Below are 72,089 nucleotides of genomic sequence, written 5' to 3'. Positions count from 1 at the left end.
GTTGTCTGCTTGATCAAGTCTGCTCCTAATTCTCCTCTTTCACCAGCCTCATCCCAATGTATCGGTGATCTACATTTCCTCTCATAAAGTGTCTCGTAAGAAGCCATGCCTATAGATGATTGGTAACCATTATTATAGGTGAACTCCACTAGAGCTAACTTCGGTTCTCAGCTGCCCTGGAAATTGATCACACAAGCTCGGTGTAGGTCTTCCAAAATTTGAATCACCCTTTCGGACTGACCATCGGTCTGAGTATGAAACGCTGTACTGAACAGCAACTTCGTTCTCATCGCTGAATGCAAACTCTTCCAGAAGGACGATGTGAACCTGGATCTCTGTTAGAAACAATAGATACTGGAATTACGTTCAGTCTGACTATCTCTTGGATGTACAGCTCTGCGTATTGTGTCATGGTGAATGTCGTCTTAATAGGTAGAAAATGCGCTAATTTTGTAAGACGGTCAACTATCACCCAAATGGCGTTAAATCCCCTTATAGTCCTTGGCAATCCACTACAAAATCCATCATAATATTTTCCCATTTCCACTCGGGAAAAGAAAGTGTCTTAAGCTTCCCGACTGGCCTCTGGTGTTCTTCCTTAACTTGCTGGCATGTCAAACACTCGGACACAAAACGCAAGATGTCTCGTTTCATTTTCGGCCACCAATACAATGTCTGCATATCTTTATGCATCTTCGTACTTCTAGAATGAATGGAGTACGGAGTATTATGAGCTCCCTTTAGAACAACTTCTCTCAGTGAATCACCACTAGGAACTCAGAGTCGATCTTGATATCGAACTATGTCATCCTCCTCCGGATATAGCTTCCGATCCTTCAATTCATCTCTCAGTCTCCATTTCCATAATTGCTCATAGGAAGACTGACCTTCGCAGATTCTATCCCTCAGGGTCGACTGAACTGTCATAATAGCAAGATTAGGAGCCTTGCTTCTAGCATACACTACAAGCTCGAATCGCTGAATCTCTGCTTGCAATGGTTTCCGAACTGTTAATTGATTGACAACAGTTGTCTCTCTATTCAAAGCGTCTGTGACCATCGGATGGTAACTAATATCGCAATCGTAATCCTTCACCAGCTCTAATCATCTTCGTTGCCTCATATTCAACTCTTTCTGGGTGAAGAAGTACTTCAAACTTTTGTGATCAGTGAAAATCTTGCACTTCTCCCCATATAGGTAATGTCTTCAGACCTTCAGAGCAAATACTACTGCTGTAAGCTCGAGGTCATGTGTTGGGTAATTCTTCACATGAACCTTCAACTGTCTAAGTGCATATGCTATCACTATATCATTCTGCATCAGGAGTACGTCCAAACCAAGCTTCGAAGCGTCTGTATAGAGAATATACCCTCCTTGCCCTGATGGCATCGATAGAGCTGGTGCTAAATTCAAAGCTTGATTCAGCTTCTCGAAACTCTCCTGGCAGTCTAATCCCCAAATAAACTTCACATTTTTCTTCATCAAGGCAGTCAGAGGTACTGCAATTGAAGAGAAGCCTTGAATGAACTTCAGGTAATAGTTAGCTACACCAAAGAAACTACGGATCTCGGTCACACTTTTAGGTACCGGTCAATCTCTAACAGCCTCGACCTTGCTGGGATCGACCTCAAATCTATCTCTAGAAATAATGTGGCCTAAGAATGCCACTCTCTCGAGTCAAAACTTTCACTCGCTGAACATAGCGAATAGTTTTCTATCTTGCAATATCTGTAGAATCGTTCTTAAGTGCTGACTCTGCTCTTCTCTGCTCCTCGAGTAAATCAGAATATCATATATAAAAACTATGAAAAACTGATCTAGATACGGCTGAAATACTAGATTCATGAGATCCATCACTATCGCTGGCACATTGGTCAACCCGAATGGCATCACAATAAAATCATAGTGCCCATATCGAGTCCTTAAAGCCATCTTATCAACACCTGGCTCCTTCACCTTTAGCTGATGTATCCCGAACGAAGATCTATCTTCGATAACATCGAAGCTCTTTGCTAATAAAACAAGTCCTCGATTCTAGGTAAGGAATACTTATTCTTAATGGTAACTCTGTTAAGCTCTCTATAATCAATGCAGAATCGCATACTACCATCCTTCTTCTTCACAAATAGTAGCGGTACGCCCTACAGAGAACAACTCGGGTGAATGAAACCCTTGTCCATCAACTCGTGAATTTGATCTTTTAGCTCTTTCATCTCGGCTGGTGCTAGACGACAGGGTGCCTTAGAGATTGGCACTGTACCCGAAATCAATTTAATAGCAAATTCCACCTTTCAGTCAGGTGGAATGCCAGAAACGTCCACAGGAAAGACGCTAGGAGTCTTTGGCAACCTCAACATCCTCTAGCTTCTAACTATCCGGAACAGGTACAGAGATAACACTCGCTAGAAAAGCTTGGCAGCCTCGTCTCATAAGCTTCCTCGCACAGAAGCAGGGGATAATGTGCGGCATTTGCTTGTTCCTTGCTGCCTCAAAGACAAAAGATTTCCCGCTGGACGGTCTAATAGATGCTGACCTCTGCTGGAAATCTATCGAAACTCCATTCAAAGATAGGCAATCCATACCAAGAATGATGTCAAATTCAGGCATCGGGATTACTCCAAATCCTCGGGTATAATCTTCAGTCGCTCAACAAACGTCTTGAATATAAATGAGTGTGTAACACCTGAATCTAGCAATGCATAGATAGCTACACCTGAAATAAATATCCTTCATGCGACAAATATACCATCAAACCAATCGAGTAGAAAACTTAAGGAATTTCTATCATTAATCACCCAAAATAAGTTTTGAAAATTGTATTTCAGCCCCTTAAAGTTTTGAAATTCTTCAATTTGGCCCTGAAAATTTCGAAAATTGCATCTTTTCCCCAATAAATTTTGAATTTAACCAATTTAGGTCTTTACTTCTCTAAATTCATTGTTTTGATCCCTAAAATTCCAGAAATTACGAAAACAGCTCCTGCTTTCTAATCTGCAAAACATCTCTTAAATTCTTTAAATTGCAATTTAGTCCCTGAATTCTTGGCCTTGTGCATTTACGCCCTCAAGCTCTCGGTTTTTGTACTTTAGCCCCTTTAATCTCGATTTATGCAACGTAAGCCTCATACTTTCGTTTTCTTCATTGTTAAGCCTTAAAATCCTTAATTGGTTCAATTTATTCCTTTACATTCTTGAAGCTTATGTTTTATGCCCAATTTCTATTATTCTGAATGTCATCCCTTAAATCCAACTAAAGTAGAGCATGTAACATATTTTCTTCTAGGTTCCTTATTATCCCAATCAATTCCACTAACCAAATTATCATGTTGTGGCCTTAGAGCCTGCAGAGCATGCTGCTCAAAGAAGATTGTCATACCCTCCAGCACTCTAGTAGCAGTATCCTCATTGGGAGGTGAGGGTGCATTCTCTTTACGATCCTCATAAGTACAGTATGTCTATCAGTACTAGGTACGCGTAGAGGAGGAATTATATCTGAATGTATTCCAAATTGTAACATAACCAACGTGCAATTAAATCTAAGCGTCTAACCATTCAACTTAAATATAAATGCCAATTAACTTAAAAAACACTTAAACATGTAACTTAAGCATATCAATCATGTAAACATGTAGGTTCCATCATTAAAATCATTTAAAGCATTAAAACTTACAGACCTGAAGCTTGACAGCTGAGCTTTCTGGAACTGGCGGTGGCACAACCCTTTATAAGAACATTGCTCTGATACCAACTGAAACGTCTCTGGATCGTTTTTCTTTAAAATGTACTAGTCTTTTTTCTTTCTCAAACACCTCTCGACAGAAAATAGCACCATTAAAATAAACTCAACAACTATTTTACTCAAAACTCATAACTACATTAAAATTCATAAAAATCGTAAACGCCAAACCGAAACTAAAACTAGCAATTTTCAAAAATATCATAATCGTCATAATCCTCTCAAAAACCACTTTTTACTACCAAAAGTCATGAAAATATTTAAATTAATGCAAAATCCTAATTGTGCGGAAAAACTAGCAATGCATTGGTCCTCGGGTTAGTGCATCATCCGCCCAACCAGTTCAGTTATTCAACTCTCCTATTTCAACATCAAAATCCTCACCTGCATCATTCACACCTAGTGAGTCTATTGACTCAGCAAGCCTTAACCATAGTAACAAGTAATACGTATACATCCACATGCAACATTTAAAATACTTTTAATAAAGATATCTTTATCGTGACTTGCATAAACTTAAACCTTTTCTTCATCAAATACTTTTCCTTTTATCATATACATATACATTTCCTTTTGGGTGATATTCGTTCGTTAATTGTGACCATCCTTTCATCTTTCAGTCGATTGATCAATCTCAGCTGTAACCATGGTACCAGGTGGCGGGCATCAGTAACCATTTTAAGTTCTGTGCCTTGGTCTATAGTTGGCGGGGACACCAACAACCTTTTTTCCTTTACAGCCCATGCACGAGGACGTTCACAGCCAGCTCGAGACCCTCACGTGCATGGCTAGATGAAGCCCTAGCTGTGCGCCTACCATTCCTGGACCCTCCAACCGTCCTTGGACCACCATGTCTTGTGGATAGGACCCTCACAAGCCCTGCCCCTTGCATGGATAGCCCACTTCACAACCCTATTTTTTTTTCTTTAAAAAAAATGCAAGCCCTAGCCCTCATGAGCCTCACACGATCGTCATCCCTTATTAACCATACCAGGCCAACATCATGCATCTAAGGACCCTTAAACCCTCTGAAAATCGGCCCTTCTAATAGCCCTAACCTGGCAGCCCCTTTGTGCATCAATAAATTAAACATCAAGAATCATCCAAGAACATCAAGGTTTTACATGGGTTTTTATTAAAAAAGAAAATAAATGAGAGGGTATCATATTTTTCATTCAAACATGTATATTCAAACATAATATGGTGTGAACGATGAGAAAATAAGGAATAAGGCGTGTCTTTGCATGATTCACGCACGAATAAACAATTCTAGACACGAAGGGAAGTTGCCGGAGAGACGGAGAATCCTTGATGCGTTTTATCCTAAAAATCCACGTGAATTGCTTACAAAATGTGTGGTGTGTGATCGTGTGGGGGTGAGGAGAGAAAACCTAGTTTCTAATGCCTCGAGTGTGTGATATAAAGTGTTTTGTGGTTTAGAAACTCCATCTTTTGATATAAATAATTGGATAAAAATGTAGACCCAATAACCTAGGTATAACTAAGCACATTAGGCCAATTATAATGTAGTAAGTTTTCGAAAATATTAACCGAGCCTCCAAAAAGTCCTTGTTTTCGTCCAAAATCTATTACTGGTTTAAAATACGACTTAACATGTAAAAATATCTCAAAAGACACCATTTTTGAAATTTACCTATTAAATATGTCATATATTAAATAATTAAAAATAATCATTTAATAAAAATATTTTCCCTTTACAGTCCCCGGTATCCGTTCCTCGGTCGGTCTCGAATAACCTTTGAAAATATATTTTTATGCATTCTAATAGAAAATCATATTTTTAACATGTAAACATGCCTACCACATTTAATTAATGAAACCATTCTCCCTAGATTTACATGCAGTTAGATTACGTGATTGCATTTTGGTCCTTACAATTAACCTCGCTCTTATACCACTTGTTATGATCGGGTGATTGATAAGAAGCGGGTTGGATAAAAAATACACTTTCTTGTACAAAACTTCGGTTGGGTTAGCAACTTTGAATTTTTTAATTCTCGAAAAGTCAATGCCAGTTGGCTAATCAATAACGTTTTGCGCGGAAAAAAGCTATACTGACATATTGATCACAAAAAAAGATAGAAAAGTAAGGGAAAAAAGGTTGGGTTAGCAAGGGTAAGCAGACTTAAATGTAAATAACACAAAGATGTTTATGTATGTACGGATATTCGAATAACTTCTATGTCACTCCTTCCTTGTGGGAAGGATATTCAATAGAAGCCTTTGGAGATTACAACTTTTGTAAAAACACGATTCAGTAGGAATTTATCACTGTCAAACTGAAACTACTAGTTTAATTTACTTAAAAAACACTGAATAGTACACTAACTGTTATTTTATAACTATTTCGAAAAGAAAATACTAAGCACAAATTGATCCTTAATGATCCGATATAATATTTAGCGTCTGCTAAAAAATCTTGAAAGTAGTTGGGCTCTTGAAAGCTTGAACACTTGAACTTATACAATGATTCCAGATAGCCTAAGTGATTGATAAGTTACTCTATTTATAGACTTGGATTCAACGGTCAGTAAAATTAAATATTATATCGATTCCAAATATGCTAGCCATTAATCCCGTCTTTTCCACCGCGCTGTCCTTTATGACAATCATACATTGTAGGTAGTACTCGCTGAATTCTGACAAATCAGAGACTGTTACTACGGAAGACTTTATCCAATAATTCAGCTTTGTAATTCTGAGTAGTCTAATTAATTCTTCATAGAATGTTTTTACCCATCTACTCAACTATTTTTTAATCCAGTTAGTCTTTAGCTATTAGTTCGGTAGACCTTGATATCAGTTAAGCTCAATCAGATTTTGTTTTGTAATACTTTGAGTTTAGTAATACTTCAATTTAGCTCATTTTCAGTTCAGTTTGGATTTGTTTCTTAAATCACCAAAACTTAATTAATCCAACGCTGAATTTTTTTTTCAACTTTAAAAAAATGATTGGGATCTTATTGTTAAATGTACTACTTTATTAGAAATATTTAAAAACGCAACTAAAAGATTTTCTGGCAGACATTATTCTACCACCCCCTTTCCATCTTACTTATTTCAATATGTTTTATAATTTTTTTGAATATAGAGATGATGAGATTTTATCATAATTTGTTACAAATATGGAAGATAAATTTTAAAAATATTGGGAGGTAGTTCCACCTTACCATTGTCTAGCAACTTTGCTGAACCATATTCAAAGTAAGAGGTAATTAGAAATATTTTTTTATATTATGATAAATTTCTAGAGAAGAATTTTGACGATCTGAGGATGTCAGCAACGCAATCTCTTCGTAAAATGTTTCAATTTTATTCTACTGAATAAGGATTAGAGAAGGAGCCAGAGTTGGAAGAAACTTTGGTTGAGAAATCAACATGAATCAACTTTCTACTGACTTTATGACGCAGTAAATATAAAAAAAGCACTGTTCACAAGTTCATCAAATGAGAAATACAGTTATTTTTTATTCATAATTTTCAAATGAGAGATAATTTCAAACTTTTACAATGGTGAAAAGAAAATTCAAGACAATATGTAATCTTATCTTCAATTGTAAGAGACGTATTTGCAGTTCAGTTCTCAAGTGTAGCATCAGAGTCGACCTTCTCAACATGGGAGAGTCGTTCCTGACTTCCTACTGATGTGACACGATGGAAAAATAGGGCGACATGACAGAAAGTCAACATCTAAGATTGCAAGTGGCAAGTAGACACTAAAAATAAGGCACTCATTACCTTACTTACTATAAATAAAAGGTTCTTCTTGCATTAAAGATTATTCAGCCACATATATTCACACATATATTTACACAAGTAATATTTATTACACTGGTTATCTTCATCCTTCACTGCTGATTTAAGCATCGGAGTGGCCACGTCGGACACCCCTCTGGCGCCCATTCATGAGTTTCATCTTCTTGTTTGCAGGTTACGGTTGAAGCCATAGTAGAGAGGTAAATCTTCTCCACAAGACATATCCCCTTGCTCATTTTTCCCTAAACAAATCTCAGCATAATCCGGTGGATTGCCCCGACTCGCTCACCTGATTCACCTAGATATCATCATTGCTGTCGTCTATGGGAAATTGAGCTCAAGACGTTGACATGACTCCTACAAGAAGGACGAATCAGGATAATTCCTCGGTTCCTGGAGATGATGCACTTGTCTCTTGAAAAGTGGTCTTCCACCTACAGGACCTCCACCTATTATCACTTTATCCTCGGAGGATTTGGTTCGGATTATATCCGAGGCAGTAGAGAAGGTTGTATCAAGGAGAGACCCTTCTCACCATCCTACACAGCCTGGAGAAGAGCAGGAGGTAAGGGAAGAGGAAGGGAGGATGGAGGAGAGGGAGTCCAGTGCCGGTTCTCAGTCTCCTACTGTGGCCGAGGAGTTGGAAGAATTGAGGCCGAAGATGAGAGTTTTTGAGGGGCAAATGGAGGGTCAGAGTCATTCTTGGGTAATCACTAAAGGATGTCCATTTGTTGATGCTATTGTCCGGGAACATCTGCTCGGGTATTTTAGGTCTGCCAAAATCAAGGACTATGATGGCAGCACTGACCCGAAGGAGCATTTGGCTAGGTTTGAGAACATGGCCATGCTGCACTGTTATGCTGATAGGATCAAGTGCAAGGTATTCCTGATCACATTGGTTGCCCAAAGATGGTTTGAGAGATTGGCCACTCAGAGTATACATTCTTTCGAGGATTTCCAAATGGTGCTTCTACATCACTCTAGCAGCAGCAAGAAGTACAAAAAGACTGCATTTAGTGTTTTTGAAGTAAAGCAGAGCCCAGAAGAGAGTCTGAGGGCTTACATTAGGAAATTCAACAGAGTTGCTTTGGATGTCCTCTCTTGCGCCCCCGAGACCAAAACTACTGCATTCACTCAGGGGCTAAGGGAGGGGGATTTTTTCGGTCATTAACCAAGAAGATGCCCGAGAATTTTGAAGATCTGTTGGCCCGGGCGGAGAAGTATATTAACATGGAGGAGGCACATAAGCAGAAGAGGGAGGCATTAAAGAGAGAAAGGGGAGACCGGGTATCCAGACCCGAGGAGAGACGGCAGAGAGGGGTAACCCGGGGTATTTTCTTACAATGTGCCTTTGAAAGTTGCCCGAGATCGGGATGTCCAAGAGTGTAGCAGGAAAATGCCCCCCACCCACCCCCCCAACAATTTATCAGGCCCGAGAAGAAGACATTTTGTAACCTTCACAAAGTGTGTCACCATAACACTGAGGATTGTCGAACGATGAAAAGAGATTATGTCCCGCCCGCTGTCCAGGAACATAATCCACCAAATAAGAGGCCGAGATTTCAACCTTGGACAACTCGACAGTCGGGACCCAGTGCATGAGAAAGTACGAGAGGTGCCCCGAGTGGGAGAAGGAGTAATGAACCCGAGCGAAAAAGAGCCTCGCCCCTTGCCTTGAAGGTAATCAAAATGATATCTAGAGGTTCTACTGATGGTAATTCCAATCGAGCAAGGAATTCGAGGAGTAGGAGAGATGCATGGAGGTAGAAGGATGTTGGGATCGATTAGGGGGGTAATCGTTGAGCTACAATAGCTTGGTTCTTGAAATATTGAACACCGATGAATTAAATCGAGTTTGGTATTCAAACCAAGCGGAAAACACTCGAAATAATCCTTCGTAGAAACCAATTAAATATTTTGTAAAGCATTTAAAATATATGCAAGTTGAATGACTAAAAAATATTTTGGGTTGAAGCATTTTATCAAACACTTGGTATGCAATATTTTGGTATTTGAAGAACACATAAAATGCTTCAACAATGCATCTTTAAAACTAATGGAAATGATAAGTAAATGCAATAAATAAATAGACACGAATTTGTTTATGGATGTTCGGAGATTTCAAACACTCCTACGTCAACCCTTCTTCCCCTTGGGAAGGATCCACTAGAAGACTTTGATTTACACAACTACTTGTACAAACCCATTCCGGAAGGGCGGCACCCAACTAGAACTCCTAGTTCAAGATTGTAGGCAGCACCTCACAATCAGCATATTGTTTAATGTCTCATATGCAAAGACTACACACACAAGTTTATTGTCTTTGTGCAAGGCTCACTCAACTAATCTTTGAAGTTCAACTCTCTTGTATATGTGTGAGTGATTGTGTGTGAGGAATTTATCATTTACAGTGTGCATCTCAAATGTATCCTCACACAAGGGCTTGTGCTCTCAACTAGCTGATTTTTTCATGCTAACTGTCCATGCTTTGAATCTCCTTCAAAAGCTGTTGTTTGATCTTCAATATGTTTTATTTATAGGCTCCAATACTGATATAAATGTTAGACACAAGAATATGACCGTTGGAAAGTTTCTGTACTGTTTCTAGAATTGCAACGGTCAAATTCGTCTTGCTGGACATTTTCTCGACTTGTCAACTCTGGACAACTGGTCAACTCAACTGGTCAATCAGTTCAACTGGTTCAGTTGGTCTGGTTCAGTTCAACTGGTTCAGTTGAACTTGTTCAACTGGTCTTCAGCTGGTCTGGTTCAGTTTCATCTGGTTCAGTTCAGCTGGTCTGGTTCAACTGGTCTTCAGCTGCTCTGGTTCAGTTTCAGTTGGTCAGCAGCTGGTTCAGTTCAGTTGGTTGGTCAGCTGGTCAGCAGTTGGTTCAGTTGGTTCAGTTTCAGCTGGTGTGCTGAAATCAGCCTAGCTGATTTCAGTTTGTGCAAAACCAGTAACTTCATCGTCATTTATCATCATCTTAAGCTTTGATTCAGACATTGACTTCTGAAGATGATTTGTAGATCATCGTCTTATCTTTCCAACGCATACTGAGTCGCTTCATTTCGATAACCGAGCTGAGAGATATGACAAAAATACCGCAGCTGCTCAAACTCAACTGATTGCTGTTTTCGTGTGATCAGTTTGGTAATTGAGTGATCAGTTAGACCATGATAACATCCGATTTTGCCCAACTGACGTGAAATACGACTTGTTCCAAATTGAGTTTTATAATCAGTTCAGTAGTCAGATTGTCATTTTGATAATCCAGTTGAGAGATATCATCAAAATACCGAAGCTCGCCAGAAATTCAGTTTGTGCAAAATTCAGTTTCAGCTTTCTTCTTGTGTTTGCAACTTCACACTTAAGTAAATATGTTAGAAACACAATAACAAGTTTTGTTAACATCAAAATCAAGATTGCGAACTTGAAAAGTTCCAACAAAGGAGTAAGGAGGAGCGAAGCAGTTATCAGCTTTGACCCTGAGGATCTTAAGGGTGTCAATCTTCCCCACAATGACGCCCTGGTGATCCAAGCCCGGGTAGCTAATTATGACATTATGAGGGTTTTCGTTGACTCGAGCAGCTCTGTGAACGTTATTTTCAAGGAAGCCCTCATACAGATGGGTTTGCAGGGGTACCAGCTGGAGACAGTGAAACGACACTTTTTGGCTTTACTGGCCATGCTGTCTACCCGGAGGGAGAAATTGTCTTGCCCTTGACTTTTGGCGCCAAGGAGTTGAAGAAGACCGTTATGACTGCTTCAACTGTGGTAGAGGCCCCATCATCATATAATATCATCATGGGCTGGCCGGCCATGAATTAGTTGAGGGCCGTAGCATCCACCTACCACCAGAAGATTAAGTTTCCGGTGGAAGGCCAAGCGGGGGAAGTTCGGGGAGATCAATCTTATTCTCAAAAATGCTATGTAGAAGCGATCCGGGTGGACCAGAAGAAGGCGAGGAGGGAAGGTAAGAGAGCGAGTGTGGGTGAAGGGATGGAGAGGGTAGTAGAGAAGGGGGAAGTTCAGTTTGTGACAGAGGAAGAAGAAGAGGTTGCGGAGATCGGGCCAGGCAAGGAGATCCGGGTGGCTCGAAACCTTGACTTATCCACCCGAGTCAGTTTAACAAACTGTTTAAAAACTAATGTTACTTGTTTTTGTTCGGTCCCAGCAGGAATTGATCGGGATCTCTCCCCTGGTAGCTGAACATCATCTGAACATCCTCCCGAGATCTCAGCCTGTGAAGTAGAAGAAGCGACACTTTGGTCCCGAGAAGGACAAAGTAATTGATGTACAGATCCGAGATTTTCCTACCTGGCTCTCGAATGTGGTGCTGGTACCAAAGGCTACCGGGAAGTGGAAGATGTGTGTTGATTTCAGAGATCTCAACAAGTCTTTCCCCAAAGACCATCATCCCCAGCCCAGAATTGATCGGTTGGTGGATTCCACCTAAGGATATAAATTGCTCAGTTTCATGGATGCTTATCAGGGGTATCATCAAATTCTCCTGGCCAAGGATAATCAAGATACGGCCAGCTTCATCACCTCGGGAGGCACATTTTGCTATGTTGTCATGCCTTTCTCGAGTTGAAGAACGCAGGGGCCACATATTAGTGTATAATGAACAAATTATTTGAGAAGCAGCTGTGAAGAAATGTAGAGGTGTATGTTGATGACATCCAGGGCAAGTCTAGCGAGGTTTCTGGTTTCATTTCTGATTTAGAAGAGCCTTTTGCCACTCTTATTCATTATGGGATTAAGCTCAATCCATCCTAGTGCATCTTTGGCGTATAGAGTGGTAAAATTTTGAATTTTAGGGTCACTGATCGGGGGATCGATGTGAATCAGGAGAAAATCAAGTCAGTGATAAACATGACATCACCTCGATCTATCCGAGAAGTGCAGAAGCTGACCGGGAGAATTGCTTCACTTTCTCGATTCATATCTTGATCAGTACATCGAAGTTATCGATTTTTCCAGGTCCTTCGGAAGGCACAGCAGTTTGGGTGGGATGAAAAATGTGAACAGGCCTTCCAAGATCTTAAGAGTTACCTGGCAGAGCTTCCTGTCTTAGTGAAGCCAGAGACCAGGAGGAAGTATTTGTCTATCTGTCCACTACCCAGTATGCTGTCAGTTCAATACTTATAAAGGAAGAAGGCTCTGATCAGAAGCATGTCTATTATGTCAGCCATGCTCTTAGAGGCCCCGAGCTACGGTATAGTGAAGTAGAGAAGATAGCTCTGACTTTGGTTATGACTGCCCGAAAATTGTGGCCTTATTTTCTGTCGCATCAAATTATTGTTCTTACTAATAGTCCTCTTGGGAGGATTATGACTCATTCAGAAGTATATGGAAGAATGATCAAAAGGACAATGGAGTTGGGAGAGTATGATATTGAGTACAGACCCCGGGCAGCTATCAAAGCGTAGGCCCTATCAGATTTTCTGTCAGAGATGGTCCAACCTGATGAGGAGGAGGTTTGGATTGTATTCGTGGATGGGCGTCTAGCCTTTCTGGATGTGGGGTGGGAGTAGTGATAGTATCTCTCCCGGGAGAGAGGATTAAATTGGCATTAAGAATTAACTCCCGGGTGACTAATAATGAAGTAGAGTATGAGGTTGTTCCTGTCGGTATTCGAGCTGCCTGGGAAATTGGATCTTTCCGGATCATTTTGTATTCCGATTCACAATTAATTACCTAGCAGATAAAGGGCGTTTATATATCTAAAGTGCTTTTAAAGCCCATGCCAAATTCTTTGTGGATTGGAGCATTGAACAAATTTTCCAGGATGAGAATGGGAAAGCGTATGCTTTGGCCAAAATGGCCGCCTCTTTAACAAAAATCAATACCCGAGAAGTATTGCACATTACCCGACTAATTCTTTCCACGATGAGGAGATGTTGCCAGCACCATAGGATTATTGGATGACATCCTTGATAAAGTTCATTGTCAACAATGAATTACCTGAAAATAGAACTCAAGCTCAAAAGATCAAGAGACAAGCTCCCCGATTTTGTTCTCTTAAATAATATCTTGTATTGGAGATCATTTCAAGGACCCCTGTTAAAGTGCTTATCTATGGGAGAAGTAAATTATGTCCTCCGGGATATTCATGAAGGGTGTTATGGAGAGCATCTCGGAGGAACATCATTGGCCCGGAAAGCAATGCTTTCCGGATTTTGGTGGCCCAGTATTATCCAAGACTTTGCTCGAGTGGTCCGGGCGCGTGATATTTGTCAACATCATTCTAATTTTCAGCACAGCTCGGCCACTCTTATGAAGCCTATCTGGGCATCTTTCTCCTTTGACCAGTGGGGCATGGATATTGTTGGTCCCTTTCCAATTGCTCGGGCTAAGAAGAAATTTCTTTTGGTGGCAGTTGATTATTTTTCTATGTGGGTAGAAGCCGAGCTCTTGGCCAGGATTACGGAGAAGGAAGTTTTGAAGTTTCTGTGGAAGAATATCGTATGCCGATTTGGAGTGCCCATGAGACTAATTTCAGATAATGGGAGGCAGTTTCAGGGAAAAGAGTTAACAGCTTGGTGTCAGGAAATGAAAATCATTCAGTCTTTCACTTTTGTTGTTTATCCTCAAGCAAATGGTCAAACAGGTGTTGTAAACAGAATTATTGTGCAAGTCTTGAAAACTAAGCTACAGGGCAAAGAAAAAAACTGGGAGGAGGAATTGCCTAGTGTCCTCTGGGCATACAGGACTACTCCCCGAGCACCCACTCAAGAGAATCCCTTTAATCTGGTATATGGTTCTGAAGCAGTTCTTCCTGTTGAAATCGGACAATCTTATGCCCGGGTAGAATCTTACCCGGATGACAATGATGAAAGCCAGGCAATGGAGTTGGATCTAGTGGAAGAGAAAAGAGAGCAGGCTATGATCCGAATGAAAGCTTACCGAGGCTGGGTTATGAAATCATATAACAAACGAGTCCAAATCCGAGAATTTCAAAAAGGAGATCTGGTGATGAAAAAATTCAATCCAACCGGAGGTGTAAGTAAATTGGAAGCTCGGTGGGAAGGACCAAGATAACCCGGAAGGTTAGTTCGGAAGCTTTTTATTTAGAGGATGCTCAAGGACGATCTCTCAAGCAACCGTGGAATGTATTTCATTTGAAAAAGTATAACGCTTGAAAGATGTAATTATTGTTCGAAGATATAATGAAAGTTTTGTCTTCTCAGAAAGTGTATGAATATTATATCTAAACCCGGGAGTTACAAAGCCTCGGTTAATCTATAAGTAATGTGACATGATCCCCGGCCCAAGGCTCCATACCTTGGTTATTAATAAGCCAAGGCTCTGCACCCTGGCTCGGGCTCCTCACCTTGACCATTCCCAAGTCCCGAGACATGATCCCCGGCCCAAGGCTCCGTACCTTGGTTATTAATAAGCCCAGGGCTCTACATTCTGGCTTGGGGCTCCTCACCGGTTATTAATAAGCCCAGGGCTCTGCACCCTGGCTCGAGGCTCCTCACCTCGACCATTCCCAAATCCCGGGACATGTTCCTCGACCCAGGGTTCCATACTCTGGTTATTTATAAAATCCACGATTCTGTACCATGACTTATGGGTTCTACACCTCGATCATTTACTAAACACGAGGATTTTTATTCAGCTCAGGGCTCAACATCCCGACTACTTATTTGAAGTTATCGGCTATTTTACAACACTTAGAAAACTTTGAGATTTATCATTCACAAGCAGCTCGTGATTAAATTGTTCGAAGTCCGGTTATATTGCAAGTGATATTCATTTATATGGAAACACATTGTATTAAAGAGAAAATGGAATTTCATTAATGAAAGCCTGAAGGCCAGGAGTACAAGAAAATTGAAGGAAATAAAAGAAGAAAAAATACAATCCTACTCTAAATCTATGTGGCTTGACCCTGGCTGTTCTCCTCCGTGGGGTCCTCCTTCTCCTCTTCACCATCCTTGGGAAGGGATGCTATGGCTCGTCCGAAGTTCGGGAAGTTTTCCCTATCCTCAGGCAGAAGCCCGGCTTCTTCAAATTGTTCCCAGCATTTGTCAAAACCGGTCTTGAAGAGAGGATAGGCCCGATCTTTGACGGCCGCCTTGAATTTGGGAGAAAGGAGGCCTGTTGGGTGCAATAATTGTCCCTGCTTGGTAGAGCGGTCGAACCGTGGTGCTTGAGCTGCTGTGCGGTTTAAAATATTTTAGTTGCACCATTACTACTAGCTATAGCTCTTGGTAAAGCGGTAAGCGCTCGGTCCTACAATTGGTATCAGAGCCAAGGTCACAAGTTCGATTCCCATTGATTGCAAGGAGTGCAATTATTGGGAGGGAGATTGTTGGGTGCAATAATTGTCTCTGCTTGGTAGAGCGGTCGAACCGTGGTACTTGAGCTTCTGTGCGGTTTAAAATATTTGAGTTTCACCATTACTACTAGCTATAGCTCTTGGTAAAGCGGTAAGCGCTCGGTCTAACAAGGCCTGCCGCATATCTTTGTTGTATTCAGCAGCAGATTGTTGTACCTCTACCTGCTCGGATAAAGAGTTAGTCCTTGATTCCAAGACTGATATGGTACCTTGCAAAGCTTTCTTCTGGACGAGGCCCTCATTGACATCATCCCGGGCCTTTTCTAGCTGCTGGTTGGCCTTGTACAAAGAATCACGGAGGCCAGCTACTTCTCCCTCGTGGGCAGTCCGAGCCCGGGCAAGATCTCCTTGAACCTGCTCAATAAGCTCTCGAGCAGCCCAGGCCTGATGGTTCTTTGCAGTAGCTACTGCAGCCACCTCTTCAAAGGTCGACACCAGTATTTGAACACCATGCTCACAAGAAGTTAGTAAAAAGAAAAAAAGATGGGAAAGCAAGAAAGAGGAGGGATTGGAGAACTTACGGATAAGAGCCGGTTTGAGCCCTCAAAGAATTTGGCGGTAGGCCGAAAGCTCTTCAAGAAGGCCTCCTCAACATGAATAAGCATTTGTTTGAGGATTTGGACTCCGGTGGGAGTAGCTCTCTCTAGAAAGATATTAGCACGGGTAGGCTGTTCAGTCTGAAGGGGCTCGCGGAGGGGTTCGCTGATGGGTTGCTGGGGAGGAGGAGTGGTTGATTGAGTTGCTTGGGAGATGCCCTGGTCTCCGTCCGGGTTACTCTCAAGCAGTATCAGCTCCAGGCTTGTTACAACATTTCGCTTCCTCTGAACGAGAGGAACGTGTTCTTCAGACTCTTCATGGGAATCCACTCGAGCCGTCTCCTATTCTAGCTGAGTTTCGACTTGGGCAGACTCCTTTGCCCGTGCCGCCTCCTCCTCAGCCTGTTTCTCTTTCACGACATCTGCCCTCCGAGATGCCATTTTCTTTTAATTGGCCGCTTTCTCTGCCGCCCATTTCCTTGAAAATGCTCCTTGCATCTCTGAATTAACTGCACAAATAGAAGGAAAGTGGTCAGTATGATTTCATAATACTAAAGAGAAAGACAGAAAAGGAAAAAGGTCGGGGTAGTAAGTTACTAGGTTGAGCGCCTGAGCCAGCAACTTCTTAAATAACCCGGTTAATGGGGTCTTCTGCTGAGCACTCAACCCGTACGCTATTAAATTTTCCTCGGAGATGAGGGCAGAAAAAGAAAATTTCTGACCCTGCACTAACTCTTGGCTTCGGGTGTATGGCTCCTCGAATTTGTAGGACCGAGGAAGAGTAGGTTGTGCAGAGAGAGAAGGGAGGAAACCCCGTCAAGCATGAGAGGGGAGCCAGGAGTTGTATGAAAAAATAACGTCATTTCCATCCTTTCTGAGAAGAAGGGATATCATCAAGAAATCTGGATTTGAGTCGGACAAACAGGGAGAAGGCATTATCTCCCAACCGACAAACGAAGAAATAGTGAAGAATGAGAGGGGTTATAAGAAGGTCATGCATCTTGAAAAGGATATAGGCCGAAGCCATAATCCGGAAAGAGTTGGAGTGAAGTTGATTAATAGGAACACCAAAGAACTTGGCGACCTCAATGTAGAAAGAAGGGATGGGGAATCGAAGGCCATTTCTCACCTGGTCCCGGCAGAAAGTAGTGAAACAAAGAGGGGGGTTATCAGCCCTATCAAATGGGCCGAGGATCAAGATGGGGAAAGAGTAATGAATAGAGCCGAGAGCCCGGAGTTCCTCGTCATCCCCCGAGCGCAGTGTGCCGCTCATTGAGGAGAACCGGGGAACTACTGAGGCCTCAGATTGAGGAGAAGGAGAGGCCCAGGTTTTGACCTTGCCATTTTTCAGAGCTTAGGAGGGCCTAGCAGAAGAGGGTTTTGGTTTTTTGGTTTGGGGTTTTGAAGAAAATTGAGTAAAAGAGTGTTTTGGGGAAGACGGGGATGGATCCGAGCGCATGGCGGTGGACTCGTAACTAGACGAGCCTTGCGCATTCGCTCTAGAGGTAGAGGAGGTAGAGTTCGACATTTATGAAGAGAGACAAAGAGAAAACTTACGATTGGGACGAAGAATTTGCGATCGTCGAAAGGAAAAGTAACAAATGAAGAGGGTTCCTCTCCTTATATAGGTGAGGGTAGAATGATATCAACCATTGATCTAAATATGAATCGGACGGATAAATACATCTTGGAAATTTCGCGGGCAGATGAAAGTACGTACACGAAAATCGAGGCGTGTGACTGATCGCGTGCTCGGAATATGAAGCGTTTTGGACCGTTTAAATTCTAGGGCACACGTCATCATGACATCAGCCCTAACATCCAAGAATAATAAACGACAAAATATTCTTAAGCCCCGGAGACATGAGACCCCAGCATATTATTATAAGTCCAGAAACATTGGGTCCCGGCACCTCATACCATCTCCGGGAGACATGAAGCCCCCGATGTTGTGATAAACAAGATTGATTATCTTTCTGATAGAGTCCAAACATGACTGATCGAGACAACAAGTATGGATCTAGTCCGACTATTTAAGAGAGGGGTGGTGATACCCCCATAAGAGCCCGTGTGAGGCCCGGGGCCGAAGAGGGCGGGGGGTGATCGCCGGTGTCTTCAGTTGCACGGACAATGAGCGGCTCCTGGCAGGCTTCTAGGTGGAGGGAACATGAATGAATCGACCCACACGGGAATGAGAGGGATCCCGAGACTGTTCAATGTAATGGACTGTACAGTTGAAGAGGGCTTAAAAGATTTGATTTGTACTACTCATATCACGAAGGTGCATCTTCTTTTCGGTAGCTCATCACATAAGAACTTCAAAGTTAAGCGTGCTTGACTTGGGACAATTTTGGGATGGGTGACCTCCTGGGAAGTTTCCCAGGGTGCGTGTGAGTGATAACATAAGCACGCTAGAAAGACTCGTCTTGATACAGTGAGGACAGTCGTCGAATCTGGGACGTTACAGCCCGGGTCATGGATGACCCGGTATATTAAATGGATAACCCAAATCACGGTCAATCTGCAGGATGAATTCTTCTAAAACCGGGCAGGTGGATACCCGGGACATCTTCTCCCCGGGCTACCAGAAGCCCGAACTTTCATACAAGCTCCCGAATGATTTCAACCTGAGCTACCTCGATAACAGTGCCTCACTCGAGTGTTTGAGCAGATAAAATCTTGTCTCCAGAGTCGTTCCTAACAAAATCCTACTGATGTGACACGATGGAAAATTAGTGCGGCATGATAGGAAGTCAACATCTAAGATAGCAAATGGCAAGTAGGCGCTCATTACCTTCCTTCCTATAATAACATGTTCTTCTTGCATTAAAGATTATTCAACCACATATATTCATACATATATCTACACCAGTAGCATTTATTACACTGGTTATCTTCATCCTTCACCTGCTGATTTAAGCATCGGAGTGACCACGTCGGACACACCTCCGACGCCCATTCATGAGTTTCATCTTCTTGTTTGCAGGTTACGGTTGAAGACATATTAGAAAGATATATCTTCTCCACAAGACATATCCACTTGGTCACTTTTTTCCTAAACAAATCTCATCATAATCTGGCGTATTGCCCTGACCCAGCTCACCCGATTCACCCGGATATCATCAGACACTTAGTGCCGGTATGCTTCAAGCTCTATTTCACAAAACGTGTGCTCGGAACCGGACCCAAACCGGTCTCATGATATTGAAATAAACTTCTGGTTCGAATTATCTTGGAACCAAAATCAAACCAATTTATAACTATTTTCGTCAGGTTCATGAATCTTCGACAAGGGAATCGGATCCTTTGAACCGTTAAGCATGCCTTAGACAATAGTGTGATGTACCTTGATTTGACAATATATATACTAAAATTAAATCAAATTAAATTATTATATACAAGCGTATGTAGTTGATGTGACCTAATCAACGATATCATATGTAGTTAAATCTAATTATCCTTTACCACAGTTATTCAAGGAGCCTGGAAGTAACTATGCTACGTAGCCCGTACATGGGATAGTTATAAAAATGGATTAGTGTGGTTTTTTTTACTGATTCCTTCTAAAAAAAACACCGTTATTCTTTAAAAAAAAAAAAAAAAAAACCCCGCTATTAAATGAGATGGGGCCCACCAATTACCCAATGGCTAAAAAGGAAGAGAAAAATTTCCTATAAAACAATTATGAAAACATTTCCTATAATATTATGGGTATAGATTTTATTGGTACGAATTATAATTCAATTACAAAATCGATTGAAAATTAATATATATGATAATCAAAATTATTAGTGTAACAGATAATGTTGTGGAATATTTTCTACAAAAATAAAAAAAATTCACTGAGCTAAGAGATATGTGGCTTAAGTAATTTTTTTAAAACGCATAAAAATTTTCGTGATTGATATAGTTGTATAATGAGTACTAACCAAAAGACAAGGCGTTGTGTGGCTAATATTGGATTCATAATATATTTTTTTATATGTCAAAGTGAACAAAATAATATTTCCAACAATTTAATCGATTCAGAGATCGATTTAAAAATATATATTAACAACCATAATGAATTCACGAACCAAATTAAAAAAAAAAAAAAGAAACAGATAATACATATTTTTGGTAACATGATTTCGGAGGAAGCAGATAAAGTGCAGCTTGAATTCAACAGATAAGGAGAATTTTGTTTTATTGTTGAATATTTTTTGGTTAGAGAGAACTGTTGATAAAATGAAAGTTGTTTCGCAAATATTATACAAGAATTTGTCTCTATTAATATTGAAGGATGACAATGGAGATGATTAACTAATGCAATGTTTTTCTAGGAATTAATTTTTAACTAATTTTATGGGTCCGATAATTCGTTTACACAAATTAAACTATTAATTTTTTGAGTGGCTTTTATATATATATATATATATATATATATAATATATATATCTTATTTACTAGTATAAAATAAAATAGAGACGTATGTATAAAAAATTTAATTTTAAAAATATAAATATATACAACAAAACACCCGTACATGGTAATAATTTGTACGTGCCAAACCGCTTTATCCCACCTTTGAGGATATATAAAAAGAAGAATCCATCAGTCAGAAACAGATTCCGAGACCTTCCTGAATACACAGTTGTCTCCTCCTTCGATTACAACACCTGGCTCCCCCTCTCCCGAACTACTCTCTCTTCCTTCGTAAAAATTTATTAGGAACATCAATTTTTTTACCGTTTTGAGAGGTGGGTTCTTCGTGATTTCGGTAGTTCCGAAGCAAACATGAAGATTCAGTGTGACAGTTGCGAGGCAGCGGAGGCGAACGTCCTCTGCTGCGCCGACAAGGCGGTGCTGTGCTGGAAGTGTGGCCAGAAAATGCACGCCGCCAATAAGCTGGCTAGTAAGCATCAGAGGGTTCACATTTTTAGCTTCCTTTCCCAGATGCCCAAGTGTGATATCTGTCAGGTTTGTTCGTCTCCCTCAACTTTTAGTTTTACAATTTAACTGGAGTTTTTGTGGATTTGTTTTTGTTGGTTTTCTGCGTGTTGTTAAGTGGGATTGCAGTGATTGGATAAGGAAATGAACAGTATGCTATGATAGGTATCTCGGGACTGTGATTATTATTTTTTGTGAATATGTACTATGTTATTTTGGAGGTGATATTTTGTCTGTGGCCACGGTTTAAGTGGTGGGTCTTTTATTCTGCTTGATTTTTTTGAACGCATTCATGTTTCTTATTTTATTAGGAAAAAAAGCACTTCCCCTCATTATATGTGCGCTAACAAGGCATGTGCTTAGACTCGAGATGTAGAGAGGATCAGCGCAGCTAGACGCACGCCAAAGTTCATGAGCCATGTCGCATGTTCCTTTGGCGCAAAGCACGAGCCTTGGTTCTCATTGAATGCCCAAGAATGACCAAATGAAAGGATTGTGTATTCTAATTGAAATTGGAAGTCAATTAATTTGTATTGTAAACTGTAGTAGTGTCTTGTTGAATGGCTTGCGAAATTGGTATTAGTGCCTACATGACCTAAACTTTTTGATACATTGAAATTTTAAAATGCTATTACTCTGTGTTAGATGTGTTAGAGTAGATGCCCTGCAAGCCAACGGTTGGCTAGAGAATTTATTGACTCAAGTGAAATAAACAATCTTTATTTTAATATAATTTAACTTTTTATGGTATTGTTTTACTTTATCTGATACCTATGCAAACAGCATAGATAAAGTCCTTGATTATGCTTTAATACAAATGAATCGTAATTCGATGTTGAAACTCATTTGTAAACACTGCATATTCTAAATTCGTTCCTAGTCGATTCAGCCGCCTAAAACAAGGATAAAGGCCGCTTGAGCTCGAGACTAGCATCTGTGATGTTGTGTACTGCGTTTCTTGGTAAGGGCATATAGATGTCCAAACATGCAGATGGGTAGTCATATGATGATTATAAGGAACAACCCTCCCTCGGACTTTCCAAGTGGTTATCATTCATCGAGAGGATAAGTCCATGGTTATGATTGTACACCATTAGTCCTTACGACCCGGGACAACACTGAGGCTCTATATGCTAGGGCTGTGCTTTGACTCGTTTACCGGCTCCAGGAGAGTCATCAGGTGGCGAGGTTGGGTACAGTTGCGACACATATAGGAGCCAGTGCATTGTAGTCGGGGATTCACCGCTCACCTGCGGGTGTGGATATCCTATGTGATCTGATGAAATTATAGTGCGTGGAATCTCTTGCAAGAGTATGAGATGTACGTTAGAGAAGGAGTTCTCCAACCGTACATGCGATGCCACTATTTATAGCCACTATTTATAGTTATCACATAGTTATCGAATTATTATGCAACCCTCGATGAACCAATTGTTGCAGATTCGATCGGGATATATGAGATGAAGGGACCGTACTATACGTTAATCATAATCGACTGGTTCTTGCAGGCACTATCAGTGATACCTAGGGGATCATGGGGCGATGCTACTAGACGCTCTTACCATGATCCGATGGGTGCAATCAGAAATGAGTTCTGACATTCTTAATCAAGGTGTTGATGAAAAGAATGGGGCTAACTAGGGTAAGCCCGAATAAGAATAAATATTATTCTGAATCACAAAGAGTTGTGAACCCACGCCTAGCTGTATCCCTGAACCATTGAGGGTCACACAAGTACTGGATTGTTTGTTCCCGTTGAGAGAGTAAAATTCAAGGAGTTGGATTTATATAGTAAATTCAAAAGAGTTGAATTTATGATAACTAAATTTTGAGAAAATAAATTCAAGGAGTTGAATTTATGATATAGTAAATTCAAAAAGTTGAATTTATGAAATTTGGAGAGAATAAATTCAAGGAGTTGAATTTATAAAATTGATAATTTAATTTATTAAACTCAAAAGTTAGGTTTATTAAATATTAAATTTTGGAGGTGATAAATTCAAGGAGTTGAATTTATAATTTAAATATTAAATTCAAATGTTGAATTTATAATTGATTTAATTCATTAAGCTCAAAAGTTGAGTTTATTAAAAATTAAATTAAATATAATGGGAAGTATGTTTAATGGACTTGTAGGAGTACAAGTCCAACATACTAAATAATTAAAGTTCTTAATGGACTTTGATTTATTAATTAAATTAGTTGGACTAACCCAATTAATTAATCAAGCCCATTAATGTTAATTATGGTAATTAGGTCATGAAAATTTCCTTTTAAGAAAAAGTTTGACCTAAACGAAAGAACCTCCACTATCTACATGGTGCTTTTTCGAGAATCAAAAAGCACAATTCCTCCAAAATTTCTTTGGCCATTCTTCAAGAAAAAGATTTTGAGTTATCTCACAATTTTTATCTCAACGCAAAACATCTTCTAAATTTTCTAGTGCAATTTAGAAGAGTAACAAATCTTCTAGTCGTGGACCTGATTAGAAGAATAAAGAAAGGAGTCATCGAAGAAAGTTCGTAGAGATTCATCAAGAGCTAATCCGTTTATACCGGATTAGTTGGAGCCACGTGATTAATTCACAAAGGTATAAATTTTAAACATCCTATGAATGTTTTTGTTAAAATCATACGAGCGCCCAAAGCAAAACACATCTTGAATGTCAAGATCTAAAAATTTTAAAACTTCCGCTGCGTTTGGGCGTGTAGAAAACCGAGATCCAACAGTGGTATCAGAACCAAGGTTTTTCTAAATCGTATGGTTTGTTATTGAATAATTTATTTCTAACCACACAAGAAAATTTTTCAGAAAATTTAGCACCACGAAAATTTAAAAAAATATATATTTAAATTTGCCCGGAACTGTCGGGCGCCTGCGCGCAACGTTCTGCGCGCACAGGGCCGCTGCCGCTGCCCGAAAAGTTCGGGCAGCGGGCGGGCATCAAGGGCGGCTGCCCGGGATCGTCTCGGGAAGCGTGATAAATGTTGGGCTTGAATTGTTTGGGCCTAGGGTGCGATTTTCTAATTTTTCAAATTTTTGGGTAAAATTGATATTTTTGAAAATTGGTTCAATTTTTATTTTGAAAAATTGATTTTTGGAAAATTAAAATTTTCTTGTGAAATAAATAATTAGAATATGATTTTAATTATTTATGGTAAAATGAGTTTTACAAGAAATCAAATATAATTGATTTAATTGGAAATTAAATAAAGGTGTTTATTTAATTTATTAAATTCTTTAATAATTGTGGTGGTTAGTGATAAAATTATTAGATATATGATTTATCAATTAATTAAATTATTTAATTAAATTGATGTTAATATTTGATATTAAATGTATGAAGGATGATCAAGAGCCTTGACCAATGTGTTAGGTGTATGTTAGGATATTTTACTGTTTTATTCGTTTTTAATATTTGATATTATTAAAGTGGACCTGGTTTATGGCCCGTTCCCACCCCATGAGATGTATCCCTTATGTGCCATGGCTATTTAAATGTAATTATTAGAAATAGTGGGAGATCAAGACTGGAAGATGGTGGGCCCGATGAACGAGATGAAAACATGTAAAATATTGGAAGCTCTTGTAATAGTTACATTTGCATCCCTGCATTCACCTAGATTTTGGACTTGGATCTATGTTTGGCTCACATGGATCTAATAGTGTTGGCGATCGATCATCCTTATTTATTGTTGAATGTCATATTATGATATACGCGATATATAGTAGTATGCATGTATGTATATTATTAGATAATATAGTTGCATGGATCCGGCAAACATACAAACTCGTGGCACGCGATTTTAAAAATTAAAATGATGAGACAATTTTAAAATTAAAATCCCTCATTTTGAATATGATTCAAAATTCATATCAAACCGTAAAAGTAAAAATTAAAAGAGTTTAATTTTTCCTTGCCTTCCATCAACCGTAGTTGCATGTTGATCGCTACCCGCGGACAGTGTCTGGCTCATATTATTGGGGAGGTCTGTACGCCGGAAAGCTGTGACACCACCGGACATATGATGTGAATTGACTGGAACTCCCATGACTTCGGCTCATATTATTGGGGGAACTCATGGCGACCGTCCACTACAATTCAATAGTGATGGGTCGGTTTGACACGCGAAAATAACGGCGTCATATTATTGGGTCCTTATTAAACGTGAGGCAAAACACGCGGAGGTTGCATAGGGATGCAATTGGATTCTACCTTTTAGAAATTATAATTGGCTGATATTATTCGGGATTATAATTGGCTAATTGGACTCTACGTGCCCACTAAGGAAATACGATTTCCCTTTTTCATCAGAGGGTGGTGGAAATGTCAAAATAGTGGGAGGGAGATTTATAAAATAAAATCCATATTTTATATCTTAAAATTATTTTAAAATAATCAGCAACCTTTATTCTGTTTCCGTATCAGTATATTTTCGATTTCGTCACGTAATCCATTTTGTTATTAACAAGCTAAGCGAATCTAATTTTCAAGACTGGTTGGAAAAATTGTTCTGAATTCAGAGAAAATGACATACACACTAATGTCAGTCCTGTTGAACTGAAAAAGTATGCAAGATGGTAAGACCATAGTATGCAAGCTAAAGTGTAACAAGCTCGCTTCTATGTCAAATGAACTGTAGGGACAGTTTGAGGAAATGTTGAATGCTGCTGACATTCGAATACACATGCAAGAGTTGCATGGTGCATGAAACTCCTACAATGATACACATTATATTCAAGGAGCTCATGACCACACGTATGCAAGATGGGGCTTTGGCCCATGAGCATGGTGTACGTATGACTGGGCTTACTGAGAATGTGGTGGGCCTGGAATATGTGATTCCTAACGAGTTAATTGATAACATCAATTTGTTGTCTTTCTCTTCCTCATTTGACGGGGTTATGGTGAACTTCAAGTTTAATAAGATATTTGATAGCCTTGAAGAGCTAGTCAATATGCTTATAACTTATGAGATCACCATAAAATAAGAAAAATTGTTGTTTTTATAATGGCCTTTCGTCAGACGAAAAATGACCCACAAGGTAAGGGAAAGAAATGTTCTTCCCCTCACAAGAAAAACAATCCCAATAAGAGGCAAACTCTGAAAGACACTTAAAAGGCCTAATAAGCCCGATAAGTTAGAACATATTTATTTCACTGCAAGAAGTCCGGACATAAGAAATTATATGTGCCAGAAATGTTCTGAAAATGATACGTGAATGTTCAAGTAAACATGATTTCAACAACAAACAAAAGAAAGTTAGATGATCCAAATCCCACACAAATATGGCACGCTAGACTAGGTCACATTTCTCAAAGAAGATGCACAAGCTAGTAGGAGATGCATGTTTGACTTGTCAGACATAAATTCTCTACTCCGTGAGTCCTGTCTGAAAGGAAAAATGACCAAGACTCCATTCGATGGAAACGTAGAACGTGCACATGGTCTACTGGATTTGATCCACACAGACGTTTGTGGCCCGCTAAGTGTTAGCACAAAATTTGGGCATTCCTACTTCATTACCTTTACTGATGACCATTTGAGGTATGTGTGTGTTTATTTGATAAAACACAAATCTGAAGCGTTTGAAAAGTTCAAAGAATTCAGATCTGAAGTAGAAAATCAGTTGGAAAGAAGTATTAAGACACTTCGATCTGATCGAGGTAGATAATACTTAAGTGCTGAATTTTTGGGTTATCTAAAAGAGAATGAGATTCTCTCACAGTGGACTCCACCAGCAACACCACAATTGAATGGTGTTTCTGAACGTCGTAAGCGAACCTTGTTGGACGTGGTTCGATCCATGTTGGGATTCACTGAATTGCCTACATCGTTTTGGGGCTTTGCGCTTGAAACTACGGCAATTTTGTTGAATAATGTCTACGCTAAAGCAGTTGATAAAACACCATATGAGATATGGATGAGAAAAACTCCCAAATATTCTTACGAGAGAATATGGGGATGTCCTGCTTACGTGAAGCAGACAGTAGGAGACAAATTGGATAGTAGATCCACTTTGTGCTACTTTGTAGGATATCCAAAGAATTCTGTTGGATATTATTTCTATCTTCTTAATGAAGCAAAATTGTTTGTTTCAAGAAATGCCACCTTTATGGAAAGGGAATTTCTATAAGATAGAAAAAGGCAAAATAATAGAACTTGAAGAAATTCAAGATACTCCCTCAACTATAGTAGTTGAGCCTAATCTCCAACAACCAGTAGTTGAAGTGCAAGCTCCTAGGAGGTCTGATAGGGTTATTAGACCACATGCTAGATATACGCTTCTTCATGAACAAGACCATGATGAGTCTTGTGTTGGATATGATCCAATGAACTTTAAGGAAGCAATATCTGATACTGATTCAACAAAATGGCTTGAAGCCATGCGGTCAAAAATGGACTCTATATATTCAAACCAAGCCTGGACATTGGTGGATCAACCTGAGGGAATCGTTCCTATAGGGTGCAAATGGATCTACAAAAGAATGCTTGGGGCGAATGGGAAGGTAGTGACCTTCAAAGCAAGGCTGGTTGCAAAAGATTATACTCAAAGGCAAGGAATTGACTATGAGAAAATTTTTCACCAGTTGCTATGTTTAAGTCCATTAGATTACTACTAGCCATAGCATCATGGTATGACTATGAGATATGACAAATGGATGTAAAGACTGCATTCCTCAATGGAGACATAAAAAAGGAAATTTATATGTCTCAACCTGAGGGATACACATCAGTAGGAAGTGAGCATAAGGTATGCAAACTTCAGAGATCTATATATGTGATCTCAAGCAGGCATCAAGGAGTTGGAACCTCAAATTGATAGCACTATCAAAGAGTTTGGTTTTGTTAAGAATCCTGAGGAACCATGTGTGCACAAGAAAGTTAGTGGGAGTGCGGTGATATTCCTAGTACTTTATGTTGATGATATCATGCTCATTGAGAATGATGTAAGAATACTTCAATCAACTAAAGTATGGTTAGCAAATAAATTCTCCATGAAAGACATGGGTGAAGCATCCTATGTATTGGGAATACAAATCTATAGAGATAGATCAAAGAGGATGTTGAGGTTCACCCAAACGATTTATATCGATACCATTCTAAATAGATTCTCTATGAAAAAGTCCAAGAGAGGATATTTACCAATGTGTCATGGTGTTACTCTATCTAATGCAATGTGCCCCAATACTGATAGAAAGATAGAGATGATGACACGGATTCCATATGCGTCTGCCATTGGTAGTATCATGTATGGTATGATATCGACACGTCCTGATGTTGCTTACGCTCTGAGTGTTACAAGCAGATATCAGGCGAACCCTGGTCCAAAGAAATTGGAAGGCCGTGAAAGATATTCTTAAGTACTTGAGAAGGACTAAGAATTTGTACATGGTCTATGGGGGTGGAGAATTGAAATTGGAAGGCTACACTGATTCTAGCTTCCAATGTGTCGTAGATGATTCGAAATCGACCTCTGGCTTTGTATTCATGCTATATGGTGCGGATGTCTCTTGGAAAGGTTCCAAGCAAGACACCGTTGCGGATTCCACCACTGAAGCTGAATACATTACTGCATCTGATGCAGCCAAAGAGACAGTTTTGATGAGGAATTTTGTCCAAGAGTTGGGTGTTATTCCTAATGGAGTTGATCCAGTCCCGTTGTACTGGGACAACACTGGTGCCGTTGCGCAAGCAAAGGAACCAAGGTCTCATCAGCGATCCAAACATGTACAGAGGAAGTTCTACATCATACGGGAGATAGTGGGAAGAGGAGACATATCAGTTGAAAGAATCTCCTCTGCAGATAATGTTGCTGATCCACTTACAAAGCCCTTGCCAGGACCATTGTTTGAAAAGCATCGCGGAGCAATGGGATTAAGGGTAGTTGGCTCTAGGGCAAGTGGGAGATTGTTAGAGTAGATGCCCTGCAAGCCAACGGTTGGCTAGAGAATTTATTCACTCAAGTGAAATAAACAATCTTTATTTTAATATAATTTAACTTTTTATGGTCTTGTTTTACTTTATCTGTATACCCATACAAATAGCATAGATAAAGTCCTTGATTATGCTTTAATACAAATGAATCGTAATTCGATGTTGAAACTCATTTGTAAACACTGCATATTCTAAATTCGTTCCTAGTCGATTCAGCCGCCTAAAACAGGGATAAAGGCCGCTTGAGCTCGAGACTAGCATCTGTGATGTTGTGTACTGCGTTTCTTGGTAAGGGCATATAGATGTCCAAACATGCAGATGGGTAGTCATATGATGATTATACGGAACAACCCTTCCTCAGACTTTCCAAGTGGTTATCATTCATCGAGATGATAAGTCCATGGTTATGATTGTACACCATTAGTCCTTACGACCCGGGACAACACTGAGGCTCTATATGCTAGGGCTGTGCTTTGACTCGTTTACCGGCTCCAGGAGAGTCATCAGGTGGCGAGGTTGGGTACAGTTGCGACACATATAGGAGCCAGTGCATTGTAGTCGGGGATTCACCGCTCACCTGCGGGTGTGGATATCCTATGTGATCTGATGAAATTATAGTGCGTTGAATCTCTGGCAAGAGTATGAGATGTACGTTAGAGAAGGAGTTCTCCAACCGTACATGCGATGCCACTATTTATAGTTATCACATAGTTATCGAATTATTATGCAACCCTCGATGAACCCATGGTTGCAGATTCGATCGGGATATATGAGATGAAGGGACCGTACTATACGTTAATCATAATCGACTGGTTCTTGCAGGCACTATCAGTGATACCTAGGGGATCATGGGGCGATGCTACTAGACGCTCTTACCATGATCCGATGGGTGCAATCAGAAATGAGTTCTGACATTCTTAATCAAGGTGTTGATGAAAAGAATGGGGCTAATTAGGGTAAGCCCGAATAAGAATAAATATTATTCTGAATCACAAAGAGTTGTGAACCCACGCCTAGCTGTATCTCTGAACCATTGAGGGTCACACAAGTACTAGATTGTTTGTTCTCGTTGAGAGAGTAAAATTCAAAGAGTTGGATTTATATAGCAAATTCAAAAGAGTTGAATTTATGTTAACTAAATTTTGAGAAAATAAATTCAAGGAGTTGAATTTATGATATAGTAAATTCAAAAAGTTGAATTTATGAAATTTGGAGAGAATAAATTCAAGGAGTTGAATTTATAAAATTTGATAATTTAATTTATTAAACTCAAAAGTTGGGTTTATTAAATATTAAATTTTGGAGGGTTATAATTTAAATATTAAATTCAAATGTTGAATTTATAATTGATTTAATTTATTAAGCTCAAAAGTTGAGTTTATTAAAAATTAAATTAAATATAATGGGAAGTGTGTTTAATGGACTTGTAGGAGTACAAGTCCAACATACTAAATAATTAAAGTTCTTAATGGACTTTGATTTATTAATTAAACTAGTTGGACTAACCCAATTAATTAATCAAGCCCATTAATGTTAATTATGCTAATTAGGTCATGAAAATTTCCTTTTAAGAAAAAGTTTGACCTAAAAGAAAGAGCCTCCACTATCTACATGGTGCTTTTTCGAGAATCAAAAAGCACAATTTCTCCAAAATTTCTTTGGCCATTCTTCAAGAAAAAGATTTTGAGTTATCTCAACGCAAAACATCTTCTAAATTTTCTAGTGCAATTTAGAAGAGGAACAAATCTTCTAGTCGTGGACCTGATTAGAAGAATAAAGAAATGAGTCATCGAAGAAAGTTCGTAGGGATTCATCAAGAGCTAATCCGTTTATACCGGATTAGTTGGAGCCACGCGATTAATTCACAAAGGTATAAATTTTAAACATCCTATGAATGTTTTTGTTAAAATCATACGAGCGCCCAAAGCAAAACACATCTTGAATGTCAAGATCTAAAAATTTTAAAATTTCCTCTGCGTTTGGGCGTGTAGAAAACCGAGATCCAACAAGATGTCCCACGTCAGTTAGATAAAATTACCTGAGAGTTGCGATTTGGACAATTCTGTCCTTATGACCAGCTAGCTTTTGGGGTTGAATGAGGTTTAAGTTTCAAATTTAACATGGTATTAGGGCTCAGGTTCAACTTGAACCTGTGTATTTTGAGTGGACGCATGTGTTCCTTCATGCGCTTTTAATAATTCTAGACTGCACTTGCATTTTCACTGTCTTTTCACGTCTGCTATATATCTGATGCACTGTGAGTAGTTTTTTATGCTTCTTTCACTACATTTGAAGGAGACAGAGGGCTATTTCTTTTGCCTGGAGGATAGAGCTTTACTTTGCAGAAAATGTGATGTTACCATACACACGGTAAATTCCTTGGTGTCGGCCCATCAGAGGTTTTTACTCACTGGAATCAAAGTAGGACTCGAAGCAACTGAACCTAGTCCATCTTCCCCATGGAAGACTTGCTCTAGTGAGAAAATATCTGAATCGGAACCTCGTTCTATTTCAAAGCAGATGGCTCTAGTGCCATCAAATGGTCTACACAATAAAAGTGTGCCTATCCAAGCTAGTTTAGGGGATCACTTTTCATCGCCAGAGCTTTCTTTTGCGGGAGGTGTTGCAACTGGAGATGTTTCACAATGGCCGCTTGGGGATTTTCTCGGACTTGGTGATATCAATTCGAACTATAATTTCGTGAGCAATGGTTCCTCTATTTAATTCATGCTTTTATGATATATTGTTCATTTTGACAGTTGCTACCTCTGTGTTATCTAGAAAACTCAATTATGCTAAAATTTGATGCCAAAAAACCCATATGTTCAAAATCTATCTTTTTCTTCCAAATTATGTTTGATTTATAATTTTGTCTTCTTTTTGCTAACGAGATTTCTATTGTTTCGTCATTTTTTTATTAAATATTACAAGTGTAATAATATATTGAAGCGATCAAATCTAGTTTTTGCAGTCCCGCTTGGTGAGATTTGGCTTCATGTTTTTCGATCAATCATTTTGTGTCTCAAGCTTTTAAGACAAGCGTGACTTTTAAATCCGATATCTGCTGCTTTACTAGTCATTGGCCATTCGAGCTAATGCCAAATATATATATCAGGCGGATGGTGGGAAGCTTGGAGACTCCGATTGCTCCCCAGCTGTCCGAGCTGCTGATGGAATACTCCGTGGTGACGAGTGTATGGATCTTGTGCCGGATGCATTCTGGGCAGTTCCACAAATTGCTTCACCGCACACAGCATCTGGGCTTTACTGGCCTAATGATGACCAGAATCCATTGGACTATGCAGTCTCGGTCCCCGAAATATGCACCTCACAGATGCAGAATTTCTATCCTCATCAACATCAAGGAGACGTTACTAGCTCAAAGCGAAAGAGGCAGTTCTGATTTATCCTTTGACCTCGTTTCTTCTATCTCGAGCTGTCTTGAAGTTTACACACAGCAGCGCTTCGAAGAGCTACAGGCGGTGTTACTAATTGAAGAGATTTCCTGCCTTTTCTTGAGCTTGAAATGGGTTGTTGGAACTTGATTGTTGTTTTGCTCTGTCTAAACTGATGTATGCAAGCTAATTCACTTTCGTAGGATTTGTTTGTTTTCTTGCAATTTGTTATTGGTGCTTTTTGTTGGTTCTAGATAAAGCATTTTGCGATAAAAATATGAAAATGAAGTATAAAACTGAATACCGAGATTTACATGAAAAATTTCTAAAAATTATTAGAGTAAAAACCAAGAACAAAATAAAAAAAATACACTATAAAATTTTATGATATACAACCAATGTTTCTAAAGAGAACACATATAGTCTTAATACTAATGCACCGACGCACGTGTTGCGTGCTTGTATAATATTTTTTATAATTCATTTGATTTATATTTAAATGATGATCAAAATATAATTATAAAAAATAGTTAAGGACTACACTGTAATTTTGATATATAAATTAAAAATTAAATTGAAAATAAAAGAATAAAAAAATGACTTTAGTAAGAATTGAACTAACATAAACCTCATGAAATAATGACTCTATCCGCTGAACTACATATAACTTACATTAAAATTTTAACATTTTATTAATATATATAATTATTAAAAAAGACCACGACACCAAAGTTAGTTACTATAAGTATCTCAAATTTAATAAAATAGTATAGATGAGGTAACAAACATCTCACAAATATTATAGAATTAAGCACTCAAATGGTATGAGATAAAAGAACTAAGAATGAGATATTAGAGAATGGGGCTCGACGCGTTTCATTCATCCTCATCGCGTTGATACCACCTACCTCAATAAATTCTTGCCGACATGCACTTACCTTATTAAATTCCACCAACCACCTACATTCTCTCACTCAACAAATTCTTTCGATCTTGTCATTTCCTGCTACTGACATTTCAGTAGGCCACTTGAGGATCTACACGACTCAAATTTATCAGTGTTCACTCGTTTGGTCAGAACATCAGCTATGTTATCATTTGTATAAATCTTCTGCATATCAACACTTCCTTTTTCTACGACTTCTCGAAAAAAGTGAAATTGAACTCCAATGTGCTTAGTCTTGTAATGAATGGCTGGATTCTTTGTGATGTATGAGGCACTTTGACTATCACAAAACAAAAGAACTTTATCTTGTTATGTCTGATCTCCTCTTATAACCTTTTAATTCATATTACCTCATTGCAAGTTTGAGTAACTGTCATATATTTTGCCTCTGTTGTAGATAATGCCACAATTTTTTACAGTTTTGAAACTCAACTTACTGCTCCCTCTGCAAGTGTAAACACATAACTAATAGTGGATTTTCTCTTATCAGGATCACCTACATAATCCGAATCGACATAGCTCCTGAGTATAAAATCTGATCCTCCATAACATAATGTAGCATTTGAGGCACCCTTAATGTATCTAAGGATCATCTTAACAGTACTCCAATACTCTCGTCCAGGATTCGTCATATACTGACTAACCGGTCTCACTACTCGTGCAATGTCCAGTCTTGTACAGATCATAGCGAACATCAAACTTCCCACTACTGATGCATATTGTATTCGAGACATCTCCATCCTTTCTACTTCACTGCTAGGACACATCTCGGAGGATGATTTGAAATTAACAGGAAGAGAGGTCGAAATTGGCTTACTGTCTTGCATGTTGAAGCGTTGCAAGTCTTTCTTCAATTAATTATTTTGGGAAATTCAAATCTTTCTGTTACTTCTGTCTCGGTGAACTTGCATCCCTAGATTCCTCTTTGCTGGTCTTATGTCCTTCATATCGAATTCCCTAATCAATTATGTCTTCAATTCTTGGACTTGATCTTTGTTGGGGTCTGCTACTAACATATCGTTCACATATAACAGCAAAATGATATAATCAACACCAGACTTCTTAAAATATCCACAAGGTTCTGCACTCAGTCTGCTATATCTAAGACTCGTGATATATGGATCAAATCTCTTGTACCAATACCTCGGCGCCTGTTTGAGATCATACAAAAATTTGTTCGACCTGCAAACCAAGTTCTGTTTGCTTTTTTCCGCAAAACCTTCTAGCTGGAGCATATAGATTTCTTCTTCAATATCTTCATGAAGAAATGCAGCATTCACATTTAGTTGTTCTAGATGTAGGTCAAATATTGTACATAATGTCAACACTACTCTGACTGTTCTAAGCAGAACTATAGGAGAAAATATCTGATTGAAGTAGATGCCTTTATTCAGAGTATACCATTTTACCACCAATCTAGCATGATACCGCTCCACTTGGTTATTACCATCACGCCTTACCTTATAGACCCATCTGTTACCAATGGCTTTCCTTCCTTGTGGTAATGTAACAAGATACCAAGTTTTATTTATGTCTAATGCTTCCAATTTTTCCAGCATTGCTGTCATCCACAGGGATACGTCCGAGCTTTCAGTAGACTCATGGAAACTCGATGACTCACCATCCTTTATGAATAGACAATATGCAATATTACTTTCAGTGACATAATCTGAAAGCCAACCAGGTGGTATTCTGTCTCGAGATGACTACCTCATATTGGAAACCTCATATTCAACATGTTCTTGTTTCTCGTGCTTTAGTATTGCTTCACAAGAAATTTGAGCTTCGTTTGTCTTTTTTTTACTTGAATTATTGTAGTTTCTGAATTCAATGTGTCTTTGTCTCCTTTTACTTTATCTTCCTCGAAGATAATATCCATGTTGATGACAATCTTGTGGATAGTAGGATCCCACAAGAAAAACTCCTTTACTCCATCAGCGTACCCCATGAAGATATACTTTTTTTGGATTTTGAATCCAACTTCTATCTTTCTTGATCATTGTACAAAACATACGCAAGACTTCCAAATGTATGCAAATGAGAATAATCAATCGACTTCCCAGACCTCATCTCCATCGGAGTTTTCAAATCAAGGAGAACGACTGATGACATAATTAGCAGTCTTGACTGCTTCCGTCCAAAATGCCTTGGCTAGACCCGCAGTCCTAAAAAAGAATCTTGTTTTGTCCAACAAGGTCATGTTCATCCACTCCACTACTTTATTCTGTTGAGGTGTGTAAGTCGTCGTGATATATCTTTTGATGTCCTAATATAGGCAAAGTGCATAAAATTCGTCATGGTATATTCTCCTCCATTGTTAGTTCTCAAACACTTGATTTTTTTTTAGAATCAAGTTCAACCCACCCTTTGAAATCTTTAAAAATCTGAAAAACATCAGATTTTTTCTTGATTGGATACACTGCATCTCCTAGAAAAATCATTAATGAACAAGACAAAGTATCTCGCTCCTCTTAGGGATACAACCGATGCTTGCCAAACATCCGAATGAATCAGCTTCAATATGCTTTTGCAAGTAGAAGCTTTAATCTATGTTGTTCTTGTAACACAATGCTCACAAAAAGATAGTGACACTTTTGTAAGACCGGACAACAGCTTCCTTTCCGAGAGAATTTTCAACTCTCGTTCTGACATATGCCCAAGCTTTTTATACCATAACATTGTTAATTCTTCTCCTAAACCAATCGATGCAACCGCTAGTTTCACCTCTTTATGTGTTTCTCCCAAAAGTATATACAGATTTGTAGCAATATTTTCCACCTTCAAAACCACAAACGCGCTTTTCACAATTTTCATGATCTCGTTATCGATACAGGTTTTGCACCCGATATCATCCAATTGCCCCAATGACAAAATATTCTTCGTCATCCCCTTCATATGTCGTACCTTCTGTATGGTGCGAATGGTGTCATCTTACATTTTTATTTTGATACTACCGACCTAGCGATTTCCAAAGCATGATCATTTATCATGAATGCAGATCCTTCTGAGACTGGTTCATAATGATTGAACCATTCTCTCCAAGACGTTATGCGCTGCGTTGCTCCTGAATCCATAGTCCAAGTGTTACTAAGTTTGTTTATGTTTTCTGCAATTGTTGTTGATTCACTGAATAATATTTGACCATCAGCTGAAGTACTTGCCACATTTCCTTGAGAACCCTTCTCGGTACTCATACGCTCTTTCTTGAAGTGCCCTTTACCGTCACATTTAAAGCAGTAAATATTTTTCTTTTTACTTCTTGATTTTGATCTACCTCGTCTTTGGTTCCCACTGGAGTCACGGTTCATAAATCTCTCACTTATCATCAGTAAAACCTATGTTTTCTTCGAAGTTACCTGCCTATCTTCCTTATTCTTGCATCGACTTTCTTCTTTGAGAACCGCAGTTGAGACTTGTAGAACTTTAAAAAGTCTATTAGGATGTTGTTGGTTAAATTGATGATAAGTTGGTAATATGAATATGGTAGACTTTGAAGTAGAAGTTCTGCATATTTTTCTCTCTTTATTTTATTCCATATAGAGATGAGTTGGAAAACTAGAGTATTTAGAGTATTGATATGATCGATTATTGATGAGGATTCTGCCATCATAATTTATAAGGTCTTCTCTTTAGGAAAATTTTATTGTATAATGACTTAACTTTTACATTTTTGGCAGAGTATTCCAAATTATTCTTGTCGTCTTTATCTCAAAGATACTTGAATGTACTTCGTCTGCTATGGCTAAAGTGTAAATTGACAACAATATTATCATTCATCTCATTCAATTTTCCATCATCCGCTCGGTCTATCTCCAATAGCCGCAAAAAAAATTCTTCTTTCTTAAAACTGCTTATATCTTTATTTTTTACAACAAAAAATTGCTTCAATTGAACTTTATTATTTAGTACGTGCCCGTCATTATGTCTACAATAATTTAATAGACTAACAAAATAATCCCTATTTTAATTAAAAAATCTCAAAAAATCTTTTCTGATATGGAAGATCAGTCTAGGATGCAACCATATAGCATATTTATAATTTTTAAAAAAATTTAAATCGAAACTTTGATACCACTTGTTGATTCCAAATGCGGCATCTTGAGATAATAATATGAAAATAAACTATAAAACTGGACACCGAGATTTATGTGAAAAGCCCCTAAAAATTATTTGGGTAAAAACCCCGGACAATATGAATTTTTTTTACTATAATATTTTATGATATACAACTATTCACTTTATATCTCCAAATAGAACACATATTCTCTTAATACATGATCGATTACTAAGATCATCTAATAGTGTAATTTCTTTCTTAAAATATTTATAATTTTTGCATCAAATATAATATTTATCTCTAATCCATGTATGAATTCATGATTCGATAAATTCAAATTTGATCATCCTTTCTCAAATAAGAAGATATCGAAATTGAAAATGATGAACAAAATTTAAATTTATAAGCCATTAAACAAGATATGTAAAAATAAAGTTCGGCTGAAAGATATATTAAAATTTTAAATCGGATTTAATAATTACAAACACAAATTACCTAATATTGTCGAAATATTATGGTCGCGAAAGCCTAAGAAGGTGGTCTTAATTCTTATCCACTTCACTGCTCTTCTCTCTTCCTTCCCATACACAACTAAACCGAGAAAACAGAGAAATCCCACCCATGGCAATGGCGGTAAACTGCGCCATTTCATCGATTGTGCTCTCAAAGCATTCTCGAAACCATTTATCCGCATCTCTCGATAAAACCCCATTTCTTGGATTTCCACTCGCTGTCTCATCCAACCAATCGGCCTCAGCCAACCGGCCGTTCAAGATCTTTTGCCAAGAAAATACGGGGCTTGTACCAGTCGAGCAGCAGTGGATGTTTGATGATCTCACTGGTCCTGTAAGAATTTTGCCCACATTTTTTTCTCGTTTTAATGCTTGACTGTAATCTTTGGCCTCTGCTTGTATTTTTTTTCCAAAATGAAATAATTCTGGATTTCGAACTCTAAACTTTCTAAACGTTTGGTCCTGCGGCCGGGTATTATTATTTATCTGCTTGAGGTTCGGTTTTATACTGTGTTTGTGCACTCTTTTAATATATTTTTTGTTTAGAATTTGTCATGACATAAATTGGGACATTGTGGAGAATTTGTATCAAATGATAATCCTAAGTTTAGTCCGTCGCTGAAATGCTAAATTTGTGAACTTAAGTGAAGTGAATGGTTGATTGGGGTACTTATCCGTCGGTCTTTTCCAGCCATCCAAGTGGGGGAAAAGATTTAAGTGGCACACTCTGGTAATGAAACTTGGCCTTTATAAAACATCTTTTCACTTCTTTCCATTGAGGGAAGAGAAAGATGTGGGATCACTCGGTGTTTTTTCAATATTAACTGTTATGGTAGATACATTTTCCTGAAGACTTTGGATTGATAGAAATACGCTAACCATGGTAAGAAGAGTTAAACTAACTATAAAAGGAAGGATTTATTGTAGTCTTGAAGTATTTGTAAGAAGGTGGTAAACGTAAAAATTGACCTATCATCTGTGTGAAACATGATAGTGGGGATAAAGAGCTAGCTTTCTTTTTGAAGTAAAACTATTTTTTTATTATTTTCTAACTTGGTGGCTCCTTAAACTGTTTTTTATGATGAAAAGTAATGCATCTCTAGAACGAACATTGAGGGTGTAGGTCTCTCTCTCTCTCTCTCTGCATGATATGTTTGTTTTCACTAAGTGCAAAGAAATAATTTCTCCTTTTGATTTACCACAAATCAATATTTGTGGTAAATGCCTTTTACAACAAGGCCTCATAGTGTCAGGTCCAAACTGTGCTTCAGATTGTCTACAATTCACATAGATATGTGTCTCATTGACTGGAATATTTGTTGCCTCTAAATTTCTGAAATGTGTATTATGTGCATGGCTATTTGAGTTTCATCCATTTCATCATTTAATGAGTTCTCTCAAACGAACTAGCTAGATGTTCCGACTTATATTCAGAAACTCACTCATTTGGGACCACCATGGCCTTAACAATTATTAACTAATCTATGTTTCTGTGTTTACAACATTTTTTCAGTGCACTAATAGGCCTATATGGTGGTAAAAAAATTGGTGCCTATATGCTTCTTATGTGTTAACAAATCACGTTAAGATGATTCATTTGATATTTTATTTTCTTATTGTAGGATAAATGGAATAAAACATGGTATCCCAAAGCCGCAGATCACGTGAATACAGACAAGCCTTGGTATATTGTGGATGCCACTGACAAGATTCTGGGAAGATTGGCCTCAACTATAGCCATTTATATTAGGGGAAAGAATCTGGCTACCTATACTCCTAGTGTGGACATGGGAGCATTTGTTATAGTGGTAAGTTGACATTTGGCAGCGTGAGGTTCCGTGGTATTATGACGAGATTTCAAAATAATTACGAAATAGTAATTCTATGGAATCTTTGTAGTACCATGTTTTGTGATCTATAGTTGGGTACAAGTTTTACTGATCCTTGAGTACAATTTTAGCATAATGTTCTCTTTGTTTAAAATTATTCAACTTAGTCTAGATACGACCTTGACTCCTTGTATCATTCTCATGTTGGTTCTCTCTTACAAAATGTACTATCAAAGCAATATGTGATATGTGTGAGATTATTAAGTCTTTCTACTACTTTGTGGCATCAATAGATTAATGCAGAGAAGGTTGCTGTATCTGGAAAAAAGAGGACACAAAAACTCTACAGAAGGCACTCAGGGAGACCGGGTGGGATGAAAGTGGAAACTTTTGATCAACTTCAGAAGAGAATTCCTGAGAGAATAATTGAGCATGCTGTCCGTGGAATGCTTCCTAAACAGAGGGTATGTTTCTAACCACGTGTATTAGATGTCTTCTTTTCTTCTGAAACTTGGTACCCAGTACCTACATCTTACGTTATTACACATAGCATGTGATACCTTATCCTACATCGGATTATGAGGAGTATTAGAATTAGTTAATAAAAGCTTACAATGTATTCTATAACAACTTTAGTTAGTCATTTTCGTAAAAACGAGGATGGATACAAAATAGTTGCTATAGGCCCATTGTGCAATCGCAGCTTGCGCGGCTCGGGGCGTGAGATAGCAGCAACCACATGACACATTTCTCCGAGAATGTAGCAACAATAATACTATGTAGCAATTAAAGAATTTGAAAATGTGACATTGGGAGCTTTGATTTCTTTTCATCCATATTCTTTCATCTATTTATAACAAGCATCAAAAGCTATATGTCCGATGATAATAGTACAATTTCGATAGTTTAAACTATACAGTTGCCAAAAAACCACTATTTGATACATTGCTCAGCATAGGCAAAACACATCGATGGGAGTTTTTGTTGTTCCTCAACAAATAATTTCAGATTGTCTAAATAAGGTCATTGTATGGATCATGTTTTAGCATTATGCGCTCATCTCCATAATTATAACAGAACTGTACGATAATCAAAGATGATATAATTGCATTCCTCTTATATTGCTTGTGAGTACTTGTTGTCATGCAATATATATATAGACAGTTTCTTGTGTTCCATGCAGCTTGGCAGACAATTATTTAACCATCTGAAGGTGTACACTGGTCCGCAGCATCCCCACGAGGCTCAAAAACCAATTGATTTACCCATAAGAGACAAGAGGATTCAGAAAGTTGCATAGATGTTCACTATTTCTCCTTCAGGAGATCAAGTTAGACATTGTTTCGTTGTTGTACCATGTTGCTCGATTGTTTCATTTCTTACTGTAGTTCGTTCACTAATATTTTGGGCTTGAGTTGGATATCAAAATTCAGCTATTTCAAAGGTGTCGAGTTCAATTATTTTAATTTAATAAAATTTTTCTAAACAAAACCTGCACATTGGCTAATGCTATAAGGAGGATAGAATAACTTGCATGTATCTGTTATGGCCATTTCCAATTATTTTCTGGATTCCTTTGCACATCGACTGACTAAGTCAAGTTGGGATAAAACTAGCACGTTAACTAGATCAAGTTATAATAAACTGGAGTAAGTTTAATTAGTTCTCACGAGGTTTATTATTTAATTACCAATATATGAATTATTTAACATAATCTAGGCTAAATTGGAACTATTTAAAGTGAGTAAAATCATATAGATTATAATTTAGTAAACTATGCAGCAAAATTACCCGAAAGTAGTATCAAACTTAGGGAGATTCAAATTTCAAACAAATGACATTTACAGACAACAGTACACAACTATCAGTTATCACTACGTATTGGATTTAAGTAGTGGTGTGCGATCGGTCTATTCGGTGACCGACCGAACCGAATAGACTTATAACCTATTTAATCGATTTTATTTTCGAATAACCGAACTGACCGAAATAATCATAGAAACCGAATTAACTGAACCGATTTTTAAATAGGTGACCGAAATAACCGATATTATTTTTAAAAAAAATTCGAATTATAACCAAAAAAAAGAAAAATAAAGCATGAGTGTGATCGAAATAACCGATATATTTTTTTAAAAAATTGAATTATAATCAAAAAAGAAAAAAAAGCATGAGTGCATGATTATCTTGAACGATACAAACTCGAAGATATTACAATCAAACTTGAAGATATTACTACCAAACATAAACGATACAAACTTGAAGATATTACAATTACCAAAACATAAGCATGAGTGCATGACTATCTTGAAAGAAATCAAGTCTCTCATCATGATATTATTGTGCAATAGTTGGAGAGCTTTTCTTTATCAAGTTTTATTTTAAGAAAAGGAAATTGCTGCTCCATCATGGTTTGAATGGTGTTGGACCATGAAAAATTCCTCCAAAACCATCTACTTTTGTGCTTGTCGTGGCACGACATTACTTGAATTATGTTCTTCTCAGCATTTTCCACATAATCTGCACGTCCTCGTATCCACAACTTTGAATGTCATTATGCAGTTGCAGAAGCCCGGCACCTCAAGAAACCAAAAGGCCAAAACACATGAACAAGAACATAAGATAAGAGGCGATAAACAAAATTATCGTAGAAAAATGTGTTAGCATCAGCCATGGATGGACATAGAATAAAGTTCGAGAAGTAAAAATTCAGAAGATGAAACAGAGAGCATAAATTCTGTTGTCAAACGAACAACAGGAATGATATTCAAGAAAACAAAGCCAATCCCATGAACTTTAATAGATAATTATTTGATTTGCTATACACATAATTATCTCATCTTAAGACAATACTGAATAAATCAAAGCAAACCTACGAGGAGAACACATACTTCAGTCTTATCAAAACTTAGAATACTAGGACATATTTATGCAATATAAGTAAATCGCCCGGAAAAACAAAGTAAAATTTAAGCTTGTTCTAGAATCTAAGCTTGATGTACAATCTTCTCATCATAATAAAATAAATGACAAAACATCATATCATTCTCACTTACGTATTTCATTTATGATTTATCCACGGGTATTGTTGAGGAAGATGAGTCCAACCCAAGTTTTTCTATGTCTGAAAAAGAAAGTATGACATACAAGTAAAATAAATTAGAAGTTTATAGCAATAAAGAAATTATAACTATAACATTTTTTTCAAAAAACTTACGATCTTCTAGGTTTTTCATATTCTCCAAAGTCTCTTCAACACTAATTGATATTGAGCATGAACGAAGCCAATCTTGTGTGCAAATAAGACTTTCCACTATCTTAGGAGTCAGTGAACTCCTAAAACAATCAAGTACTCGCCACCAGTATTAAAAGCAGATTCTGAAGCAACAATTGTTATTTGAATAGCCAACACATCACGAGCAACTTTAGAAAGTATGGGAAATCTATGACAATTTTGCCTCCACCATCCCAAAATATCAAAATATTCAGGATACTCCTCAACCATCTCATTTAGATATCTATTTAGTTCTGAAATATTACCATCGCCAAAACTCTGTGCCTTTTGTTTTTTGTACTTCTCGAGAATTGATTGCCTTTTTAAATCTGTTTGACTTGCACTTTTTTGCTCAACGTCACTTACCTGTTGAATAGATAACATTTTTGATTTGCTTCCTTGAGGCTCCATTTTCTCCTTGTAATTTTTATACAAAAGAAAGCAAAGTTTCTTTTACTGTCTTTCCTACTGTTGCACCCATTTCATCTCCATACAATTCTAACAACATGAATTCAACAAAATCCAATTTGTGTCTTGGATCGGGCACCACCGCAACATAGAGTAAATTATTCATTTTCTCGGGATCTCCCCAGTACTTGTCAATTTTTTTTTCTCATTTTAATTCCCATATAATATACACCAAAATTGTCACTTTCTTTCCACTATTTCAATATTGTGTGAATGAAGCTAATCTCATGTGCAAAAGTATTGGATGTGATATACAATGAATCTGAAACTTTCAAAGTTAGTTAATAAAATATTTGCAATAAAGCATCAAAAGTCCTAATATTTTCCCAATTGGCACTAGTAGGCCTCCCATCGAAAGTTCTCATTTCTTTTTTAGGTTTACCATCTGTACCGAATACCACCTCTCCATCATCATTCATAACATAAATCCATTTTGTGAGTTGAAGATCCAATTTATAACATGGATCTTGTTCATCAAATCTTTCGAAAACCCTTTCAAATTTTTGAGCTACATCCAACATCAAGAAAGTTGAGTTCCATCATGTTGATACGTCAATACATAAAGAATTCTTGATTTCAATTTTTTTAGTCTTCACATATTCTTTAAACTTGTTTAATCTAGAAGGAGATTGTTTAACATATTTCACTGCATCTCTGACCCTTGTGACTGACCCACTCATATCTTTCAAGCCATCAACAACAATCAAATTGATTATATGAGCTACACACCTCATATGAATGCACTCTCCCTTTAAGATAATAGAATTCCAATTTGCCATCTATCTTTTCAAATTACTAATTGCGACGTCATTTGAACTTGCATTGTCAACCGTAATCGTCAAAATTTTGTCAATTCCCCAATCCCTTAAGCATGTCTCAATTGCTAAACTAATGGACTCACCTTTATGACTTGTAACTAGACAAAAATTGATAATCTTTTTTTGTAAAGTCCAATTTTTATTTAAAAAGTGATCTGTCAGACACATATAATAGATATTTTGAATCGATGTCCATATATCTGTTGTCAAACAAACTCTTTGTGATGAATTTTTTAATAGATTTTTTAACCTCTCTCTCTCAACTTCATATAAATCAACAATATCACGTGCAACTGTCCATCTTGAAGGGATTCGAAACTTTGGACATGTTATAGCCATAAACAGTTTAAATTCATCCCTTTCTACAAATTTGAAAGGGAGTTCATCAACCACAATCATTTTAGTATAAGCTTTCCTACATACTTCTTGATCAAATTTCCAAGTAGTTAAACACGCCTCACTGTCTTTTGAACTTTGTTGTAGACTTAATTGTTCTTGATTTGTCTTAATAACATGTGGGTTTTTTTCTGCACAAATTTATATGTGCCCTCAAACTCGCTGTTCCATTTTTGTATGGTTCACAATAAAATTCCTTCTCACAATACTTTCATTTAGCTTTAGTTTCATTTCAGAATTGGAAAATTTTGTGAAATGCTCTCATACCTCACTTCTTGGTTTCATTGCTTTTCGTTTGGTTGCCTTCACTTTAGAATTCACACATGTTTCTATTCCAGTTGAAGGTTGTGGAATGGAACAACTATTATCAATATTCATAATTGATATATCTTCTTTTCTTGACATCTACAATTAAATCATAAAATTTTTCATCAAAATAACAAATAACAAATCAATCTTGAAAATTAAATCAATTTTTTGCATAAAAAATAACGTTTAATATATAGCTTAATTTACTTAAAAATTTGAGTGTGCCATTCTTTATCAATGATACCGTATGAATATAATATTCTTGCCGAAAATGAAAATTTTGATTAGCTCATAGGCTGTTATTGGAAAACATGGCAGGATAACGTTCGAAGCCTTTCATTTCTATGACATACAAACACTACAATCCATGTGCAGTGTTTGTACTATAAATGAAAATTTTAAGAAATTGATCCTAAAAAACCTATTAAAAAACCAACCCAACACAAGTACACAACAATGACAGAAGAATCAATAAAACCAACATTGTCACCTCTGGCTCACCAGCTTGTTTTCGTTGTTGAACAGCCCGCTCAACACTCGCCTCTTGCGCTCATCCGTCAGCTTCGAAATACACCTTTGTGACAAGTAGTAGAATACGGGGTATTGTTCATGCGTGAAATTTCCTTCGCATAAGATGCCTTCCAAAATGAAAAATTGCAGGCTATCTCAATTCTCACTCAAACGGCAGAATAGCAATGATGTTAGATATTAGGTCAAATGAAACTTATAATTGATTGACAAGTTTGTCCCATATATGAAAAATTGGGCTTATTTACAATGAATTTCTAATTACCCATGTACAATTTAAATTAATATAAATGATAAATCGGTTTTTTCGGTTTAACCGAATTTTTCAAATTAAAATCGAAACCGAACCGAACCGAATTAACCGATTTTTTGAAATTTCAAAACCTAACTTCCGAATTAACCGAACCGATTTTTATAAATAATTCGGTTCGGTCGGTTAATTCGGTCTAACCGAAATTTTGCACACCCCTAGATTTAAGTGAATAAGAATTATTCAGTCACATAAAATTTTCTATTTTAACGATTAATCTATTTCTATAATAATTATACTATTTTGATTTAAAAATTCAATTATTTCTTATTGAATTTTATTTAAAAAAATTCATTTAGCATTTATTAAATTATAGCATTTACATAAAATCAAACAATGAAATCATATATAATTATTTGTCGGTTTAACCATGTGTTGATTAATATTTTAAAGTTATATTTAATTTATTCCCTTTCGGTTCAAGATTAATCTCATGCGGTTAATGACCATATTCAAAAAAGTAATTAAGCAAATATCAATCAATAACTTAAAATAAATCAAAATATAATATGATCCAATACACAAACAAAAATCAATGGTTCGACTATATCGTGGTTCCCAATCAAAATAAAACTAATCCATGAAATCAAATCAAATCTAGACGCTAATATTTGAATTCATAGTAAATAAGAAATAAATAAGAAAAAGAAAAATATCAACGATTGTATGTGAATTTTGTTTATCAATCTCTTTCTCCCCTCTCCAAACCCTAGTCGTCTCCTCCAAATCAAGGTCGCAAAAGTCCTCCTATTTCACTGTTGGCTTCTATTTGTATTATTCCATAAAACGAGTCCTTGAAGCCTTAAATTCGGGTCTAGAAATATGTCAAAAATCGAACCCAAAGATAAATTTTCATATTTTCCTACTCTACGTGTTTAAAGATGAATATTTTCGCAAATAGGCACGGACCCTAACCCAGGTCCGTGTCATTCATTTTGCACACTTTGTATAAGTACATTAGGGGATTTCGGTATGTTGCATAGGGTTTATGCCAATGTATTTTCAGCAATTCTCACTTTCTTGTACACAAGACACATTGATGATGGTCTCAGGTATGTTTCAGAATTGCACAGGGTCTGTACCTGTTGGATCTTGGTTTTTTCGTGCCCAAAACGCAGCGTAAGTTTTAAAAATTTTAGATCTTGACATTCAAGATGTATTTGGACACTCGTATGCTTTATAATTAAACAATCATAGGGCGTTAAAATATATACTTTTGGTGAAAGAATCACTAGGCTCCAACTACTCCGGTATAAGCGGATGTAGCTCTTGTTGTAAATCCCTACGAATGATCTTCAAAGAACTCCTTCCTTCAATCTTCGAATCAGGTCCACAACTAGAAGATTTATTCATCTTTTAATTTGTACTAGAAAAATTAGAAGATATTTTTACGTTGGAGATCAAAGTTTGAGAGACGACTCAAACTCCTTTTCAAAAGAGAGGGCCGAAAATTGAGAGACTTTGGGAGAGGGGATTTTCAAAAATCTCAAGGAGATAGAGGCTAAGGTTATGGCTTGCTTACTCCCTTTTATAATTAAGTCATGACCTAATATTCATAATTAACATTAATGGGCTTGATTAATTAATTGGGCTAGTCCAATAGTTTAATTAATTAATCAAAATCCATTAAGAACTTTAATTATTTATTATGTTGGACTTGTACTTCTACAAGCCCATTAAACACACATCCCACTATATTTAATTTAATATTTAATAAACTCAACTTTTGAGCTCAATAAATTAAATCCATTATTAATTCAACATTTGAATTTAATATTTAAATTATAAATTTAACTCCTTAAATTTATCACCTCCATAATTTAATATTTAATAAACTCAACTTTTGAGTTTAATAAATTAAATTATCAAATTTTATAAATTCAAATCCTTGAATTTATTCTCTCAAAATTTAATTATCATAAATTCAACTCCTTGAATTTACTATATCATAATATAAATTCAATTTCTTGAATTTATTCTCTCAACAAGAACAAATGATCCAGTGCTTGTGTGACACTCAATGGTTCAGAGATACAGCTAGCCGTGGGTTCACAACTCCTTGTGATTCAAGACATAGTCGGGCTTACCCTAATTTGCCCCATTCTATGTATAAAAAATTGATCATGAGAATGTCAGAAATCATATTTCTGATTGAGCTCATTGAATCATGGTAAGAGTGTCTAGTAGCATCGCCCATGATTCCCTAGGTATCACTGATAGTGCCTGCAAGAACCAGTCGATTATGATTAGCGTACAGTATGGTCCCTTCATCTCATATATCCCGATCGAATATGCAATCATTGGTTCATCGAGGGTTGCATAATAATTCGATAACTATGTGATACATATAAATAGTGGCATCGCATGTACTATTGGAGAACTCATTCTCTAACGTACATCTCATACTCTGGCCAGAGATTCCACGCATTATTATTTCATGAGATCACATAGGATATCCACACCCGTAGGTGAGCGGTTAATTCCCGACTATAATGCACTGGCTCCTATATGTGTCGCAACTGTACCCAATCTCGCCACCTGATGATTCTCCTGAAGTGGTAAACGAGTCAAAGCACAGCCCTAGCATACAGAGCCTCAGTGTTGTCCCGGGTCGTAAGGGCTAATGGTGTACAATCATAACCACAGACTTATCCTCTCGATGAATGATAACCACTTGGAAAGTCCGAGCGAGAGTTGTTCGGTATAATCATCACATGACTACCCATCTGCATGTTTGAATATCTCTATGCCCTTACCAAGAAACGCGGTACACAACATCACAGATGCTAGTCTAGAGCTCAAGCGACATTTATCTATGTTTTAGGCGACTGAATCGACTAAGAACAAATTTAAATCATACAGTGTTTATAAATGAGTTTCAATATCGAATTAAGATTCATTTGTATTAAAGTATAATCATGGTCTTTATCTATGTTGTTCACATGGATATACAGATAAAGAAATAACAAACCATGAAATAATGAATTATATTAAATAAAGATTGTTTATTACAACTGAGTCAATAAAATCCCTAGCCAACAGTTGACTTACAGGATATCTACTCCAACAATCTCCCACTTGCCCTAGAGCCAACAACCCATAAACTTTAATCCCATTGCTTCGCGATGCTTTTCAAACAATGGTCCTGGCAAGGGCTTTGTAAGTGGATCAACAACGTTATCTGCAGAAGAGGGGATTCTTTCGACTGATATATCTCCTCTTTCCACAATCTCCCGGATGATGTGGAACTTCCTCAGTACATGTTTGGATCGCTGATGAGACCTTGGTTCCTTTGCTTGCGCAACGGCACCAGTGTTGTCGCAGTACACCGGGACTGGATCAACTCCATTAGGAATAACGCACAACTCTTGGACAAAATTACTCATCCAAATTGCCTCTTTGGGTGCAGCAGATGCATCAATGTATTCAGCTTCAGTGGTGGAATCCGCAACGGTGTCTTGCTTGGAACTCTTCCAAGAGACAGTCGTACCATTAAACATGAATACAAAACCAGAGGTTGATTTCGAATCATCTACGTCACATTGGAAGCTAGAATCAGTGTAGCCTTCCAATTTCAATTCTCCACCCCCATAAACCATGAACAAGTTTCTTAGTCCTTCTTAAGTACTTAAGAATATCCTTCACGGCTTTCCAATGCATTGAACCTAGGTTCGCCTGATATCTTCTTGTAACACTCAGAGCGTAAGCAACATCAGGACGTGTCGATATCATACCGTGCATGATACTACCAATGGCTGACGCATATGGAATACGTGTCATCATCTCTATCTCTTCATCAGTTTTGGGACACATAGCTTTAGATAGAGCAACACCACGACACGTTGATAAGTATCCTCTCTTGGACTCTTCCATAGAGAATCGCTTCAGAATGGTATCAATATAAGTAGCTTGGGCGAGTCCTAGTATCCTCTTTGATCTATCTTTATAGATTTGTATTTCCAATACATAAAATGCTTCACCCATGTCTTTCATGGAGAATTTACTTGCTAACCATACTTTAGTTGATTGTATAATCCTATATCATTCCCAATGAGTAGGATGTCACCAACATAAAGTACTAGTAATGTCACTGCACTCCCAATAACTTTCTTGTACACGCATGGTTCCTCAGAATTCTTAGCAAAACCAAATTCCTTGACAGTGCTATAAAATCTGAGGTTCCAATTCCTTGACGCATGCTTGAGACCATATATTGATCTCTGAAGTTTGCATACCTTATGCTCACTTCTTACTGATGTGTATCCCTCAGGTTGAGACATATAAATATCCTCTTTGATGTCTTCATTGAGGAATGCAGTCTTTACATCCATTTGCCATATCTCATAGTCATATCATGCTGCTATGGCTAGTAGAAACTAGTGAAAAAGTTTCCTCATAGTAAATTCCTTGCCTTTGAGTATAACATTTTGCAACCAGTCTCGCTTTGTAGGTCAATACATTCCTATCCGCCCCAAGCTTTCTTTTGTAGATCCATTTGCATCCTATGGGAACGATTCCCTCAGGTGGATCCACTAATGTCCAGAATTAGTTTGAATACATAGAGTCCATTTCAGACTGCATGGCTTCAAGCCATTTGGTTGAATCAGTATCAGATATTGCCTCTTTGAAATTCATTAGATCACATCCAACACAATGCTCATCATGGATTTGTTCATGAAGAAGCGTATATCTTGCAGGTGGTCTAATAAGCCTATCAGACCTTCTAGGAGCTTGTACTTCAACTACTGGTTGTTGGGGATTGGGTTCAAATTCTACAGTTGAGAGAGTATCTTGAATTTTTTCAAGTTCTATCATCTTACCTTTTCTATCTAATAGAAATTCATTTTCCAAAAAGGTCGCATTTCTTGAAACAAATACTTTTGCTTCATTAGGATGATAGAAATAATATCCAACAGAATTCTTTGGATATCCTACAAAGTAGCACAAAGTGGATCTACTATCCAATTTGTCTCTTACTGTCTGCTTCACATAAGCAGGACATCCCCATATTCTCATGTAAGAATGTTTAGGAGTTTTCCTATCCATATCTCATATGGTGTTTTATCCACTGCTTTAGGATGGAAATTATTCAACAACATTGCCGCAGTTTCAAGCGTAAAACCCCAAAACGATGTAGGCAATTCAATGAATCTCATCATGGATCGAACCATGTCCATCAAAGTTCGATTTCGACGTTCAGAAACACCATTCAATTGTGGTGTTGCTGGTGGAGTCCATAGTGACAGAATCCCATTCTCTTTTAGATTACCCAAAAATTCAGCACACAAGTATTTTCCACCTCGATCAGATCGAAGTGCCTTAATACTTTTATCTAGCTGGTTTTCTACTTCAGATTTGAATTCTTTGAACTTTTGAAATGCTTCAGATTTGTGTTTCATCAAATAAACGCACTCATAGCTCGAATGGTAATAAGTAAAGGTAATGAAGTAGGAATGTCCAAATTTTGTGCTCATACTTAGCGGGCCACAAACTTCCGTGTGGATCAAATCCAGTAGATCATGCGCACGTTCCACGTTTCCATTGAATGAAATCTTAGTCATTTTTTCTTTTAGACATGACTCACAAGTAGGTAGAGAATTTATGTTTGACAAGTCAAACTTGCTTTCTCTCACTAGCTTGTGCATCATTATTTGGGAAATATGAACTAGTCTAGCGTGCCATATTTGTGCGAGATTTGGATCTTCTATTTTTCTTTTGTTTGTTGTTGTTTTCGTATGCGCTTCGATATTGTTTAAAGGAATATATTTTAATTTTAAGTTATAGATATCGTTTGTTAATTCTCCAGTTCCAATCAAACATTCATTCTTGTATAAATTGCAAACACCTTTAGGAAAAACACAAGAATAACCATCCTATCAAGCATAGAAATAGAAATAATATTTTTAACCAATTCAGGATCAAATGAAACGCCTATAAAAAAAAACTTAAAATCATTGTCCAAAATTAAAGTAACGTCTCCAATGGCAATAACTCTTTCTGCATTTCCTAGTCTAAGAAAGGTCTCACCATCTCTAAGCCTCTTGCTTCTTCCCATCACCTGCAAATCATTGCATAGATGAGAACCACATCCGGTATCCAATACCCAAGAAAAGGAAATAATAGAAACATTACTTCAATATAAAACATATCATGGCCAGAACGCTTCTGGGCAAGATACTCCGAGCAATTACGCCACCAATGTCCAGGCTTGTTGCAGTGGAAACAGACTTGTTCTGACTTGTTAGGATTTGTGGACCCCATATTTGGTTTCTTGTATGGCTTCTTGTTGGGCTTGTTCTTCTTCAGAGGCGCAGAACGCTTCTTGCCTTTATTTGGGGCTCCCTTTTTCGTACCGGACGAAGAACCCACAAGAAGAACATGCTTTTCTTTTTTAATTGTGGACTCATAATTAGTAAACATATTGACCAACTCTTCAAGGGTGGCCTCAAGCATGTTCATATTAAAATTAACCACAAATCCATCGAACGAGGCAGGCAATGACAACAAGATAATATCAGTCGAGAACTCACTAGGAATAATCACGTCGAGTCCCACCAATTTCTCAATGAGCCAATCATCCTAACACCATGCTCATGGACCGAAGTCCCCTCTTGCAACCGTGTAATCATGAGTTCTTTAACAGTAGCATGTCTCTCTGAACGAGTTTGTAGAATACAATACTTTCATATGAAGGTGAATGTCAGCAGCATTCACCGCCTCCTCGAACCTCCTCTGAAGTTCATTCGACATAGAAGCCAACATGTAGCTCGTAGCTTGAAGGTCATGGTACCACCATTTCTCAAGCTTAGCTAACTCAGTCCGACTGATATCCGGAGCTGCCTCCTTCGGTAGCTTCTTATCAGGCACATACACAATCCTTTCGGAGTTCAGAACAATCTTTAAATTTCGAAACCAATCATGATAGTTAGGGCCGGTCAATTTGTTTTGATCGAGAATGATTGAAAGCGGGTTACAAGCAGACGTCGTAAATATACTGAATATGAAAACAGATAATGGTTAATGATAATTTTAAAACAATTCTAAGATATAAAATAAGGATTTTATTTTATAATTTCCCTCCCACTATTTTGACATTTTCACCACCATCTAATGAAAAAGAGAAATCGTATTTCTATAGTGGGCACGTAGAGTCCAATTATTCAATTATAATCCAGAATAATATTAGCCAATTATAATTTCTAAAAGTTAAAATCCAATAGCATCCCTATGCAACCTCCGCGTGTTTTGGCTCACGTTTAATAATGACCCAATAATATGACGTCGTTTATTTTTACTTGTCAAATCGACCCATCAATATTGAATTATAGTGGACGGTCGCCATGAGTTCCCCCAATAATATGAGCCGAAGTCATGGGAGTTCCACTCAATTCACATCATATGTCCGGTGGAAGTCACAGATTTTCGACGTCCAGGCCTCCCCAATAATATGAGCCAGACACTGTCCGCAGGTAGCGATCTACATGCAACCACGGTTGATGAAAGGCAAGGAAAAATTAAACTCTTTTAATTTTTACTTTTTCGATTTGATATAAATTTTGAATCTTATTCAAAATGAGGGATTTTAATTTTAAAATTGTCTCATCATTTTAATTTAAAATCACGTGCCACTAGTTTGTTTGTTTGCCGGATTCATGCAACTATATTATTTAGTAATATACATACATGCATACTACTATATATCACATATATATCATATTATGACATTCAACAATAAATATGGATGATCGATCGCCAACACTATTAGATCCATGTGAGCCAGACATGGATCCATGTCCAAAACCTAGGTGAATGCAGGGATGCAAATGCAACTATTACAAGAACTTCCAATATTTTATATGTCTTCATCTTGTGCATCGTGCCCATAATCTTCCAGTCTTGATCTCCCACTATTTCTAATAATTACATTTAAATATCCATTACACATAAGGGATACATCTCATGGGGTGGGAATGAGCCATAAACCAGGCCCACTTTAATAATATCAAATATTAACAAAATGAATAAAACAGTAAAATATCCTAAAATACACCTAACACATTTGTCAAGGCTCTCGATGATTAGAAACAAATTATTCAATATGATTTAAAACTATACGATATAGAAAAAATCGTATAAGTAAACGTGTCCTTTCAAAAGATGGTAATAATCATAGCACGTATCGTCGTATCAGCATATACGTGTTAAATCATTTCATCTCATATCATCATAAACGTATACATTTTTTTTAATTGAATCAGTTCATTAGTTGTGACTTTCGTATCAGCTCTATCTTATCAGCTCTATTCGATGGATCCATCTATAAAACCGAGGTACCCGACGACGGGGACATCAACGACAGCATTACCCGTCCACTGAGCCTTCGCCTCAGCTCATGATATCTCATGTCATCGTATACATATTCATCGTCAGTCACAACCAACTCTCATCCTCCAAAAACATTATCATATTCACCACTTAATAAAAACATTCATATACGTAATTTTTCCTTTAAACCAAGCATGCAACGTATTTATCGTAATTACATAAAAATCATAAACGTGATGCATAACATTTAAATCATGATAAAGTATGCTAAGGGCGCTGCCAAGACAAAAATCTCACCCCGGGTGCAAAATGACCATTTTGTCCCTGGAAACCCAAAAATTACCGTTTTGCCCCTATATGTAAAATTTCATGTTTTTGATATTTTCTTAATTCCATTGATTCTAACATTTTCCAAATTAGTATTTAAGCCTACACGAATTTTCTCATATTTTTATTTGGCTTAAATCGATTACTTTTAAATTATTCTTTAAATTGAACATATTAATGCATTTTAATCCCGCATTAAACCAAACCTTAACATAAAATTCCCAAATTAAAAAATTAGACTTCTAATAATTATTTGAGATTAAATATAATTTTTCATAATTTTATTAATCTTAAATCAAGTCGTTTCTATTAATTCTTTAATTAACGTTTCGTGCGGCGATTAAATCCCGGATAAAACCAAAACTCATTATTTTGATCCGAAACTTACCAAACTCCTTAAAACATCCCAAAAAATATTTATAATCATTCCTAGACGTAAACTCGAGCCCATTTCATAACTTAACCGAATTGTTTTCTCCCAGCTTTTTACCATATCTTACAAACATTTAAAAGTCCTAAAACCCAACAATTCTAGCCCCTAAACTCACGAGACCAACCTCTTACAGTTGCTGTAAAATTGCAACTTCCCTACCCAAACCCGAAATGACACCACTCGCATCCTAGCGCTTGCCGGCTCGCACAAGCTAACACTAGCCATGAACCAACCTATTAGGGACCAAGACCAGACCCTATTGGACCTACCAGACCCACGCCACAAGCCCCATGCGAGCCGTTAACTGCTAAGCACCGAGAATCAACAAGAAGCTCCTACCGCGGCTAACCCATCTCGCCCTTGCTTGATCGTTCGTTCCCTCGTTTCCAGCATGGCTCGAGCCATTCTAGACCCTGACTCAGACCCACCAGGGTCTGATCCAAGGCTGGAGAAGACCCTCGCACAACCAAAGTATGAGGAAAGCCGATCGAACCCCTGCACAACCCTCACACCCAATCGGCCTTCACGATTTAAATAAAACCCGTCCGAACTTCACACTCCAGCGCCTACACCTCAATACTCCAGATCTGCACAGGCCCTTGACAACCTTATATAGCAGCACATTGCATCACATATCAGCAAAATTATGAGCAACAACCGAAAAATGCAAACACTTAAAGAAAAACCGAAAATCGTGCATGTACAAGGATGGATCGATAAACTTCCATGCATTTTCATAAAGATCAGTATACTATCAGCGTGTATGAAGAGAAAAGGGTGATACATGCGTGCCTGGTAAGTGTAAAAACGTGAGAAGAATGAAGAGAGGAGCGCCAAAGATTTATTTCTTGAAGAAGATGCTATGGCTGATATTTCATTGAGGTTGTTGTTGAGAGAGATTGAGGGGAAGATGGTATTCTGAATGGGGTGTCGGTTGTTGGGTGGGTAAATAAGTGTAGGGTAGTTTTAGGTTTAGTTTAAGTGTAGTTACTAATGGGTCTCAATTAAAATAAAAAGGTTTTTAAGCCCAATAAGCTTAAAAGTAGGCCCATTAAATCCAGAAACACTCCTGAAAAATATTTTGTTTTGGAAAGTTTTTCGAAAATATTAGCCGAACCCTCAAAAAGTCCTCTGATTTGATAAAATTTGCGCACCGTTAAAAATTAAAATCATGCGATTAAAATACCCCAAAAATCCAATTTCTTGAAATTACTGATCGACTTCTATCCTCGGTAATACACTTAAAAGTTAAACATTATCTCAACTCCATAGTAATATTAGCCTAAGATCCTTGAATCGAATAATTATCTTACGGCACCAAACTTACGTAACTTACTATTTACAAGTACATCCCGGATGTAAAATTGTTGCGAATCTTAAACCTCGAATAACGTTAATCCATAAAACCCAATTATACAATATTGATCTTCTACCTAATTATTAAAACCCTTTTCGCATCAGTTGCATGCTTAAATTATTCCCTTCCCAATTACAATAGAGTTGAGGCCTAAGGCCCTTGGACTTTCCTCATTGAAATGAATGTCGCATTCTTACGTATCCCTAAATGCTTAATTAATACTAACGTATAAAACTTAATAAGTCATCCCATGATAACCTTAGACTAACTCTAATAAATCAACTTCACTTATCCCATAGAGTTCCAGAATCCCCATATCAAAGTTTTAGATTTCTTACTCGATAAAAATCTTAATATTCGTTCATTGATAACCTATGTTGAACATCACTAATTCCCTTCTTTTTCACCCAAATTTTTTTGTATAAACACTTATCTCATAAACTTGAAATTCAAGCTTACTCAACCCAAGTAGTAATAGATAGTATAACTCCAATACACATATTCGCTTAGTTCCAAGTTTCTTAATGACTTCCAAAAATTTCTCAAGACAAGGTGTCTACCTCAATTCTTACATGCGTCTATCGAGTAACCTAACCATCAATCATACCCAACTTCCTAGAAAAATTAAATTCCAAAAAAGGTACAATCTTAACTGATAAGATCATGACTAAAACTTATAGTACATCAAACTTTAAGCTCCCAAAATAAGTTAACTTGCTGTCTAATCTTATAACTTAACTAATCGATCAACTTTACCTTAAATTGTTATCACTTTAAATTCTTAATTTGCCACAACATTACCTCGTCAACGCTTAAATTTTCAAGCCCAATGTTGATTCATCCTACAATGTCCTTGATTACTATTCCTTATAACATTGTAACACATATATTTCAAGGTTCTAAGTATTCCTTTGAGCCTAAATCTTCGAAAATTCCTATCATTTAAACCATTCAATCTTTCTTAAAAATTGCAAAATTAATTCTTACTTTCCTCGAATATTATCCGATTTTTCCTTAACTTCTAAAATTCTACAATTACCCATAAGCTCTTGGCATCCCTAATTTCCATTTTATAGGTTCCATGTAACACGAAGTTCAAAAATTTTAAGCTTATTAAACCCAAAATCAATTCCCATAACCTCGAAAAATTATTGATTTAACCCAAGTGTTTCTCAAAGTTCGAATTAAATCCTCAAAATTTTCGGAATTTGCAACTTGGCACTTAAAGTCCTCAAAAATTTTTGGCCCTACAACTCTTCGAAATTTGCATTTTTTGGCGCCATAAAATTTTCGACTTAGCCCCCTTAAACCTTGAAATTGTCGAAACTCAAAATTTAATCCCAAAGTTTGAGAAATTCGAAAATAGTCCCCTAGAATTTTATTTTTGCACTTAGGTCTTCAAATTATTGGTTATTACAATTAGGTCTTTAAAATTCTCAATTCATGCAATTCAATCCTTAAATCCAACTAGGTAGAACATGCATCCTAAATAAATTCTACGTTTTTATATCTCCAAAGATCGTCGTAGTCTTCGAATCAATAATCCTTAAATGGAATCCTCAAAAATTAATTCAACTAGCAACCCCGAACCATCAATAATTTCTTAGAAATTCTACAAGTCCCAAAAGCATTCATAATTTTCAAGATTAACTTATGACCCAAAAGGAGGACATCAGTACTACTGACCTAAAAATCAATATAGTCAAATCATTATCAACCTCTCTTAAAGTCCAATATTAGAATTCTTAGACATGTCCAGTTCCAAACGTAACTAACATGCAATTTAATCTGGTTTTTTTTAAACAGTAAATCCTTAAATTATAAAAGCAGTTAAACATACACCGTAGATCGTCATAAAGCTTAAATCATGTTAACATGCAGGTGATAAAAGTAAATCATTTAAAACATTTAAATCATAAAAGCTTACAGACTTGAGGCCTGAAGATTGAGTGGCAGAAGCTGGCGGTGGCACAACCCTATACAGGACCCTTGCTCTGATACCAACTGAAACGTCTACTCGTTTAAAAATGCGGAATTTTTTTTTAAAAGCTCGCATTTTCGAAATATCATTTAAATGTTTCGCATGCATGCGCTCTACAGAAAAAATATAAGATTTAAAAATGATCTTAAATATTTGACAGTAAAAATAGCGCAGTTTAAAATAATCAAACTCGTCCAAAATCATACGTAAACATAAACGTATAAAAATCTTAAAAACATCAACGTAGAAAAATGTTCGTATGCTCTCAAAACTCGTAAATTATAATGCGAAAAACATGTGCTCCTCGGGTCATGTCACCGCACCAGAGCTGCTTACTCAGAGTTCAGCACCTCCAGTCTCCTGAGCATCAAGCTCACCAGCATCACATACGCCTAGTAAGTCTAAAGACTCAATACACCTGTACCAGTAATAACAAGTACGTATACGTAGCACACAGCAGTGAAAAATAGCATAATCAAAATACATTTCGTGTCTGCAGTAAAAATCGAATAAGTAAACATGTCCTTTCAAAACATGGTAATAATCATAGCATGTATCATCATATCAGCATATACGTGTTAAATCATCTCATCTCATGTCATCATAAACGTATACATTTTCTTTTAATTGAATTCAGTTAATTAATTGTGACTTTTGTATCAGCTCTGTCTTATCAGCTCTATTCGATGGATCCATCTATAAAACCGTGGTACCCGGCGGCGGGGACATCAGCGACAGCATTACTCGTCCACTGAGCCTTGGCCTCAGCTCGTCATATCTCATGTCATCGTATACATATGCATCGTCAGTCACAACTAAATCTCATCCAAAAACATCATCATATTCAGCACTTAATAAAAACATGCATATACGTAATATTTCCTTTAAACCAACCAAGCATGCAACGTATTTATCGTAATTACATAAAAATCATAAATGTGATGCATAACCATTTAAATCATGATAAAATATGATCAGGGCACTACCAGAACAAAAATCTCACCCGGGTGCAAAATGACCATTTTGCCCATGGAAACAAAAAAATTAGCGTTTTGCCCCTATACGTAAAATTTCACGTTTTTCATATTTCTTAATTTCATTGATTCTAACATGTCCCAAATAATTATTTAAGCCTACGTGATTTTTTCCATATTTTTTTTTTGCTTAAATCGATGACTTTTAAATTAATCTTATAATATAACATATTAATGCGTTTTAATCCCGATTTAAACCAAACCTTAGCATAAAATTCCCAAATTAAAAACTTAGACTTCTAATAATTATTTGAGATTAAATATAATTTTCCATAATTTTATTAAGCTTAAATCAAGGCGTTTCCATTAATTCTTTAATTAACTTTTTGTGCAGAGATTAAATCCCGGATAAAACCAAAACTCATTATTTTGATCCGAAACTTACCAAATTCCTTAAAACATCCCAAAAAATATTTATAATCATTCCTAGATGTAAACTCGAGCCCATTTCATAACTTAACCAAATTGTTTTAAAATTTGGATCGATGTCCCGGTTTTAACCCAAATCGATTCGAAACTTAACCAAATTTCTCTCAACTTTTTAGCATATCTTACAAACACTAAAAGTCCTAAAACCCAACAATTCCAGCCCCTAAACTCACGAGACCAACCTCTTACAGTTGCTGTAAAATTGCAACTTCCCTACCCAAACCCGAAATGACACCACTCGCATCCTAGCGCTTGCCGGCTCGCACAAGCTCACACCAGCCACAAACTAACCTACTAGGGACCAAGAACAGACCATAATGGACCTACCAGACCCACGGCACAAGCCCCATGCAAGCTGCTAACTGCTAAGCACCGAGAATCAACAAGAAGCTCCTATCGCGGCTAACCCATCTCGCCCTTGCTCGGTCGTTCGTTCTCTCGTTTCCAGCATGGCTCGAGCCATTCCAGACCCTGACTCAGACCCACCAAGGTCTGATCCAAGGCTGGAGAAGACCCTCGCACAGCCAAAGTATGAGGAAAGCTGATCGAACTCCCGCACAACCCTCACACCCGATCGGCCTTCACGATTTCAACAAAACCCGTCCGAACTTCACACTCCAGCGCCTACACCTCAATACTCCAGATCTGCACAGGCCCTTGACAACCTTATACAGCATCCGATTGCATGACATATCAGAAAAATTATGAGCAACAACCGAAAAATGCAAACACTCAAAGATAAACTGAAAATCGTGCATGTACAAGGCTGCATCGATAAACTTTCGTGCATTTTCATAAAGATCAGTATACTATCAGCGTGTATGAAGAGAAATGGGTGATACATGTGTGCCTGGTAAATGTAAAAACATGAGAAGAATGAAGAGAGGAGCGCCGGAGATTTATTTCTTGAAGAAGATTCTATGGCAGATATTTCATTGAGGTTGCTGTTGAGAGAGATTGAGGGGAAGATGGTATTCTGAATGGGGTGTCGGTTGTTGGGTTGGTAAATAAGTGTCGGGTAGGTTTAGGTTTAGGTTAAGTGTACTTTAGTTCAATTAAAATGTGCACTAATGGGCCTCAATTAAAATAAAAAGAGTTTTAAGCCCAATAAGCTTAAAAGTAGACCTATTAAATCCAGACACACTCACGAAAAACATTTCGTGTTGGAAAATTTTTTGACAATATTAGCCGAACCCACAAAAAGTCCCCCGATTTGATAAAATTTGCGCACCGTTGAAAATTAAAATCATGCGGTTAAAATACCCCAAAAATCCCATTTCTTTAAAATTACCTTTAAAACATCTTATATTAATTAATAAAAAGTTTTTTCCTGAAAATTCTCCGATCTCCGTTCCTCGTTCGAGCGCGAAATGCAACTTAAAAATCTTTAATGCATGAATATTTAAAATTTCATGAAATAAATTCTATTATGCAATAATTATGCATGAACTTTAAATAAATCATGAATTCAAACACAAATTAATGAAATAAACATGCATTTAATGCTTTAAAACAATTTAATAAAACAACAAAGAAATTTAATAACTTGTATGCATGTAGGTTTACGTGAACCTTCAAATTTTCGGGACGTTAACGATCTCTTCATCTCATATATCTCGATCGAATCTGCAACCATTGGTTCATCGAGGGTTGCATAATAATTCGATAACTATGTGGTACATATAAATAGTGGCATCGCATGTATTATTGGAGAACTCATTCTCTAACGTACATCTCATACTCTGGCCAGAGATTCCATGCACTATTATTTCTTCATATCACATAGGATATCCACACCTGTAGGTGAGCGGTGAATTCTCAACTACAATGCACTGGCTCCTATATGTGTCACAACTGTACCCAATCTCGCCACCTGATGACTCTCATAGAGCCGATAAACGAGTCAAAGCATAGCCCTAGCATATAGAGTACAATCATAACCACAGACTTATCTCTCGATGAATGATAACAACTTGAAAAGTTCGAAGTTGGGTTGTTTGGTATAATCATCATATGACTACCCATCTGTATGTTTGGACATCTGTATGCCCTTACCAAGAAACGCGGTACACAACATCACAGATGTTAGTCTCGAGCTCAAACTGTAGAGCCCAATTTCACTGCACGTAAAACCCATGCATTTATTTAATGATTAAATCTTTTATTTAAGTTTAAAATGATTTTAGTGGTCATGATTTATTTAAAATGCATTATTTTAAATTAATTATGTTTATGTGATGCACCTTAAAATGTTTTCTTGAGTTTCATGTTTCAGGCGAATATTCGATGCGGGATCAAGGAGAAGAGACTGGGGACGATTTTTGGTAATTTTAAAATGTGGTAATTTATTTTAAATTAAGTTTGGGGCATTTTAAATAATTTTTTAAATTTCAGCATTTTTAAAGCCTAAATTATTTATTTAGGAATTTTAGAGTTCTAAAACTTTTAAAGTTTAGCAAGTGTGTATTTTATTTTTAATTGAGGGATTCTAGTAAAGTTAGTGTTTGATTTAACATTAATTAGTGGTTAATTTATAATTAAGCAATTTTATACCCTTAATTATGTTAAAACACACGCACACACCTACTTTCACACACACATCACACGACAACACACACACACATAATTCATTCAGATTTACTTATTTTTGAGAAAGCAAACCTTAGGATTCTTGAGATAAAACAGCAGCCGCCCCGTTCCCTTCAGCATTCCAGCAAATTTTCGTGAGTTTTATTGCAAGATTTTAGTGACACAATCGTCCCGGATCAAGACTCGCTCCGTCTCCGCTTCGGTATCGCCGTATCGTGAGTTTTTCATATTAAAAGGCACGTATATTCTTTCGTTTATGCATCGATCTCGTCATATTATGCGTTGTGTTATTTATAATGCGTAAAAATACAGTGTGTGATGTGTAGAAGTTTGAGCAATCATGTTTGGATCACTTTTGAAACCATTTTTGGGATCTCAAATCTCGTTTTTACTGATCTTTTAAAAACTGCGATTTTTAGGTCAATATTTTGGGAAAAATTTAACGTAAGAAACGTAGAACTTTTTGATACCTTCGATTTGATATAAAATTCGAAATATTTGGATAAAAATTGAGTGAGATATGATCATTTTCGTGGGACTGCTCAAACTGCGTTTTATGAAAAATTATGTTATTGATGTGTTCTTGAAGTTTTAATGCTGCAGGCTTCATTGGGGATCGATGGGTGATCGCTGCTGCGTATAGGTATATTGTTAATGATGTTGGAATGGTTATTGACGTTCGTTTCGTGTCGTTAGTCACTTGGGAGAAGGAGTAGTCGTAAAAATCGTTTCGTTGTCAAAAATCGTGTTCGCGGGTTATTGGGTTACTTGTGATACATGGTTGTTTTGGGGCAATTGTATAGGCTTGAGTCAGCGTTATAGTATCTTAGGATGGGTCTCGAGGTGTCGGTTCATAGTCCATACAATCGAGTTTAGAATGTTAAGCAACTCAGGTATTGAATGTTCGCGGATTTGCAAGTACCGCAGGTACCCGGACCCGTACACGGACCCAGGCACGGGGTCCGTGCCTTTGTTTTCTTCGAGGTGTCGGTTTAGCGAGCCTACACGGACCCTTTGATGGACCCTGACACGGGGTTCGTGTCCACACTTCCTTCCGACCATTCTTTTGCGCACATACACGGACCCATACACGGACCCGGGTACGGGGTCCGTGTACTTCATGTTTTTGGGAATTTTATTGTTGCTTTGGGGTTTCATGTCATGGTTAAGTACGTTGATTAAATGAGGTCAAGTCCCGAGCGTTTTAGAATGTCTTAAGCTATTTACTTGATTCGGGGTGAGTACGAATACATACGTCTAAGTTATGCAAATTAAGTGTTTGAATTCATGTTAGTAAGTGCAGCAGTTGCCCCAAGCGAGATCCAACGAATCCATCAACGCCAAATAATTATGTTTGACGTGCAAAGAAAATATTTCGAAGTTTTTGAGGTATGCTAAATGTCTTGTGACCAAATTATGTATGGGATTGGAAAGCGGTAAAGCATGACTAGGGACCAATCCATCCCGTTAAAGCATGAACGGGTTTAGACCAGGATTGGAAAGAGTTAAAGCATGAACGGGGACCAATCCACCCGTTAAAGCATGAACATGGATCTCATGTATGTGGCAGTGGATTTTTCCCTGTCAGCCCAGTACTGTGGTTTAGTCTGATCAGGCGATTTATGTTATGGGTCACTTGCTTTGAAACACGCCTCTACGCAAAATGATGAAGTTTATGTATGCTCATGTATGTACAAGTACGCAAGCACGTTTAAGAAACGTTTTATGATTATGGCACGTTTATGTATGTACGTATGCTAGTTCAAGTTTAAGTGCAAGTTTAAGTTGATGTATGTACGCTCTATTTTAAAGTTGCATGTGATTTTATTACATATTACTCGTTACTTACAGTTTATACGTGTTGAGTCTTTAGACACACTAGATTTGATCGATGCAGGTGAGAATGACTTGGAGGAGACTAGGGGTGGGGACCAAGGAGATGGCTTGGACTGAGCGGGAGGCTAAACCCGAGGACCGCCATGTTTTAAGTTTTTTTGAAATGATCAAAATACTCTTATTTATGTTACTGGTTATGAGATTTTAATCGGGTGCTTTTGGGGACGTACAGTTTATTTTAAATCGAAATTGAGAGTTATTTTTTTATCAAGAAAATTTTTATTTTTCCGCAAATTTTAAGTAGAAAAAAAAAAGTAAGGTACGTTACAGTTGGTATTAGAGCCGTGTTCTTGTAAAGGGTTACGCCTACCGCCAGTTGCGAGAAGCTCACGAAGTCACACCCCAAGTCTGTAAGTTTTAAGTTTTTGAATTTTTCCATGTATTAAGAATTAAGTCATGATTTCAGGATGTTCATGTTTCAAGTTCAAATTACGTGCATCGTATGCTATTGATGTTATATTCATGCATGTTGGGTTTACGTGTTGGATAAATTTTGGAACAGTATGCCTCCTAGACGTATGGTTAACCGTGAAGCTAGGGAAGAGGACGGAGAGCCTCGAGATGAGGGGAGCGCCAATCCCCCAAATCCACCTCCGGATATGCAGGCGCAGATGCTCGCAGGTATGATGCAGTTCTTCGCACAGTTTGCGGGGAAACAGGCTGCGGCAAACACAGAGGCGAGACCTAGACCAGAAGCAGTATACGAGAAGTTCAGGCGGATGAGCCCAAAGGATTTTTCGGGGACCACCGACCCGATGATAGCCGAGGGATGGATTAAATCCATCGAGGTGATTTTTGCCTTTATGGAGTTGCAAGATACAGATAGGGTCAGGTGTGCCACATTTCTATTGACCGGGGACGCCAGACTGTGGTGGGAGAGCGCGTCCGTAGCAGCGAATTTGCAGACCCTTTCTTGGGATGGCTTCAAGGAGGTATTCTATTCCAAGTACTTCACTGAAGAAGTACGATCCAGACTGACCAAGGAATTCATGACACTGAGACAAGGAGACAGCATTGTAGCAGAATTTGTCAGGAAGTTTGAGATGAGGTGTCACTTTGTGCCCCTGATAGCTAATGATGCCCAGGGAAAGTTGAGGCACTACATGGATGGTTGCGGCCTATCTTGCGCCGTGATGTTCGAGTTGCTAGTCCTACGACTTATGCAATTGTCGTGTCTAGAGCTTTGGCGGCAGAGCAGGATCAGAGGGATATTGAGGCTAATAGGCAGGGCTAGAGGCCTTATCAGGCTCCACAGCAGCAGCAGCAGCGACCTCAGTTTAAGAGGCCATTCCATGGGCAGCCAGGAAAGAAGCCTTATCAGGGACCGCCAAAGGGCAAGGGTCCTATGCCACAACAGAAGGCGCCACAGAGGCCGGGAGAGCACCCAGTGTGCCCGAAGTGCAACCGCCAGCACCCGGGACAGTGTTTGTATGGGTCAGGTAAATGTTTCAAGTGTGGAGCGAGTGGCCACATACTGAAGGAGTGCCCACAGTGGAGGCAACCGACACAGGGAAGAGTGTTCGCCATGCATGCTCAGGAGGCGAACCCAGACACGACGTTATTGACTGGTAACCTATGTAATTAAGCATCGTATTACTCTGCTATGCATGTGTTGAATTTATTTTGGATTATTAGTGTGCTAGTAATATTTTTGAGTGACTTGGGGTATAATTTCTACTATGCATGCGGTTAAGGTTAGAATTTTGAGATATAAGTTTTGTGTTGTGCTAACGTCTCTCAGGAAATATTTTCATTAAAAGATTAGCTACTAAGGCCTTGATAGATTCCGGGGCCACTCATTCATTCATCTCGGATACGTTTTCTAAACCACTTGGATATCAAGACCATCGGCCTTGACGTGAATTATTCCGTGATAGTCCCATCAGGAGAAGAGTTGTCAGCTACTAGCGTGGTCAGAGACATTGATCTCGAACTTCATGGCCACCTAGTGTATGCAGATTTGATTGTGTTGCCGATGCCGGAATTCGACATTATCTTGGGTATGGACTGGCTGACGAAGAACCGAGTCCTGATTGACTTTCAGAAAAGGTCGGTATTGGTTAGACCGTTGGGCATGGAGCAATTTCTCTTTGAGCCACCTAGATGGGGAAGTTTCCCTCGGATGATCTCTTGCATGCAGGCACGGAAACTTATTTCTAAGAGGTATCAGGCCTTCTTGGCCAGCTTTATTTCCACACATGACGTGCCCACTCCGTCTATATCTGAAGTACCAGTAGTCAGAGATTTTCCTGACGTCTTTTCGGAGGACGTCATAGGCCTTCCGCCAGAGAGAGAGGTGGAGTTCGCCATTGATCTTATGCCAGGCACTGTGCCAATTTCTAAGGCACCGTACCGATTAGCTCCAGCTGAGATGTTGGAACTCAAGCAACAGATTAAAGAGCTTCTTGACAAGGAATTTATTCGCCCTAGTTTCTCACCATGGGGCGCACCAGTGCTCTTTGTGAAAAAGAAAGATGGGAGCATGAGACTGTGCATCGATTACCGAGAGTTGAACAAGGTGACGATCAAGAATAAATACCCACTTCCTAGAATCGAAGACTTATTTGATCAGTTGCAGGGAGCTACATTGTTCTCTAAGATAGATCTTCGATCAGGGTATCACCAGCTGAAGGTGAAAGAGGCAAATGTGCACAAGACAGCCTTCAGGACCAGGTATGGGCATTACGAGTTCTTAGTGATGCCGTTTGGACTGACGAATGCTCCAGCAATTTTCATGGACCTCATGAACCGAGTATTTTAGCCTTACCTTGATCAGTTCGTCATAGTGTTCATTGACAACATCCTTATATACTCCAAGAGCCATGAAGAGCACAGTCAGCACTTGAGTACAGTTTTGCAGACTTTGCGGAGTCATAAGTTATTCGCGAAATTCAGTAAGTGTGAATTTTGGTTGGAGAAGGTAGCGTTTTTGGGCCATATAATATCTAGCAGTGGTATTGAGGTGGATCCAGCTAAGGTAGCAGAAGTCCAGGAATGGGTTGAGCCGAAAAATGCGTCTGAGATTCGCAGTTTCCTAGGCCTAGCAGGCTACTATAGGAAATTTATTCAGGGATTTTTGTCGATAGCAGTGCCACTCACCTCATTGACAAAGAAGAATTCTAAGTTCGTGTGGAGCGACGAGTGCCAGAAGAGCTTCGATACTTTGAAGCAAACTCTTATTTCAGCGCCAATGTTAGCCATGCCAACAGGGCAAGGAGATTTTGTGTTATACACCGATGCATCTAAGCTCGAGTTAGGCGCAGTGTTGATGCAGCATGGTTGGGTGATAGCTTATGCTTCCAGGCAATTGAAGGTGCATGAGAAGAACTACTCGACTCACGATCTTGAGTTAGCTGCCGTTGTCTTCGCGTTGAAGATATGGAGACAATACTTGTACGACGAGAAATGCCAGATATTCAATGATCACAAGAGCCTCAAGTATTTCTTCACCTAGAAAGAGCTGAATATGAGACAGAGACGGTGGTTACAATTGGTGAAAGACTATGATTGCGAGATTAGCTACCATCCAGGGAAAGCTAACGTCGTGGCAGATGCTTTGAGCCGAAAGGTTGCAGCCATAGCACAGTTATCAGTACAGAGACCCCTTCAGTCCGAGATATAGAGGTTTGGGCTAGAAGTTTATCGCAAGGGCAGAGCTCCGAGGCTGTCTAATCAGACAGTCCAGTCTTCCTTACTAGGCCGTATCCGTGCAGGTCAGTCTTCAGATGAGAAGTTACAGAAATGGCGACTGAAGGATGAGGCCAAAGGCAGTGTACTCTACATAGTGGCGGATGGTATTGTAAGATACAGAGGTAGAATGTGGGTGCCTAGTGTAGATTCGATCAGAGAGGATATTTTGACAGAGGCACTTGCATCTTCGTATTCCATTCATCCAGGGGGTATCAAGATGTACAAGGATTTGCAGATTTTGTATTGGTGGCCAGGGATGAAGAAAGACATCCGTCGATTTGTGTCTGAATGTCTCACTTGTCAGCAAGTGAAGGCAGAGCATCAGAGGCCAGCAGGGATACTTAAGCCACTCCCTATTCCCGAGTGGAAATGGGAGAATATCACCATGGATTTTGTTGTTGGTTTGCCGAGGTCAGTCAGAGGATCCAATGCCATTTGGGTCATAGTGGATCGACTCACTAAGTCATCGCACTTCTTGCCAGTGAAGACGACTTTCTCCATGACTCAGTATGTGGAGCTTTATATCATGGATATCGTTCGATTGCACGGGATCCCAATTTCTATTGTGTCCGACAGGGACCCCAGGTTTACATCGTACTTTTGGAAGAGTTTGCATGCAGCCATGGGGACGAAGTTACTTTTCAGTACAACTTTTCACCCGCAGACTGATGGTCAGTCTGAGCGAGTGATTCAAATTTTGGAGGATCTATTGCGAGCCTGTATAATCGATTTCCAAGGGAGTTGGGAATCAAAACTACCTCTAGTGGAGTTTACCTACAACAGTAGTTTCCAAGCATCTATAGGTATGGCTCCCTACGAGGCATTGTATGGGAGAAAGTGCAGATCGCCGGTTCATTGGGATGAAGTTGGAGAGAAAGCAGAACTTGGTCCAGAGTTAGTTCAGCAGACTGCAGATGTGGTGGTCAAGATCCGAGACAGGATGAAGACCGCACAGAGTCGTCAAAAGAGCTATGCTGATAAGAGGAGAAGGGATCTAGAGTTTGCCGTAGGTGATCACGTTTTCGTGAAGATAGCACCCATGAAGGGTGTTATGAGATTTGGGAAGAGAGGCAAGCTCAGTCCGAGGTTTATTGGACCGTTTGAAATTCTTGACAGAGTTGGGACACTAGCGTATCGTGTAGCCTTACCGCCGAATCTTTCCGGGGTACACAATGTGTTCCACGTCTCGATGCTGAGGAAGTACCTAGCTAATCCTTCGCATGTTCTGAGCTATGAGCCGTTGCATCTTGCTCCAGATCTGTCATATGGGGAGAGACCTGTCCAAATCCTAGATAGACAGGAGCGTAGACTTCGGAACATGGTGACCAAGTTGGTCAAGGTTCAGTGGTTGAACCAATCAGTGGAACAGGCCACTTGGGAAACCGAGATGGATATGAGGAATCGCTACCCGGATTTGTTCGGTAAGATTTAATTTCGAGGACGAAATTTATATAAGTGGGGGAGGAACTGTAGAGCCCAATTTCAGTGCACGTAAAACCTTGCATTTATTTAATGATTAAATATTTATTTAAGTTTAAAATGATTTTAGTGGTCATGATTTATTTAAAATGCATTATTTTAAATTAATTATGTTTATGTGATGCACGTTAAAATATTTTCTTGAGTTTTATGTTTCAGGCGAATATTCGATGCGGGATCAAGGAGAAGAGACCGGGGGCGATTTTTGGTAATTTTTAAACGTGGTAATTTATTTTAAATTAAGTTTGGGGCATTTTAAATAATTTGTTAAGTTTCAGCATTTTTAAAGCCTAAATTATTTATTTAGAAATTTTAGAGTTTTAAAACTTTTAAAGTTTAGCAAATGTGTATTTTATTTTTAATTGAGGGATTCTAGTAAAGTTAGTGCTTGATTTAACATTAATTAGTGGTTAATTTATAATTAAGCAATTTTATACCCCTTAATTATGTTAAAACACACGAACACACCTACTTTCACACACACATCACACGACAACACACACACATAATTCATTCAGATTACTTATTTTTGAGAGAGCAAACCTTAGGGTTCTTGAGAGAAAACAGCAGCCCCCCCATTCCCTTCAGTATTCTAGCAAATTTTCGTGAGTTTTATTGCAAGATTTTAGTGACACAATCGTCCCGGATCAAGCCTCGCTCCGTCTCCGCTTCGGTATTGCCGTATCGTGAGTTTTTCATATCAAAAGGCACGCATATTCTTTCGTTTATGCATCGATCTCGTCATATTATGCGTTGTGTTATTTATGATGCGTAAAAATACATGTGTGATGTGTAGAAATTTGAGCAATCATGTTTGGATCACTTTTGAAACCATTTTTGGGATCTCAAATCTCGTTTTTACTGATCTTTTAAAAACTTCGGTTTTTCGGTCGAGATTTTTGGAAAACTTTCAACATAAGAAATGTAGAACTTTTTGATACCTTCTATTTGATATAAAATTAGAAATATTTGGATAAAAATTGAGTGAGATATGATCATTTTCGTGGGGCTGCTCAAACTGCATTTCCTGAAAAATTATGTTATTGATGTGTTCTTGAAGTTTTATTGTTGCAGGCTTCGTTGAGGATCGATGGGTGATCGCTGCTGCATATAGGTATATTGTTAATGATGTTGGGATGGTTATTGACGTTCGTTTCGTGTCGTTAGGCACTTGGGAGAAGGAGTAGTCGTAAAAATCGTGTTCGCGGGTTATTGGGTTACTTGTGATACGTGGTTGTTTTGGGGCAATTGGATAGGCTTGAGTCAGCGTTATAGTATCTTAGGATGGATCTCGAGGTGTCGGTTCATAGACCGTACAATCGAGTTTAGAATGTTAAGCAACTCATGGATTGAATGTTCGCGAATTTGCAAGTACCGCAGGTACCCGGACCCGTACACGGACCCAGGCACGAGGTCCGTGCCTTTGTTTTCTTCGAATTGTCAGTTTAGCGAGCCTACACGGACCCTTTGATGGACCCTGACACGGGGTCCGTGTCCTCACTTCCTTCTGATTATTCTTTTGCGCACCTACACGGACCCGGGCACAGGGTCCGTGTACTTCATGTTTTTGGGAATTTTATTGTTGCTTTGGGGTTTCATGTCATTGTTTAGTACGTTGATTAAATGAGGTCAAGTCCCGAGCGTTTTAGAATGTCTTAAGCTATTTACTTGATTCGGGGTGAGTACGAATACCTACGGCTAAGTTATGCAAATTAAGTGTTTGAATTCATGTTAGTAAGTGCAGCAGTGGCCCCAAGCGAGATCCAACGAATCCCACAACACCAAGTAATTATGTTCGATGTGCAAAGAAAATATTTTGAAGTTTTTGAGGTATGCTAAATGTCTTGTGACAAAATTATGTATGGGATTGGAAAGCGGTAAAGCATGACTAGGGACCGATCCACCCCATTAAAGCATGAACGGGTTTAGATCAGGATTGGAAAACGTTAAAGCATGGACCAATCCACCCGTTAAAGCATGAACGGGGATCTCATGTATGTGGCAGTGGATTTTTCCCTGTCAGCCCAGTACTGTGGTTTAGTCTGATCAGGCGATTTATGTTATGGGTCACTTGCTTTGAAACACGCCTCTAAGCAAAATAATGAAGTTTATGTATGCTCATGTATGTACAAGTACGCAAGCACGTTTAAGAAAAGTTTTATGATTATGGCACGTCTATGTATGTGGGGCCCCGGGTCCGACATCTAATACTAATAATTAAAATTGTAACAGACCAAATGATTGAGTAAAATACATAATTTGTGGTTCACAAATCCACATAAACATCGTCAAGATAATTTAAAGGTCACAAATGTTTGAAATATAAATTTTACATGCCAAAATATAGTAGTGAACCAAAGTAATCCAAACATCATCAAATAGCTCCTAAGACCCGAGAATCCCACTCTAACTCGTACCTCCTCGCCTGGAGCTGGACTA

The 72,089-nt window shown here is 38.0% G+C and overlaps 2 protein-coding genes and 1 long non-coding RNA gene across 4 annotated transcripts; 2 read left to right on the top strand and 1 right to left on the bottom strand.

Moving 5' to 3' along the window:
- Positions 1-20,934: 20,934 nt before the first annotated feature.
- On the top strand, positions 20,935-32,912 carry LOC142543225 (B-box zinc finger protein 22). Its single transcript, XM_075650345.1, has 3 exons — positions 20,935-21,358; positions 31,564-31,968; positions 32,384-32,912. The coding sequence occupies exons 1-3, from the start codon at positions 21,176-21,178 to the stop codon at positions 32,669-32,671; spliced, it is 876 nt and encodes a 291-aa protein (XP_075506460.1). The 5' UTR covers positions 20,935-21,175; the 3' UTR covers positions 32,672-32,912.
- Positions 32,913-38,205: 5,293 nt separating this feature from the next.
- On the top strand, positions 38,206-41,464 carry LOC142543223 (large ribosomal subunit protein uL13c). The gene is made up of 4 exons (XM_075650344.1): positions 38,206-38,512; positions 39,801-39,986; positions 40,301-40,471; positions 41,191-41,464. Exons 1-4 carry the CDS (start codon positions 38,288-38,290, stop codon positions 41,305-41,307), a joined length of 699 nt encoding a protein of 232 aa, XP_075506459.1. The 5' UTR covers positions 38,206-38,287; the 3' UTR covers positions 41,308-41,464.
- Positions 41,465-42,291: 827 nt separating this feature from the next.
- LOC142541624 (uncharacterized) lies at positions 42,292-45,364 on the bottom strand. Of its 2 annotated transcripts, none has more exons than XR_012819425.1 (3): positions 45,231-45,364; positions 43,060-43,131; positions 42,292-42,586 (listed from the first exon to the last, which is right to left on the bottom strand). It is a non-coding gene; the product is annotated as an uncharacterized LOC142541624 (long non-coding RNA). The 2 variants fall into 2 exon arrangements; XR_012819424.1 differs by having other exon boundaries at positions 43,064-43,131.
- Between the last annotated feature and the right edge of the window lie 26,725 nt (positions 45,365-72,089).

Source organism: Primulina tabacum, chromosome 4, assembly GCF_025594145.1.
Source record: "Primulina tabacum isolate GXHZ01 chromosome 4, ASM2559414v2, whole genome shotgun sequence".
Taxonomy (NCBI): domain Eukaryota; kingdom Viridiplantae; phylum Streptophyta; class Magnoliopsida; order Lamiales; family Gesneriaceae; genus Primulina; species Primulina tabacum.
This window is presented reverse-complemented; position numbering and strand designations above follow the sequence as displayed.

Bases quoted from the DNA above. Each gene is read 5' to 3' on its own strand.
- LOC142543225 (XM_075650345.1), top strand. From the start codon at position 21,176: ATGAAGATTCAGTGTGACAGTTGCGAGGCAGCGGAGGCGAACGTCCTC. The intron at 21,359-31,563 runs GTTTGTTCGTCT...CTACATTTGAAG, and splicing joins CCAAGTGTGATATCTGTCAG to GAGACAGAGGGCTATTTCTT. The intron at 31,969-32,383 runs GTGAGCAATGGT...TATATATATCAG, and splicing joins TCAATTCGAACTATAATTTC to GCGGATGGTGGGAAGCTTGG.
- LOC142543223 (XM_075650344.1), top strand. From the start codon at position 38,288: ATGGCAATGGCGGTAAACTGCGCCATTTCATCGATTGTGCTCTCAAAG. The intron at 39,987-40,300 runs GTAAGTTGACAT...TGGCATCAATAG, and splicing joins TGGGAGCATTTGTTATAGTG to ATTAATGCAGAGAAGGTTGC. The intron at 40,472-41,190 runs GTATGTTTCTAA...TGTTCCATGCAG, and splicing joins GAATGCTTCCTAAACAGAGG to CTTGGCAGACAATTATTTAA.